The sequence below is a fragment of the Euprymna scolopes genome, chromosome 20, assembly GCF_053919585.1.
Source record: "Euprymna scolopes isolate OS-2025 chromosome 20, ASM5391958v1, whole genome shotgun sequence".
Lineage (NCBI taxonomy): Eukaryota > Metazoa > Mollusca > Cephalopoda > Sepiida > Sepiolidae > Euprymna > Euprymna scolopes.
The window spans coordinates 33,748,436-33,820,524 of record NC_136501.1 but is presented as its reverse complement, the minus strand read 5'-3'; positions in this window follow the sequence as shown (position 1 = coordinate 33,820,524).

Sequence of the window (72,089 nt, the reverse complement as noted above, 5' to 3'; positions counted from 1 at the left end):
CAGAACATACAAGGCGTTACCATACCCAGATCTATGCGTACTAATATAATTGTGGAATGTATGCAACCACATTTAAACCTCCACAACTAGCGGCACATGAATCGCTTATAATAGATGCTACGAGTAACAACTAAAATAAAAGGCTTCGATATGAAATTACGTTTATATCTTATGGAAATATAAGTTAAAACAACCGTGTTTCTAATTTCTCCGCTCACGCTCATTCTCGCCTTCTTTCTCCTTTCCATTATTTCTCTCTTTTTCAGATTTTTTACATGGGTATCACCGCTTCTCAAAGATCGAAGGGGCCGCGATGAAAGGGGTTCATGAGTACAAGGAGGTCGGTGAGACAACACCATAATATTCAGTTGTGGTGGAAATTGAATAGAATTTTATTATATAAGAGAACGGCTCAACAAGAACGTGTTTAAAATGGACTTGGAAACGACCATATTGTAGTCAGATTAAAAACAGCCCCACAGTATAGAGTTCCACGGGCGTCAGTTCTAGGAAAGAAACTTTGTTCATGGAATTTGCGTTCAGTTATAAGCACAGATAGGAACTAAGGAAAATTGTTCACAGTGATTGAAGCTATACGAGTGTTTGTTGTGAATGTTTTTTCGGGATGGACCATAAATTTTAGCTCAGTCGAGCAATTGAGTAAACTCGCAATGTTTCTTCATCGATTATCATCAGGAGAAAAGAATATCACTTACTAGATTTCGAAGCCGGTTTTTTACCCTGCCAAGGTAGGAACGGATGTTGTGAGTATGTCCTGTCAAGATTTTCTTCAATTTGTTTTTCCACCTTTCCTTTGTCTCTATTTCCCTCTATAATTCCTTCTCTATTTCTCTTTATTTCTGGCACTCTCTGTATTCTCATCTGCAGATTGTGTTTGGTCTTTTATTTCTCTGCCCATTTTCTTTTTTCATTATCTCATTTTCTTCCCATGTCACTGGTGCTACCAGATCAGACTGTCTGAAGATATTGGCTTCATGAGACGAAATGCACTTAACATAGACGCTTTTTTTGGTTTTGTACCTCCTTTTGCAAAACTTAATTATGTTTTGCAAAACTAAAAACAAAAACAACAACCCACCTTTTCCCATTTTCTTCCTTCCCATCTCCTCTTTCTCTTTCTATCCCCCCCCCGCACTTTCTGGCTGGTTTCCTAACTCAAAATTTACCCAATATAAATACTGTAACCTTTTTCCTCTCCCATTGCAAAACTCACTCATGTTCTGCGGGACTGGGAACAAATACAATAAAATCCACTATAAAACAACCAAACCAAACACTACAAACTAGCAATTGAATATACAAAGAGTTTGAAGAATAAAAACCTTCTACTAAATAACTGGATGCAACATGAATACTATTTTCAAAATAACTGGATTCGGCATTAAATAACCCAAAAAAGGTTGATATGCCGTAAAACAAAACAACCAAAGAAACCCATCTTTCTATCTCTCTCTCTCTCTCTCTCTCTCTCTCTCTCTCTCTCTATCTATCTATCTATCTCTATCTATCTATCTATCTCCGTTTCTCTCTCGTATTCTCTCTCCGTTTCTCTCTCTTCTCCAACTTAACGTGTTTGTAAATTTTATTAAACTTTTTGCGTTATCTTGTACTGTACAGATCTCTTATTTTGAGCTTTGCAAAGTTTTTGGTTAATTAACCAGTTCCTATCTTACGTTAATAAGCGATATTCAACGACTGCATATACATATATATATATATATATATATATATATATATATATATATATATATATATATATATATACTTATTAATCGAATTCTAATGACTAGAGAATCAACCCATGATCATAATTTTTACTTTTGTATTTTACGTGGGAGGGGGCGTTCCAAAAATGATGCCTCCTATTTTTTTATTCCGCCCGAATGAAAAGCAAGAGAGATTACAAATTGCCCGAATGAAAAGCAAGAGAAATTACAAATTGCCCGAATGAAAAGCAAGAGAGATTACAAATTGCCCGAATGAAAAGCAAGAGAGATTACAAATTGCATTGTTATGGTGACTGAACTGATATATTCCTGACCTAAAAAATTTATCCCTCTGTTGCAGATATTGACGGTCTGATACTCTTAAAAAATCAACCTCTGTCATGGACGTACGTCAGAAGCAGAGGGGCGTCATTCAAATTCTCCCAGCAGATAAAATTGAGCAGATCCACATTTATCGGCGCTTGTCGAAAATTTACGCAACTGATACAATTGATGACATCACAGTGAGGAGATGGGTTCATTGATCTCAGAATGGTGTAACAGATATAAGTGGTAAAGCTCGCTCTGGATGTTTACCACAGGGGCATCAAAAGATGCAGGTAAAAGATCATTGAGAATGTAGAAAAAACATTTTGGAACACAAACGGTCGCTCGTTTTAATCGTACCACTCCTGTCTCCGTAACACTTTAACGTTTTAGTTTTCGAGCTAAAAAGAAGGCGTTATAGTAAAAAAAAGGACTTTAATTTTAGAACGCTTTTTAAATCTTACTCTCGCGACTAAATTAGAATGATTTAATATAGTTAGATAGGGATTTAGTTAATTAATTCGTATTTAAGCCTGTTCAGAATCGAATCGTATTTACTACACCAATTAACGTTATGCTTATAAATCTAAATTCATAATGACATAAAAAAAACATTCCAAAACTCATATTACAACTAATTATAAAATCATTTATCATAAGCCTATCACCAACACAGATAAAATTCAGTTTAAAAAAAACATGGCCATTACACGCATCAAAATACATAGTGATAACAATTACATAACTATACATGCAAATAAATGTCAATAACAGATAAATTACGAGATGCGTTAAATAAGTTTCCAGACATTTTCCGTATATGCACATTTATTGATAGTACACACATGAAACTCTAGTCCTCTTCGAAGTAATCTCCTCCATCTGCAACGCACTTCTTGTACTGTTCCAGCAACTTCTGGGGGGTTCCTTTTGTATGAGCGTGTCAATGACCCTCGTCACAGCCTCTTTCATTTCCTCAACCGTCTCATAACGATAGCCTCTAACGTTTTCTTAGGGCTTAGAAAACAATTAGAAGCCACACGGTGCAAGGTCTTGAATATAGGAAGGGTGAGGAACTGTATTATGCCCATCGTTGTCATGACAACATATTTCTGTCTAATCTTCTATAATACCCTAAGGACAATCTTATCGCACATCTTTCGCATCATAAGTTCCTCGCGAATAACAGTGTGTACAGTGCCCACACTGACATCAAACTGTACACATATTGTCTCTATTGACACACGACTGTCTTTATCCATGACATTCTTTATTTGGCCAATCAACTCTAGTGTTCTAACATTTTTACTCCACCCACATCTCATAATCTCTTACAGACTGCCTGCCTTCTTAAATAGCTTATACTACTCAAAAACTGATGTTCGATGCATGCACCATGGCCCAAAAGCAGTCTGAAGCATTCTATATGTTTCTGAGGCATTTTTTAAAGTTTAAAACAGAATTTATTGCATACCGTTCTTCCAAAGTGTCCTCACGCCCAGACTACAATTTTGAAATTAACCTGCTGTGACAATCAGGCTTTAGTAGGGTGTGATAGTCATCTCATAAGATGTATTGCAACTACATACTGAATATTCAAGAGTCTATGAAAATGTTTAGTTCCTGTATATAAAAAAAAGTGCGGAAACTTATTGAAAGCACGTTGTACATAATAGGACAAAATAGTATTTAGATTTTGACAATTCCGTACGTTACTAGTACTGTATATTTAGTTAACGTTTTTAGAAACAAATATTGGTTTTTGATCTATCTATCTATCTATATATATATATATATATATATATATATATATATATATATATATATTCACTATGATACAAAAGGAACTTTCTCTGTGTATGCGTTTAAGTTTGTTCTCTATGGACTAAATAGGTGGACCGATTTTGTAAAAAAAACTAGCAGTTCAGCCCGGCTTTGTTTCGGCCCTACGTACTGTTCATAACTTTGTGTGCATATGTATATATATATTAACAGTTTTTCCAAGTAACCTCATCTAAAACTTCAAGTGCTTGGACCCAAAATTGGCGGAGCAGCTTGGTAGAGTCTGAAAAGGTCAACTCTTTCAACTTGGACAACTTGGCAGCCAAATTTTCGTCTCAAAACTAATTTAAAAGCTTGTTGCATGTCTGAATACTCTTCATGCAAAATTGCCAATGCGAGAACCTAAAATTGGCTGAATAGTTTGCTAGAGACCGCAAAGGTCAAATCTTTTAAACTTTGACCCCTTGGCAGCAAAATATTCGCCCCCCCCCCCCAAAAAAAATAACGATTAAAAAGCTTGCCCTATGTCTGAATATATGTAATGTAAAACTTCAAATGTCCACACTAAGAAACACCGATTTAAAAGATTTTTCCAAATTTTAATAGAGTTTTTGTCAAATCTCGAGTCTGTAGATGGAAAATTGACAGTGTAGTTTGGTAGAGAAATGTACACACACTGACACATACAAAATTTCACTCATATATATATATATATATGTGTGTGTGTGTATATATATATGTATATATATATGTGTGTATATATATATATATATATATATATAAATATATATATATATATATATATATATATATATATATATATATATATATATATATGAGGTGAAATGAAGAAGAGAAAATGTAAAATATCATCTTACGCTAAAATGTTGCGAGTACTTTATCAGGTGTGATATCATATAGTTCTTAAAGTATTTTATCCAGTTATGAATGCTTTCTTTTAAATGAAAGTTTTGGCATATCTATCTATCTATCTATCTATCTATCTATAAAAGTGAACATGTCTGTCTGTGTGTCTGTCTGTGTACATTTCCCTACACAATAACTCTGTCAATTTTAAATATAAAGACTCGAAATTTGATATAGAGGGTACTGAGATCTGTGAAAATCTGTCTAATGCGTTTTCGGCCAGAAATTTGGCTGTTAAGGGGTTAAATTTTCACGCTTTGACTTTTGAGAACTCTACCAAACTCTGCCAATTTTGGGTATAAATTATTGAAATTTTATATATATAGGTTCCTTGGACATGGATCAAACATAATAATTTGATTCGAGCCCAAAGCAATAAATGTTAAGTGGTCGTAATAGGGGTCAAAGTTTCAAAAATTGACCTCTTCAGTCTCTACCAAATTACTCAGACAATTTCTCGTCTAAATATTTGAAATTTTACATAAAGGGTATTCAGGGATTGGGCAAGTTTTTTAATCGGTTTGGGTCGAAAATTTGAGCTACAAATATATAAATGTATGTATGTATGTTTGCATGTCTGCCTAAAACTTTCGATAGAGGCAACGGATTTTCATGAGATCAGTATCGTTTTGAAGCTCGACCCTTCAGACGACAAATACCGAAAAATTGGCTAAAAACATTAATATCTTCACCCTCAACTGGGCACTTTTCTACAGGGAGTGGTCGCTTTTTTCGCCGATATTTTCGAAAGTTATCCCCTCTTTTCGATTGTGTAGCCTTAATTTAAACCTACGTCACTTCCGGTTTGACGGTGGTCGTAACAGCAAAGACGTCAGGTTTTTCCCCGTTCTTTTCGTTCTTTGTGGTATGGGTTCGAGCCTGCATTGCTACTGCCACTTTTTTTTTTGCTCTATATACACATCCAAACACCCGGGCAACGCCGGGCACCCATGCTAGTATATATAAAAGTGATAATATCTATGTGTGTGTGTGTGTACATTTTTTACCAAATAACTCAATTTTCGGTCTAGAGACTCGAGATTTAACATAAGAGGTATGAAGATTTGGGAAAATCTTTTTAATCGGTTTTCGGACAGAATTTTGGCTCTCAAGGGGTCAAGGTTAAAGATTTTACCTTTGAAAACTCTACCAAACTCGTCCGACAATTTTGAAATTTTAAATGTAGGGTACTTGGACATGGATCTAACTTAATAATTTGATTTGTGCCCCGAAAAATAAATGTTAAGAGGTAAAAATTGGGGTCAAAGTTTAAAAAATTACCTTTACAGTCTCTATCAAATTACTCAGTTATTTTCCGTTCTAAACTTTGAAAATTTTACATAAAGGATACGCACAGATGGAGCAAGCATTTTAACCGGTTTGAGTTGAAAATTTAAGCTGCCAAGAGGTTAAAGTTTAAAAGATTTGACCTTTGTGGTGTTTAGCAAACTACTCAGGCAATTATGGGTCTAAGAATTTGAAATTTATACATAACGGGTATGTAGACATGCGGCAAGCATTTTTATCAGTTTGGGGGGGCGAAGATTTCGCTGCCAAAAGGTCAAAGTTGAAAGACTTGACCTTTGCAGATTCTACCAAATTTCTCCGCCAATCTTCGGTTTAAAGACTTGAAATTTTAGATGTAGGTAACTTGGGTAAAAATTTGTATTTTTATTAGAGACTAAACTAAAAAATGTTAAGGGTGTCAAAATTGGAGTCAAAGTTTTAAAAACGATCTCTGCGGTCTCTACGAAATTACTTAGACAAATTTTGGTCTAAACATTTGAAATCTTATATAAATTGTATTCACACGTAGGACAAGTTATGAACAATAAATAGGGCCCGAGCAAAGCCGGTCTGAATTGCTAGTTTGAACTAAACTTGTAGTAATCTTTTAAGCAGTATTGATTTGGTGGAGCTCGAGTTAAGATCTATGTTGTTTTCCCTAATCTTACCTAGACATGATCTATAAAAATGGCGGCAACTGATGAACTGAAGAATAGATGAAAATGTGTGTGCGTTCTATTGGGAGAGTGGTCATATTGTATGAAAAGAAGTACGAATTAAAACGGGGTCAAGATTTGATTCGATATTTCACTTTAAGTTAGTGCTTAATCAAAAACGACCACGATGATAAAAGAACAGAATTGGTATTTATTTATGCCGTGGTAGAAGTTAAACGTTTAAAATGTACGCTAGCAGGGTAGTCGAGAGTTCTAGGATGGGAAAAGTATGTTGTGTACAGGGGGGCGTTGGATGTATCAATATGCAATTATTAGTTGAAGACTGAAAACTTCTGGGCTCTTCTGCCTCACATCCCGGAACTCTCTTTTGAAAGGAACTTATCTCTTCTATCGCCGGTTTTCTGTTTCGAGCAAAAGCACCCCCCCTTTATCCGTCCGAGTTTGGTCTTTTAACTCTTTGAACTCGGGAATCGCCGCGGTTAGTCTCGCCTTTGTTTCCCAATTAACCCAACCACGCCTACTGCTTCTTTTTTCTCGTTTTCTGACTCTCCCAATATACCGCATATCGACAGCAGACGGAGCAGACCTTCTCTCTTTTTAGAGGTGAGTGCATTAGAAGAATTATAACTACAAAGACCTTTTTTTTAGTTATATGAACATGGAGTTAATAGTAGAGGGTGGGAGTGAAGGAGCATGGTAGAATGGTAGAAGAGAGATACACGGAAGAGAGGTACGTGAATTGCAGCACTAGCAACAGCATCGGCGGCGGCCCTACTTTTTTAACAACGTCGGTGACCACGTCTCTCAAAATTGTAGAGCCATGATAATCTCTGAAAGATAAATAAATATGGTAGTTTTACGTTGGTTTCCGTCTTGATTCATGGGTGCATCTCCCCCAGTGAATTAAACGCGTCCCTAGATACCATGCTAAAAATTCTCGGCGTGGTACATACAGTGCCTTGCATTTCCAAATGGTCGCCCATCTGGTACTAGCTAGGCTCATCGTTGCTTAACTGCGGTGATTTTGCGAGAATTGATGTGTCAGCGTGAGTGTGCCGTAAATAGCAGAGTAGCAGTGAAAATTTGATTACAGAAACGGTTAAAATGATTCTCGATGTTGTTGTGAAGGTAGCGAGCGTGAATAGAAGATGGGCAAAGACGATGCGCATACGTTGAAGATGATGTAAATTAGCTGTAAATTAAAAAAATGTTCCGAAAAGGAAAATTTGACGATCTATGTGCTATGAAATATAGAGACGTTTAAAGTAAAGGTTGGAGAAATTATTATTAGCGAAAGCCTTTTCGAATAGGCTGTATATGATTGCTGCAGATACGTGCACGAAATGAACAGCCATGAATATCACCTCATTAAAACATTGCCAATGGCGCAGAAAATAAATATTATCCTAATATGAATTTGTTTCTTGAATACCCAAAATGAACACAAAAAGAAAAACGACATCGACTTCGTAAGGGTTTTTAATTGTATTTTTACCAACAAAATTATCCACGCAATGCCAGGTCTGTCTGTGTGTCTGTCTGTCAGTATATCTATTAGATGATGAAATAAAGTTCAACATCTGTGTGCCTGTCTGCCTGTCTGCCTCTACATCTATAAGATAAAAGTGAATATAAGACACAAAAATATATAGAAAATTCATATTAGTTTAAAAGAATTTAAAAACTAGTTGTATTGTTATATAAATCAGAGTCTATTTTGAACCCTATTTTTGAACACAGTCAACGACATGTACTTCTGATAGTATATATATATATATATATATATATATATATATATATAATCTACCCACACATTCATATCCTGTATGTATATTTACTGATATTTTACTATATGCATTTACTTACATACTTACTTGCTTTATCCGGAATTTGCAGATACCGGCCATCCTCTCCCTTTATTTTTTTATTTTTGTATTTTATATTATATTTTTATTTATTATGTATTTTTTTATTTATTTTATTTTTTCTATTTAGTGTCTTTTAACAACTCTTGCTGACATTTTCTCAAGTAATAACCTGTACATTTCAGTTGACCTATTCTTTTGCCCTATATTTTTCGCGCCTTTTAACATCATTTTGTCCGTGTCATTTTGATATTTGCTTTCCTATTTCATATTTAATTTTATCACCATTTATTTTTTTCTCTTCTTCGTCACTGATTTTTCTCTTCTTCTTCACTGATCTTTCTTATTTACATTTTGTCTCGGCAGGCGTGTCAAACGCATATCTTATTTTTCTTTTATTAATATTATTGGAATTTTCTCCTTTTTCCTTGTACATATTGGTGAATCATTCCATGGATTTAGGCCTTTTGGATTATTTTGAACCATCTTCCAATTACGTGATTTCCTTGGATTTTACTTGTGCGAATGGAAATTAAATTAACTTCATTGGATTTATATTTTTGGATTTTACCGTCATTGGTTAATTTACCTTTCACCAGACTATCCATTCACGTGTAATCACCTTTTTCTTCACCATATTTCCTCTGCTTCACTTTTTGTTATCAAGTAAGATATTTTACTTACTTGCAGTTTCATCAAATACTTTTGTATGCAAAATCCGATCCCGCATTTTGCTAATTCCTACCCTCTGATGAGAAGGAAAATATTTCTTCGAAACTCTACGGATTAAGGACTATCCACTTATTAAGTGTTTCCTTTTCAGATTAAATATGTTTTTACTCTTTTTCAAAGTGGTTTTAAACATGGTTTATTAACTATTTGCTCATATATATATATATATATATTCTTCATGTGTATCTTGTCGAGATCAGGAATGCTTCTGTCGAACTCGGTAATTTGGACAGAACTTCGAGCGAAACCCTTTATTTACTTCACGGGGTAGCATGCTCTTGTTCCGTCAGTCATGACTGGATAGAGGTCCTAAGTAATTTGCAATTTTATGTTTCCGTCGCCTTTAACCTTTAGGAGAATACCACATTTTACAATTGATTTTTTCAAGTGCTCTAACCACTGCGCCACGGGTCCTTGCAGACAATTGTATTACGAATTTTAGGTGCCTTAAATCTATTTTATTTCTAGTTATAAATATCACTATTTATTACTAATTATTACCATATTATTATGGTTTTTACTTATTACTTGTATACCTTATCTATTGTTTATAACCAATGGTTTCTATACCGTATTAAATTCTTTACTTGGTCTACTTAGTAATTGGTCATTCCCCAGCATATGTGCTGCTTCTTTGAGTAGTCTTACTCTCCACCGTTCTTCTCTGTCTATAATTTTTACTTTGTCCCATAATTGTAGATGGTTTCCCTTTTCCTTCCACATATAGTCAGATATACCTGCACGCACATTCGTGAAACTGTTGAGAAATAGATAAAACTCCGATGACCCCTACGTACCAATTTTTTAATTGTGACCCCTTAGCAGCTTTTGTTCCAGATTGAAACCGATTTTTAAGTTTTCCACATGTCCGAATATCCTATTTATCAAATTTCATGTTTGTAGATCAAAAATTCATTGTGTATAAGTTGAGACATACAGGAATATAGTAAAAAAAAAACTTGATAGAAGGTAGAAAGCGTAGCAACTTTTCTTCTGCAAGAAAGCGGTAGTAGGAAGGCGTAAAGGGAAACGCTGACTAGATTTCGAAGTCGGTTTGGTACTCTGTCAAGGCAAGAAAAGATGCTCTGATCAGCACCTTCCAAGCTGTAACAACGGTATAACACTTTCGAAATCTTATTAATATAGATTAGTCACCAGATTACCACGTTTACTCGACAAGTTTGGCACGAAGGCAAGACCGACATAATTATAACAAGCCGTGTCGTTAAAAGTCACGTAACCTGTCTACAAGTGAAGTATTATGATTACAGACTTACAGTCCTGACTATTACGAAAGATCGTTATTTTCTGTTTTAATTCTCGAAGAAATTGCGCGGGATTCATTAAACTGGTACAAAAGTGACTGTCTGCCGACACTGATGAAAATAAACATCTGCAGTGTAAACTGTTTGATTACTGCACAACAATAGACTTCTTTCACTGTTGTTTCTAGTCACAGGGAAGTAAACACGTTACATTAATTTTTCTCTTCTTCTTCTTCTTCTTCTTCTTCTTCTTCTTCTTCTTCTTCTTCTTCTTCTTCTTGTTTTACAACTGTTTCACATTCTGTATCATTCGCCAAATCAACTGGTTTCTCTAATAATTAGCTTTACGTTGTCCAAACGCAAACATTTAGAAACATAAATAATAATCGTATGAATATTATAGAGAAATCGAACAAGATATCTACGGGGCAAGCGATAATGTCTTTGTTACCATGGCTGGCGAGCAAGATGGAATTTTCGAACACAAAACGAGGTAATCAGCTCCGTATTAAGTAAACAGAGGAATAAAAAACGCTATGCTTAAGAAGTAATCGCATATATATATATATATATATATATATATATATATATATATATATATATATATATATATAGGGGGTGTAGGCATTTTAGCGATCTACTATTAGCAGAGCCACATGTTTGTCTGTTTTTTGTGTTTGTTTGTTTCTGTTATATTTATTTTCCCGCGTTTTTCTCCCGATGGAATCTGTACTAGATTTCTTTGCTAATATAACGTCATTATTTCAATCATCTGCTTGGAGCGAAATGGTAAAATCATAAATTATTCCCTCACCTCTTTACGTTTGTTCTGTTCTCCTCCACCTTCTTCCCACTTTCGGTCCGACTCTTCTCTTTCTCCCTGTCTCTCTCTCTCTCTCGCTCTCTCTCTATCTCTCTCTCTCACACAGTCTTTCTCTCCCTACATATATTACCTCGTTTTTCCTTCTTTCGTTCTCCGATAATCTTTCTTATCCATTACCTTATCATCGTCCGTAATTTACGAGGACAATGAAAGTATCCGTATTAGCATTTAGCATGTTATCCCTGACAATGGAAATAGCAGTCCATTTCCCAGAAATAGTGCGCTGAGCTTATCTCATTTCATAATCCCTATTCATATCCATCGGTTTATTTGTAAAACGGACAAGCAGACACATGTGAAGAAAATATAACACTATTTTCTTTATTTATATATTTTCCTGCACTATTTTCTAACTAGAAGTACTTTTGTTCTAGTGTTACTACATGTGTTACATTGAATTATACGTTACTGTTACATGTGAATAATACGTTATATTTATAATGTGTTATTGTTAAATGTTAATAAGGCGTTATTTTTACATGTGAACAATACGTTACTGTTACATGTAAATAATACATTAATGTGTATAATACGTTACTGTTACATTGCATCATACGTTCTTGTTGAATGTTAATAAGACACTGCATTTACATGTGAATAATACGTTACGGTTACATGTGAATAATCCGATAATGTTAATAATACGTTACTGTTACATGTAAATGATGCATTACTGTTACATGTGAATAATACGTTAATGTTAATAATACATTATTGTCGCATGTAAATAATACGTTTCTGTTACATGTGAATAATACGTTACTGTTACATGTGAATAAAACTTTAATATTCATAATGCGTTATGGTTACATGTGAATAATATACTAATGTTTATAATACGGTACTGCTACATGTGAATAATACGTTAATATGAACAATACGTTGATGTTATATATGAATAATTTGATTACTGTTACATGTGAATAAAACGGTATTGTTACATGTTAATAATATTGTATTGCTAAAGGTAAATAGTCTGCTATTGTTACATGTGAATCATACGTTATTGTTAAATGCTCATAATTTGTTATTGTTACATGTGAATCATATGTTACTGTTACATGTGAATAATACGTTATTGTTAAATGTTATCAATACTTGACTTATATGTAACTAATACATTATTGTTACATATGAATGATACGTTACAGTTACGTGTAAATAATAAATTATTATTAAATTCTAATAATACGTTACTGTTAAATGGTAATGTAATAAAAATACCACGTTTAATTTAGTAGATTGACATAAAGCAGAGACCGACATAACTTTAAAGGACCGTATCATTAAAGTCACGTGATTTGTCAACGTCACAGGTGAAGTCCTACAATTACAGGGCCACTGCACTAACTATTACGAAGGGTCGTTATTTTTTGTTTATCTCAAAGAAATTATTCGGGATTCATAAATCTCATAAACTGGTTCAAATGTGACTGTCTTATATTTTCTGAAAGATGAAAAATTATTTTTAATTTTTACACGTGCAATTAAAAGGGAGTATTTTCTAGGAAACACCATGGATTTTTTAATTTGTAAAGTGTTGCTTGGTTGGTTGTTTTGTTTTACGGCATATCAACCCTTTTCGGGTTATTTAATGCCGAATCCAAAGATTTAAGAAAAAAATTTTAATAGAATATATTTGTTGTTTTCAAATCAGTTTCTATTTAACCCATAGTTGGGACCCTAACAGGTACTACCACTCCGGGTCAGAGTGGACCTGGGAGCAATGGTAATTAAAGGGTGGCTCCACACTCCCCAAAGCCCGCAAGCTGGGGCCTCACAACTGGATATAGTTTAAGGTCATTGTAAAGTGTATTTAGTTATTAATTAACACGAGACTTTAATTTGAAGTTTAAAATGCACTCGTTTTCTAAATGATTTTTAATGAAAGTTATTTTACAATCCATTTTCTTGATAATACAATAATCAATGTTTAATTAGGTATCCTTTGACTGTATATTTTCTGATATGGATCTAAACAAATTGAATTCTTGGTTGCAAATTATATTTTAGTTTATAAAACTGATAAAAACAAATAATATTTATAGATTTTATTAGTCTGTTATCATAATGATGAATAAAACTTGTCACGGTTTATTCATAAGTTTGGTTTTCGATATCAGGACATTATAAGCATAGCAAACCTTTAGTCTCGACCTTAAGTATTTTAACTTGTTTATTTTTTCCTTTAAATTTATTTTATTTCATTAAACATTTAGTATAGAAAGAATGTTTCAACTTTATTATTTCAGTGGGGATTTTTTGTATGGTAATAGCTTTACAAATAATGTTTTCCCTTGTTCAAAAGTCAAACAATCGCATTTATCTTAAAGAAGTTTTGGGGTAAAAATGTATACAGTTTTAGTTTAACTTTAAATATTCATATATTTATACCTAAATAGTTTTTACTTTTTTTCATACATACGTTTTATAACACTTAAAAAATCCAGTTCTTATTTAGAATTGATTTAATAAGAATAACAATAATACAGAAAAATTGTTATAATACATGAATTCGTCACAGGCTAGAGACGCTATATTCAAAAAAAAAAAAAAGAACTTGATCAATTTATGTCATTTATTCGTTCCCTGACGAGTCAATACATTGTAAACAAATTGTCTACGTTTTTGTTTTTCTTGTATCAAGTCATATTCAAAACAGGAACCAAAAATTCATAAATTTATTAGGTTTTTGATATTTATGCAGGATACGGGCCGTACTGAAAAATAACGTTATTATTTAGAAACTAATTTTATATAAAACTAGCATTTAAGCCCGGCGTTGGCCGAGTGGCTGGATGTTTTTTTTTTTTTTTGTTGTTTTTTTTACAAGGTGGTCATCACTTATCAAAGCCACTCAGGTATAAGGGTTATTGCATGTACAGTACGTTAGTGTGGAGATATAATAAAAGTGTCTACTTAAGGGGCGGTTCATCAGGAATTTGTTTACGTTGGACTTGAAGACATCCAGGTTGTAGTCAGGTGGGAAGCAGGCAGACGGAACAGAGTTCCGCAGGCGTGCAGTTCTAAGAAAGAAGCTTTGTTCATGGAACCTACGTTTTGCTTTAGGCACAGATAAAGAGTGGGGAATTTTTTTTATAGTGGTTTCAGCTAGACAGGTGTTTTTCGTAAAAGATTGGCGAGGGGGACCAGAGATTGGAGCTAAGATGAGCACCTGCCATGGAAATAACGATAAAACAAAGATAGGCTCGCAACGTCTTTTCTGTGCGAGAGAGGCTGCAAGGAAGAGAAAATGGCGTCCCCATCTAAGCCACGAAGTCTATTTTAAGTAGTAGTAGGAAGGCAAGGTTAAGAATCAAAGATGAACCCCAGACAAAAGTTGCTAAACCACGTGATTCGGGGCGAATATTTTCTGTTCTCTTAGCAGGTATGTGATTCTTGATAGTTTTCTCGTTGTTGTAATGTTTTCCCGTCACTTGAAACGATTGCATTCGTGTTTAAAGTATAAAATAATTTAAATTCAGTCAGTTCGTTAGCATTTATATATATATATATATATATATATATATATATATATATATATATATATATATATATATATATATATACACTTGTGCCCGATATTATTCATACCCCTCGGATCTTTGAGATTTCTATAAGAATATTGCTCAAACCAGAAGGTAGACAATATTAAAGGGATTTCAGACAATAAATCAAGCATAGGCATTTAATTTAAACTCAACAAATAAATAAATTATGCAAGTTTGAAACATTATACAAAGAAAAACAATAATGGCACTAGTTCAAAATTATTCATACCTCTCTTACTAATAGTCAATAGCATGCCCTTTATTCTTAATAACTGCCTGTAACCGTTTTGGATATTTATCAACAAGGTTTTTACAAGCATCAACACTGATTTTTGACCATTCTTCAATGCAGTAGTTCTCCAAATCCCTCAAATTTCTAGGTTTCCGCTTTTTAACCTCAGTTTTCAATATGTGCCAGAGGTTTTCGATAGGGTTCAGGTCGGGACTCTGGCTAGGCCATTCCAAAACATTAATTTGATTATCCTCAAACCATTTCTTGACTATTTTGGCAGTATGTTTTGGATCATTATCCTGTTGAAGGACCCAGTTTGGTCCTAAATGGAGCTTCTCCGCATCCTGTCTAATGTTTTTCTGGAGTATCTCCAAATATTGCTCCTTCTTCATGGTTCCATCTATCTTGACCAAACTACCTGGACCACTAGCCGAAAAGGAGCCCCAAAACATTAGGCTACCACCACCATGTTTCATCGTGGGTATGGTGTTCTTTGGGTTGTAAGCTTCTCCTTTCTTCCTCCAAACGTAAGAAGCATCCATATGGCCAAACAATTCAATTTTTGTTACGTCAGTCCACAAAATACTTGAGAAAACGGACTCTGGAGAATTCACATGGGTCCTAGCAAACTTTAGACGTGCTGCAAGGTGTTTTCCGGTGTGCAATGGAGTCCTTCTTGGTCTTCTTCCTTTCAGACCATTTTCATGCAGAGTCCTTTGCAATGTTTGCCTTGATATTTTTATGCCAGAAGACTCCAGATTTTCTAAAATGTCCTTAGTAGTGGTGGTTGGATTTGCATTAACACTTCTTACAATATTCCTGGTGGCTCTAGCAGACAGTTTCATTTTCCTTCCTCTACCAATCAAGTTGTTTGTTGTGTGGTGGCTCTGGAATTTTTTGATGATGCTCTGTACTGTTGCTGTAGGGACCTCAAATTTCTTGGAAATTGACTTGTAACCTAAACCATCCTTATGTGAACTCGCAATTTTAGTCCTAAGATCATTACTAAGCTCTTTTTTCTTCCCCATTCTAATAATTTTTATTCTTTTATTGGTTTTCAGTTGATATCATTTTAATTTCTGAAAAATGCAAAAAACGAAATGAAATTAATCAAAGGTTGTATAAAAGCATTCAAAATAAGAATCAAACAGGAAAAAAACAGTCAGAAATTCGATTAATACTGAAAAAATAAGGGGGTATGATTATTTTTGAACATTGCAGATTTTATAAATAGCTGTATATTTCTTTTATTACAAGTATCCCGAGATTTTAAAATGACGAAAATGATCAGAAGAGGTTTATTAAGAATATGTATCAATATGGACGTAAACAATAAATTCTTACAAAGTTACACCTAATAAACTCAATTTTCAAGGTGGGGTATGAATAATATCGGGCACAAGTGTATATATATTAGCAGCAAGTCATTGTTCAAGCACATCTGACTGAACACGACAGAGTTTTTTTTCCGATTTTTCTGGATATCTTTTCGATTCGCCGAGCGGTATTTTTTATTTCAATCGGCATGTGTACAGAATGACACCCAATATATCTATAACATAAAGATGCACGTCTAGTGTGTGTGTCTGGTCATGAATAGGCTCCTATATGGTTGACTATTATAGAAAACTGATCACATATAATGATAGAAGATGTGTCGAGACACAGGCATGGGTAGGTTTGATCTGGCATAATGATGATTCATTAAAATTGCTGTGTCTGCGTACGCTCCTGGTCCACAAAGTATGAAAATAGAAAATTTAAAAAAAAACGTTTACAAGTGTTTTTGATATAGATGTACATAGTAATAATTTGATAAGCATGTTTTAACTTACATAGGGATGGTATAATAAAATTGTGGGGCCTGCGTTCGCGCCTGGCCTCCATAGAATGGAAATAGGCACAAACTTTAATAAAGACTTTTCATATCTATCTGCGTAAGTATACTTTGATAATTATGCTTCAGTTTGAGGAAATATGGTATAATAAAATTATGGGGTGTTCGTTCGCGCCTGACCTCCATAGAATGGAAATATGTCACAAAATTTAACAAGGTCTTTTAATATAGATCCACAGAATATTGTGATAAGTGTTTCAGTGTGAACAGGTATGGTATAATAAATTGTGGGGGTTATCTATTTTATTTTTACTTTCATCATATTTTGCTTTGGTTTTGATACCCCCAAATTCGAAGCTATCTCTTTACAACCCTTCCTTTTCATAACCTATCATACTTTCATAAATCAGTGTCCATTTTCTGTAGGCTGTTTTTGAACCCAGTCAACGACGGGTACTTTTGCTAGTATATATATATATATATATATATATATATATATATATATATATATATATATATATATATATACAGTCATCCATAGACAGACTGTTTGTTGTATCAAAACCCTTCAATCCGGCTAGACTACAACCTAGCTCGTCAGGGAACAAACCTTCACCATCTAGTTAATAGTAGTTTTTTCTCAAAACAACGGAATCTGCGCTCGTAAATCATATCTCCAACGTCTTTAAAAGTGACAGCGTTTATATAAAATACTCGATTTGTTTGCTTATAAGCAAATAACTTTGTATTGCGCTAGTAAGTAGGAGTCGATATGATATAACGAAAACAATTTACACAAGAAGGTGAATGCGCTTATATACTGTTATCCACAGACTGTTTCGCTGTATCACAGCACTTCAATGCGGTCAGACTAGCGCTCACGCAAACCAAAGGTCGAACTTACAACCATCTAGCCGATATTTAGCAGTTCCATCTCCAAACCACGGGATCAGAACTTGTAAATCATATCTATAATGCCTTCAAATAAACATTGACCGCTACTTTAAAGTGCTTCGTTTGTTTGTTTACAAAATAGCGGGCGAAAGAATTTAGGAAAGTGTTCCACACAAGAAGTGGGGGCTTATGAATAGACGTTTACATACAGACTGTTTCGGATATCTACGTGGGATCTCCTGTAAGAACTTAATTCTAGACAGAATCGTCGAAAGTAATGCCATCAATCGGATCATGCTGCTAAAAAAATTGTACCATGTTGAATTATACAAATTACCTTTGTACGAGTAACTATTTTGCTCCAGAAAATAATAAGAATCGATTTAAGTGTATTGCATACAATAACATCATCTAGTGAGAAACACTCGTTTTATTAATATCAATTTAACATATAATGTGAAATGTTTTTAGCATTTTTCTTTTTGCTCAGATATGAACCTACTTATGTGACGTCGGACTACATCGAGCATCAATAAAATATAATTTAAATTTGGAGTAATATTGGCTGAATGAATCGGTCGAATAGAGAATAGGGGAAAATTGTCGTACATCTAAACAATATGATATAAATGCGGGAGTGCCCCAAGGGTCTATCCTTGGACCTCTGTTGTTCCTAATATTCATAAATGACCTCCCCGACAAAATTGCCTCTGAGATGGGTATATATGCTGATGACACCACACTCTATAACAGGCACAACAGGAAAACAAATGAACACATATCTAACGAAATGGCAGAAACACTAGAAGATGACCTCCAATCTGTAGTGAAATGGGGACAAAAATGTATGGTCACATTCAATGCCGCCAAGACTAAACTAGTTTCCTTCAATAATTACAAGAAACCTTCTCTCCCACCAATAGCAATGGCCAACGACACTTTATCTGAGAGTCCATCTTTCAAACTCCTTGGCCTAACGTTCACAGGAAACATGAATTGGAATAATTACATTGAAAGCTTTGCCAGGGCCGCTGCAAAAAAGGTAGGCTCTCTCTACCGTGCTAGAAAATTACTAACACCCGAAAGTATCCTGTACCTCTATAAGGCCACCATTCGCCCATGTATGGAGTATTGCTGTCATATTTGGACTGGTGCATCTGCTACTAGTCTCTCGCTCCTACACAAGGTTCAAAAGAGAGTCGCCAATCTGATAGACACTGAACTGGCATCTAAGCTTCAGCCTCTGTCCCATCGACGAAATGTTGCATCCCACTGCCTGTTCTACAAGTATTTTAATGGAGAATGCTCTGATGAACTGCAATCACTTCTTCCCAACTGTATTGACGTGCAGAAGTTCAAGTGTAACGTGAACAGACATCTTGCTGCCCAAATCCCCACATAGTACGCCAGTATATGTTACCCCTGATAGTAGCCCCCTACACCAAAGTGGCAGTGTGCCTTGTTTGGGGTGAAAATGTAATTAAAACAAAATTAATAAAAAATTAAACCAACATAAGATAACACTACACTTGTAGCGTCGTCGTTAATTTTCTTAAATAGTCTCGTTACATTTTAACACTCGGTCCCACACGTTGTATCTGAGACAGTCGCAAAGTCACAAAAAAAGAAAGAAATCCGACTCAGCCTTTTTAGTTGAAATGAAAGACATTTATTCATGGTACTTCCAAAAATACGCCCGCATCTTGCTTTTTTTTTACACGTTGTTTCGTCTGCCATAATATTAACAAAACTCTGCTGTTTCAATAGATTCTTTCCAGTCCCCCACACTGCTACGAAACCACACGTTCATTTCATGCCAACAGGCGCTTTTTCTGGTCCTCGCACGTGGTACATTTTCTCGTTCTTCTTCCCCCCCCCTTCTCTTTCTTCGCTAAGACGTCACATCGAGCAGATCTGTTATACATTTTCTCACAGGATATATGTAGCTAGTCTTTTGCTACTCAGTTGTTATTTCCACACTAACGTACTGTACTTGCAATATTACTTATCCCTGAGTGGCTTCCGGGCCTTGATAAGTGGTGACCACCATGTAAAAAATAAAAAAGGAAGACTATTGATTCAACTCATTTTAAGACATTCAGAGCAAGAACTCAACTTTCCTACCGCAAAAAAAAGTATTTCTTTCTCCTTTCGTGTGTCTAGTTTCAGGCGGATTTCCATGGAGAAATCTCCTTGTACCTGCTTTCCTTTTCACAACAAACATCAATAATTTCAATACTTTCTGGAAGAACACTAATCAGAGGATGAGTAAAATTGATCCCCTGAACGGAACATTTTTCTGGCACTTGTATATCATTCACCCCCTCCCCCTCCCGCGAGGAGATAAGACACAACGTCAAGTGTTGATTTGATGAAAATGTTTCTATGGAATGATCATGCTTCGAACTTGGAGCGTCCAGATTTTTAGTATTTATCGTTAACCACTAAGACACCGTCAATTTCATTTATGTTTAATAGTGAACATTAAAATCTTACGTCTTGAATTTTTATTTCACTAATTATCACGTGATTTTGATTTCAGAAATAATTGTTAAGTCATAGTTTAAGATTAAGATTAAAGACCTTAAGAAGAAATTGAAATTAAGGGAATCTTACTTGATTGGTCATTAATGACTATATAACAAATTTTATTCAAATCTAAAAATGTTGGAACTTTTAAATTAGGAGTTCTGTCCTTATGCCTTCTAAAAAGAAGATTTACAAATTAGAATATGGAGAACACTTATTTATTGATGCTTAATATTTTTATAATTCCGCAAGAATTAAAAGTATCTGACTTTGATATCTTCACAAGAGGACCGAATGTGATGACTAGGATTATGACAAGAGCATATTCTTTTCATTGTTTTGACTCTCAAGTATAAATTCGACACAGACACAGTTAATCAATCGAGAACCACATCACTCTTTTTAAAAGCATATAAGATATCAACGGATACATGATCACAATAAAAACAATAAAAAGAATATGATGTTGTCCTAGCCCTAGTTATGACAGCACTTGGAGGCTGGTGATAACTTGAAAAACAACTTTTCAAGCCGGTAAATATATAAGTGCTTTCTGAATTTGGTGATAAAATAATATATTACAAAACATTTCCCTTTATCATTTTTATAGTAAAAAATAAAATCAACGGTGTTTTTGCATATATGGATTTTAAATAAAATAATAGCATCTATGTGTTTTTTAATATAAATGGATTTAAATATAGTAATAAAAAATGCGTGTCTTTTCAGTGATTTTCTGACTGTATTTGAAATATACTATAAATTGACAACCGAATATAATACCGAAGAAAATCTTGTGACTTTGAAAATTAGTTTAGTCCGTGCATTTTACTGCACGCAATCAGAAAAAAAAAATTGTTCGAATTAATTAATTTTAAAATTTATTTTTTAAATTGCTTCAGTTTATTTTTGTAAGAAAACAGGAAACAAATTCCTGCTTGCCAGCGGAAGCAAACCAGGGTCAAATTTCTGACGTCACATTCGATCGCCATATGTAAGTACGAAACTACAACATTACTCTGAAGTTTCACGAAGAGCTTCCATCTTTTCTTTGCCACTTGAGATAACGCTAAATGAAACAAAATATAGCTCAAATTTCGTACCCTCATGACTAGTAGTAAAATTCATAATGATCGGTTAATTAGTTTGGGAATGAATTCTGTACGTACAACTATATACCTTCGGTGCTCCCAGATCAGGCTGTTTTGTTGCATAGGTTGGGTCTTTTTAGAGAGAGACGGGGTACATATTGATGGGGGGAAGAAGAGATATTTATACAGTTCTGTAGATTCTTAGAACATATATTTAGAGAGGAGGGTTATCCGTTCTTATGACAAAGGAGGGGCCGGGACAGTCATTACATAAGATGGAGAGGGGGGACACATTTCTTAGATTGAGGAAAGACACATTACCTAAGATGGGGTTTATACAAAAAGTTCATTATAAAGATGTGTGGAACAAGTTCATATAAGATTACACATTACCTTTGTTTGTTGAGAATGACGCAACACGAAGATGCAGTTACAAAATATGATGTGTTCTTTATTGCATTCGACCGCTTGCAGTGATGATTGGTTCCAGGAATTCAAAGATGACTACATGATTAAAACTTTCTAACCCTTCGCTTCCAAAGAGAGACCCTGCTTCTCTGACGATGTCTACTCTATCTCTCGTCTGTCCAACTCTCTCTGACTGTCTAAAATCAGTAAACTATATTAAGAATTCATTTCTCCATGACGTCATACGCATGTCCGAAACCGTGATCGAACTAACGTGAAGAACTCACGTGGTCTGAACATGCGTAATTCTCACATGTCTGCAGACAAGAGTTCTTACTAACCTATTTTTTGACCTAACTTATTTTTCAATATGTTTTTAATTTTCTATTGTTCGCTTTCTATATGACTTTATTTTAATTACGTTTTCATAAAAAGAACTGAATAATTAAATTGCTTCCAAACATCATATTTAAACTATTTTATGTGAAAACTAAACAATGGGTAAATTCCATTTCTGGCCCTATTCCTGAACCTTGCTTACGAGGTTCGAATCTCGTCTATCCTATCTCATTTTTACTTATTTAATGTTTTTTTTTTACTTACAAGAAAAGGGGAACTTTTCTTGTAACAGTTTAAGGATATTGTTTTCCTGGCTTAGACATTAAACATTAAAACATTGACGTTATTGGGTTTTTTTCTTTTTGCAAATCAATCATGTTTTGCAAAGTTAAAAATAAAAACAACAATTTTCCTCTAAACAATAATCAAAACAAACACCATGATTAAAATATTTTGAGATATAAAGAACTTGAGGCATAAAATCTTTCTTTTTTTCTCTCAAAAATTACTGGATTCAACATTAAATAGTCTGAAAATGGTCGATATGCCGTGAAATAAAAAGAACACAACCAAACGAAATAAATATATAAGTATATACACATACTTAACTTTATATATGTTAAAGTGAGATCATGGATTCGCGTATATTTTTTAAAATAATTATTATTTATATAAAATTCATGACAGGAAATAAATTTCTCTCACAGGAAACGTAGTGGTGTTTTTAACAAGCATTCTTAAAAGTTCATTTCAGTTAAACATAAAATGGAATATCTTCGTCGCCTTTGATAGCTCATGTCTGGACATTATTTTGTGACGACTTATTTTAATTGCTGTCTGTACCGCGTGCCAATAAAATGTATTTAAATTGGAATAAGATTGTTGGCTGAATTGATCCGAGTTGGAATAAATGAAGAGTAAAAAAAATTAAATAAAAACAAAAGGAAAAAACGGATAAAAATAAAAGAATTATTGAACATTTAAAATACAAATAAAAAAACGACAGATTACAAGGAAATATTGACGAACTGAAATTATTAACCGACAAAATAACTCTTAGCTTTGATTTTGAGTTGGGTAAAAATGTCTGGATCGATGTTTGCAGAAAATAGATTTTAAACTTTAATAAACATACTGTGCTTTTTTTAGTTCGTTAAAAACGAGCAAAAGTTATTGCCCGTTTACTTTGAATTAGTGCGTTATTATAAATTGATAGTTGGGTATGGTAAAATTTGTGCTCATATTTTTGCATTACATACTAATCTCTATTAAACCCTTACTTGTAGATCGAACCAATACTATAATACTTAGTTCGCTGCACCATTTTATACCAAAGGTCCATGCAAAATACCAGCCAGAACACCCAAGCAGTTTCTGAGAAAGAGTGTAACGAACAGACAAAAGAGTCTAAGAGAAAAGCACGCATGAAACCAAATGTGAAACAAATAGAGAGCGGATATAAAAAGGTGAAAAATTATTCTTTTCCAAACTATTCTTTAAATATTATTTATGAAGAGTGTGTATTAAATGCTATTCTGTAAAGTACGAAACTATCACTAAAAAAGCTGTTTTATTTTAACATTTGGCCACACCAGAAAATAATGTTTTACATGATACGAACATAAGTTCTCTTTGCTTTCGATTAATAAAAGGCTTAACCTATAAAGTCTAATGATATCTATACTTTTTACAAATTGAAAAGACAAAGTTACTTGTTTTATTTAGAAATCAATATAGTATCTCCTATTAATAGAACACTAACCCACAGAAATATATTTACATATCAAAAGACTACACATACAAAATAAAATTTATGCGTTATGGTAAACGTATAAGTAAAAGAGTCATCTGCTCCTGATAACAGGAAGTGCTCGTGGAGTTATCTCTTCTGATAACAAGAAGTAACCTGTGAGTTATTTCCCCTGATTGCTATATATATATATATATATATACATATATATATATATATATATATACATATATATATATATACATATATACATACATATATATATATATACATATACATATATACATATATATATATATATATATATATATATATATATATATATATATATATGAGAAACGAGACAAGGCATTTTCTTTTTGTGCTGCGCCTAGTAACGAGTTTGAAGGACACGAGTTTCCAGTGTGAGGAGCAAAGCAGTTAATTCTGACAAAACATTAACTTGGCACTTCTAGCAATAAATTAGTGGCTTACTATTTTAAGACTCGTTTATATAAGTACATACATCATCCGACAAAATAGAATGTTAGCAAATTTCACAATAAATTTTAAAAGGGTTCTAACAACTGCCAAATAGAAGTTGATGAATATAGATGAAATTCATCAGTGTAATTATATGGTAAGCAGTACTGTTATATACAGTGTGTCCAAAATGTCACTGTAGGTTTTTGAACTTAAATAGATTTTTTTTTTATTTTTGATAAAACTTTCTGTAATTTTAACACAATCTGACTAAGACATTGGGAAATTTAAAAAAAAATGAAAAATTCAAACAATCTTTATTTATGAAAAATAACGTTTTTTTAATGTTTCCCATCTTAAGTTTCGCATGTCTGTGCTTTTTCGAAAACATTATTCATGACAGATTGGAAAATGTCTCGATTGCAATGTAACTCCCTTATTTTGTTCTACGACCTGGCAGACCTCGAAATGTCAAATCCCAAACCCTGCAAGAATTGAAGGAAAACATCAGGAACGAAATAAGGGAGTTGAATCGCAACCCAGAGATTCTGCAATCTGTCGTGAATAATGTTTTGGAAGGAGCACAAATATGTGCAGCTAGAAATTGTCAACATTTAAAAGACATTATTTTTCATGAATAAAGATTGTTTGAATTTTGCATTTTTTTTAAAATTTCTAATATCTTAGTCAGATTGTGTTAAAATTACAGAAAGATATCATCGAAAATAACAAATCTATTAAAGCTCAAACCACTTCAGTGATTTTTAGAACACCCTGTATTAACTTATAAATTAAAAATCACTTAGTGTCCAATTTATAAGATAGTGGAACTAATGGGTTAATATACCCGTCATTTTATTATTTTATATGTTAATGTAAACAAATTGGATATAATATTCGAACTCTTCATTTATAAACTGTGTACTAATCCTTTACTTGCTTATTCATTTTGTAACCAAAAAACGTTTTGTCAGGATTTTTTGCATTAACTATTGAATAAAGTTAAATATATGTGGAATGTGTGTAGCAATTGTTTTCGAATTCGGACAGCTGGAAGTAGGAACGCTATGCATTTCAAAAAACAAAATGCGAATCGAGCCCGGCCATAAGTAATAAGCTAGATAGCTGTGAGAAGGCTTAAAATATCATATCTCGTTCTGGGGCTATTTACTTTGCGATTACAAAGTAGGCATATCAGCAGCTTCATCAAGTCGCTGAATATGTCACACATTAGCGGAGAGTGTTGTGGGTTAACATACTGCAAAGTGTTGGTTTCAAAGATTCAAGTCGGGAAATTTGCCAGTCCGTAAGAAGCGTTACAGTGGATGGCCATAGGTCTTGAATGACGGATTCATAAAGACGCTCATGAAAGAGGACAGTAGTCTAGCGTGCGTTGAACTTGCAAGCAAATTCAACGTTTCCAATAAAACAGTAAGACTTGACTTGCACCGCCTATGTAAGACATACAAATTGAGCAAATGGGTAAGGCAAACGCTGTTGGAGGGCCACAAGGAACAAGGATGGCAGCCAGTGTATCGCTGTTTCTCGTTGCTGCACTACAAGCTTATTCAATAAAATGCTTATCCGTCCGTGATAAAATGTGTAAGCATTCCAGACATCCGTTGTTTCCTCAGATCCCGTTCCTCACATCGCAAGAACACTTATATACCCACGCAAAATCATGCTTTGTGTCCGATGAACAGGTCGTCAAGTGGTTCATCACGAACTAACAGGACAAACAGGAACTGGATCTTATACTTACAATAATTAAAACTTGTGAAACACGCATTGCGTCCGAAGGAAACAGCACTGGTAAATTACAAAGGTGTGTATTTCCTACATGACAATGCCAGTCCGCATGTTGCATGAGTGGTCAGGGATACTATACTGCAACTTGGATGGGAGACTTTATCTTATCCGCCTTATTTACTTTGCCTTGCTCCATCTGATTACCACCTCTTCCACTCCCTGCATAATCATTTTTATGGAAAATTCTTCACCGATGAAACAAGCTTGCGCTAAGCCCATAGAAACTTCTTTGCATCTAAACCCCAGAGTTCTATCGCAAGAGGATTTAACAGCTGGAAACACGTTGCCAGAAAGTGTTGGGCGCCAGTGACGATTATTCGAAAACTAAATATAAGTTGGACATTCTGTCAAGTGTTTTCTTTATTTTCTTTAAAAAACGAACATAATATTTTGGTTACTTTGTATTTCTGATGTAACGGACACATTTTAAAAACTAATGTTACATACAGAGCAACAGTAAATAATAATATCAATAATAAAAAGAATGTATGCATATAGGCATCGGAAAAAAATTACCAGAATTAGTATAATCATGCACATATGAGATAAACCTTTACATAAACGAAAAAGTCGCACGGAAGGAAATACAAAATGTCTTTTAAAATAATGATTTATTTAACAGGAAAGAAAATTGGACGCTGTTTTAATGAAGAAAGGGAATTACTTTAGACGGACACAGGTCGATTAGTGGTCTTAATGCGCAAACTGCCAATGCTGGAGCGGGGTGAATAGGGACGAAAGAGAGAGGAGGTATATTTCCTTGTTGCTCCCAGGGTTTTCTTCACACCGATCGTTATTTCCAAAGCGGCTCAAATTCTTCGTGTAACATTGCACACATTTTGCACACGTTTTAGCGAGTAGACATCGTCGCAAGGAAACCAAGACAAGGAATAACTCGAATCTTCTTTTTTCCTTAGTGAAACAATCGATATTTATTGACAGCTATTTATTTGCATATCTTTTTTTGTTGCCCTTGCCACCTTGTGTAATACGTCTATCTCTGTCCTTCTCTGACGTCCTTCCCGGTCTGCGCACATGTCCTTTTTATATTTTTTCCTTCCTTCTTACCGTGACTTCATCTCGCACCCGGCTTAGTCACTTGCATATAGCTGCCATACGCACGTCCGCGCTCCGCTACATTCAGAGGTGTGGTGCTGATGAAATTCTTCGCTGCTACATAATAATAATAATGAAAAGAGAAACGGATAAAGCAAAAAACATATTTTGTTTGCTATGACAGTTTCTTGGATTTAATCTCACTATGTGTCGAACTTGTGCCGCAATTTCTTATTTATTGTTGCTTATATATTGGTATACGATAAAATCCTTATAAACTTTTTGGAACGTGATATGGACAAATTTAATCCGGAAGCTCTTGTTTGAATGTTCAAGTTGCATCTTAATATAGGAAACACCTGTTCATTTTTTGAGAAAGTCATTCTTTATGGCGATAGAGAAGAAAACAAAAGTAGCAGCGTTATAACGCATTAGATGTTTGGCGAAAAGAAACCCTGTTCATAATAGCATATTTTTATACTTAAAAATAATTATCATTCTCGAAGACTTATATTGCATGTGTAGTCAACAACGGACTTTTAAAAAAGCGAGAAGTTAGGTTTTAAGAGTCAAGAGAAATCGTTGGTTTTTGGAAATATTGACAATGTTAGCAATGTTGTTATGTTGTTTTTCATTCTATCTTTTCCACTCTATTTAAGGTATATTGTCACTTGGACGTATGGACCTACTATTTGGGATCATGTCTGCAGGAAGGTATGTAAAAAGTTGAACAGCGAGATGTCTGTTCACATTACATTTCCACCAGGAAAGTAGGACACAGGAAGAGAATTCCAGAGTCTAGCCGAAGAAATAAACTATTAGCGTAGAAGGCTTTTCAGCGTGCTGCGGACCTACACAGATGGGATCTTATTGCTTGACGGGTTAGTTCTGGGTATATATTCTGATGGTGCACAAGTGCAAGGAGACTATCAGAGCACATTCCATTAAAGTATTAGTAAACATTGCGCCGATGGAACATGAGTTAAAGCTTGATTATTAATACGGAACATATTAGTTTAGAAAATCATTTTCAACCCGCGTTTGGGAGGGAGAGACTAGTGAATTATGTACCAGCCAGATGTGGCAACAATCCTTCAAGTGTGAGTATTTTTTTAGCATGGTAGAGTAAACTAAACTTTTTGCAGCAGCCTTGGCAATGTCCAGGCAAGCGGAAAAGAGTTCCACAGGGATGCAGTTCTAAGAAAGAAGCTTTATTCATAGAATATACGCCTTGATTTAGGCACAGATAAAGAGTGGGGAAAATTATTGACAATGGTTTTAGCTAGACGGGTGTTTATCGTGTGATCGTTAAGTCGCAGAGTTCGAACGATAAGCTCTCATGTAAAGTGTTTGATGGACAGGAGTTTCTTCTGACGTCAGGACCGTCATCATGGAATTATTACGACTGTAAGAGATATCAGTTTGATTCTTGCATTATTTAATCTGAGATAAAAGAAATCATTAAACATGCTTAGTTTTATACACTTTGAAAAACATCTGAGGTAAAGTTGGCACGAATTTGTCTATGTTATTCATCTACGATATGTCAATTTTTGCAGACGCCGTGTATAAAAAAAGTTGATACGCCGTAAAATGAACAAACTAATCCAATCTTGTAATGAATAAACATTAACAGAAGCCGTATTGTATGTCCGCATCTAACAACGTCGTCACGTTCACGTTGAAGCGCATGCGTAAACGTTCATGGCTTTAGAAGCCGCGCATTTCGAGAGTATTCTAACATCGATCCAAAGGTTTCGTTCGTTTTAGACCAATTTAAGTAAATGATGTGAATATCAAACGATAAACAGGGTTACTTAAGAGCATTCTTTTCTTCCCTCCTTATGCAGACGTTTTGTAACAGTGCGAATCTAAAGGCATAGTCCGCTTTCAATTGTGAATCATCCATACGAGTATACTTGTGTGAAACATTCGTTTATGCCGATACAGGAATAAAATCAGCTCAATAATAAATAAGTATAATGCAAAGCTATATTATCTACATCTTGACTAGAAAGTAATATCTTAACATGTGTAATCGCTTTTAATTTATTACTCAAATATAATTTTTCAATAAATAAATATAAAAAGAAAGTGCACAGGATAATGTTTTGTACCAAATTTAATATGAGTGCCAGTCTTCGACACTAGCTTTTCAATATGCTTGGGAATCACATTAGTTGATTTCACAATTAACTTCTTTTCACTACTGAGTCAACACTTATCGAGGCTAAAAGCCAGTTGAAGATTAAAGTAACAAGATGAGTACATTGAAAGATAGATGTGATGAATACAATTGTTTCGTTGTTGAATATGTATCTAATTTTCTAGCTTGCACTTTTCAAATTATAACTGACATAATATATACACCTGACAATTCTTTTGGCGTTATTCACAAAATCAACACAGAGGCGAATTGATAAACATAAGTTTCATTTACAATTAAGTTGTTTGCCCATTGACAAATATAGAGGCGTAAGTTGCATGGGTTAGTTGGTGTGCGGCACCACAGCTGAGAAAATGTGAATCAGCCTCGGCGCTTGTCAATCGTCTTCTTCTTCTTCTTCTTCTTCTTCTTCAGTTGTTTATGTTCGGTCTTAAATAAATATCAACCAACATTCCTGGGAATGTTAATATTAAAATATTACATTCTTCTTTTTTTTAATTATCCTTTCGCAATTCATAACCTCTCGATCTGGAATGGAATTTCCTTGTTTTCGCAATAATTACAATTCCGGTCATTGTTATAGTACACAAGAATTGAATTTGAGAACTAAAGGAAAATATCGAAGCACATCATCACAAATGTCGGTCTATATGCATATTCAATGTTGCAAGAATTGTATTTTAGTAAAAAATTTCAAGTATACGGAGTTACTTTCCAATCAGTAGATATTAAAAGATATCAAGTCTTGAGGTTTGCATGTTTTTACACAAATAAACACGTGTGATTGGTTGATAAAAATGAATCGATATAATATACGAAGAAAGTACCAAAAAGTAATGCCTCTTACTTTTTATTCCGCCCGAATGGATCAGAGGTGATTTCAAAATTGCATTGTTATGATGACTGAAGTTATGAATTCATCACTTGAATGTTGCATCTCTCTGTTGCAGATATTGACGGCGTGAAACTATAGAAGTAACCAATTTCATGGACGTGCGTCAGAAACAGAGATGCGTCATTGAATTTCTGGCAAAAAGTCACATTGCGAATGATTGTGACTATGTAAAAAAAAAAATACGCTCTGGACCATAAAAGATATCAAGTCTTGAGGTTTGCTTGTTTAAATTTAACCGTTATAAACCAATTAATTTTGAATCGATAATGCGAAAAAAAAAATTTCCGAATATCTAACCCGCAAATAATTCACGCATTTAACTCCGTGTGCAAACCTGCCGCTGAAGTCCGCTTGCAAATTAGAATTTCCACGTAACGCCTCTTATAAATACATAATTTCTCCTTTTACATAACATTACCTATATATAAAAAGTAGCGTTCGTGTGTGTGCTTGTCTGCGTGTATCAACTCTCTACAGCCCACACCACTGGACCGATCATGAGTAAACCTGACATGATGATGGTGCCCCACATAGAAATGGTTGGACAGCATTTTTTTTAAGTTTAAGGTCAAAGTCCAAGGTCATAGCCTATGTATATATACTCTCCTACAAGCCACACCACTGGACCGATCATGACCGATCATGAGATGACAACGGTCTCCGACCTAGGGATAATGCACACAATTTTTCAAGGTTAAGGGCGGAACTTTCGGGTACCCGAGCCTACAGCAAAGTCCCGCGCGAAGCGCAAGTCTCTTCATACTAGTTACTTACTTTCGTGCAATTACAAAATAAGGTATTTTATATAAAATGTTAGAAATACTTTCCTTCATGCTGTCTATAAAGCATCGGAATCTATGTAAAGATGTAAATTGATAAAGTCAGGTACTATACCAACAATGAATGCGAATAATGGGACCATTTTGTTATTTTCTCAAGTCATCGCTTATGACATCTAAAAATGCGACATAATCGAACAAAAGTTGGCACAAAAATCTTTGAGATGTCGAATGTGCTATGAGTTGTTACAAATATGATGCTTAGTACTACTATTCATACAACTATTATTACTGCTACTACTATCGATAATAATCCTACTAATGGTAGAAGCTGAGAGACTCTGGAAATATTGCTCAAAATTCACTAAATTTTGTATGGAAACTATCGGGACAATTTGTACTAAGTTTATAATGGGGAACCAGTGGTATGCTGAAATATGTCAGACAATCAAATGATAATGATGCTGCTACTACGACTGCTACTACTACCCCAAATGAAAACTCAGGAATTATTTCATATATTCTATATCAATAAAACAGTAGTAAATAAAACAGAGTTATGTGTGTGCGAATATATTTAATCGATAAACTCTTAAACTATATAACACTATAATATACAAGAAATAGTAACCATACACCAATAATGATTAATAGTGAATAAAATCTTTGTTTGGATGGATGAATAACGCGTACAGAAATATGTCGGCAAGTTGAAATGCAAAATGTTCATTTCAACTTGCCGACATATTTCATTTACTTTTGCGTATTCATAGTTGACGTGGTTTAATTTTGAATCTTTCTTATTTATTTGTTGATAGCTCAAAGAGTTGGGAAGGCTGCTAAAGCGCTAAATATTTCGGTTTCGATTTTAGCTGATAGCAAACAAATCAGCGTTTTCTTTTTCTTTGTGGGTTAGTACTATATATTAGGTACAATATAATATTGAGTGGAAAAATAACTCTGTAATAATAAATACGAAATCTGCAAGAATTAAAATTTATTTAGATGTATTTTACAACTGGAAAATGCCTGGTGCCACACTGCTAGTAATCAATATAATTGGGTCCACTTCTAAAGTTTTAATAGATCAATCGCCAGCATACTGGATGCCAATGACCGTTTCTTTGCTTTTTTTTCAAGAATTCATAGGGGATTTTTTTCATAAAGAGTTCAATAACCATATAACTGTTGAATCATCATCTAAATTATTTGGTTAAGTATATCTAGCTTTGATCAGTTGGGAATACATAATTACAATGGAGTCACTGCTTGCATGTGGGAACCATAAAAAAGACATATCTTCTTTATTTTACTTGTGTACTAGCGGGGGTGCCCGGCATTGCCCGTGTGTTTAGAGGTGTGTGTTTAGCAAAAAGAAAGTGGTAGTAGGCAGACAGGCTTGAAACCGTGCTGCAAAGTAGGAAAGAACGTGACGTTTTTGGCCTTGCGTCCGTCGCCGAACCGGAAGTGGCGAATGTTTAAATTAAGGCTAGTCAATCGAAAAGAGGGGATGACTCTGAAAAAATATCGGCAAAAAAGCGACTCCTTTTTGTAGAAAAGTGCCCAGTTGAGGGTCAAAGAATTAATGTTTTTAACCAATTTTTCAATATTTATCGTCCGAAGGGTTGAGCTTCAATACGATACCGATCTCCTGAAAATCCTTCGCCTCTATCGAAAGTTTTAGGCATACAGACTTACATTCATAAATACATACATTCATACATATATACATACATTTAAACAGACAGGTAAGATTTATAATATAGAATAGGATGGGTGGCGGGCTTTGCACGTGTGTTTAGAGGTGTGTGCTGAGCACAAAAATAAGTTGTAGTAGACAGGCAGCTCGAGCCCAGTAACGCTAAGGCGGCAAAGAGAGTGGAGGTGTGTAAGGGTGTTGGTTAAGCAACAAAAAAAAGGACAATTGCGAGCGCAAAAAAAAATTACATATATATATATATATATATATATATATATATATATATATATATATATATATACTAGCAAAAGTACCTGTCGTTGACTGGGTTCAAAAACAGCCTACAGAAAATAGACTCTCATTTATGAAAGCATAATAGTTATGAAAAGGAAGAGTTGTAAAGAGAGAGCTTCGAATTTGAGGGTATCAAAACCAAAGCAAAATATGATGAAAATAAAATAGATAAAACCCATAATTTATTATACCATACCTTTTCACACAAACACTTATCACAATATTCTGTGGATCTATATTCAAAAACCTTGTTAAACTTTGTGACATATTTCCATTCTATGGGGGTCAGGCATGAACGAACACCCCATAATTTTATTATACCATATTTCTTCAAACTGAAACATAATTACCAAACTATACTTACGCAGATAGATATGAATATTTATTAAAGTTTGTACCTATTTCCATTGGAGGCCAGGCGCGAACGCAGACCCCACAATTTTATTAGGTCATCCCTATTTAAGTTAAAACATACTTATCAAAGTATTCTTATGTAGATCTATATCAAAAACACTTGTAAAGTTTTTTTTTATTTTTTATTTCCATACTTTGTGGACCAGGCGCAAACGCAGACCCCACAATTTTAATGAACCACCGTTCTGCCAGATCAAACCTACACATGCCTGTGTCTCGATACATCTTCTATCATTATATGTAATCAGTTTTTTTTTAAATAGTCAACCAAATAGGAGCCTATTCGTGACCAGACACATACAGCCATTCAGTTTTATATTATATATATATATATATATATATGTCATCGACATACAGTCCTGTTTCGTTGTATCACAACTCATCAGTGTCGCGAGACTACCATCTCCCCCAAGCCAAGGATTGAACCTAGAACCGCCGTGGTGACAGTCGGCAGTTCTCCCACTCGACCACAGAAGCGACGCCCGTAAAAAAACTCGTCGGAATGTTTATAGACATCCGCCACCACTTTTACAGTGCTCAAACCGCCTGTTTGTAAACAACCAAACAAACAACGAGCTTAGCATTTTCCAGCCAATTAAGTAGCGGGTGAGATTATTTAAAACAGTGCTCTACCGAAAGAGGGGGGCTTAAAATATATTTGTAGTCATCGATATACAGTCCTGTTTCGTTGTATCACAACTCATCAGTGCCGTTAGACTAGCATCTTTCCCAAACCAAGGATTAAACATAGAACCGCTGTGCTGACAGTCGGCAGTTCTCCCACTCGACCACAGAAGCGACGCTCGTAAAAAAACTCGTCGGAATGTCTATATAAATAGACATGCGCCACCACTTTTACAGTGCTCAAATGCCTGTAGCGGGTGAGATTATTTACGATAGTGCTATATATATATATATATATATATATATATATATATATATATATATATATATATATATATATATATATAGTAATTTATAAAATATATATGGCGACTAAGCATATATATATATATATATATATATATATATATATATATATATATGTATGAGTATCTTGTGTAGGAGACGGGGAGTCTCGTCGTGGGCGACGAAGCGTTTCACTGAAGAACCACGGCAACACACAGCGAACCAACAAACAATGACAGCCACGGCGCGAAGGTAACTAACAAAGCTCAGCTGACTGCACGAATAGAAACGGAACTCAACGGTCACTGTACTGATCGCCACGAACGTCAGAACCCGACTGCCTCGCACCTCCAATGGACCGATTTTTATTCCTCAAGATGGCCTAGCTAATTTGCATCCCCGCGAGATCTCGCGCGATCCTGCGAGATTCCGTCTCTAATAAAAGCAGGCAGGCGCCATCTTGAAACTCTTTCGTCCGCTGCCCCGACCACAGGATCAGCCACCACCCCACACACCAGGCACACACGGACCCTCTTGCGCCGAGGGCTACGGTTAGTCTCACACTCCCCCCTGGTCTCCAGATCACATACGTGACACGGCGGACGTGGCCGTTTGATTCGAGCACTCCTGCGGAGGGGTATTGCCGGGACTTCCTCATCGGAGCTCTCAGAAGTGTCATCGGAAGCATCAGCATCAGCATTAGAGCTCGCAGTTGAGTCATAAGGTTCGTGGGGCACAGGTTGGATCCATCGCTCATCGTCGGATGACTCGCTCCTTCCACTGCTCGCAGTTGAGTCACCAGGTTCGTGGGGCACGGGTTGGATCCATCGCTCATCGTCGGATGACTCGCTACTTCCACTGCTCGCCGATTGGTCAGCGCTTAGAGCGGGCCGGACATCCCTTACGTGGCGCGGAGTATCATTGACTAGTATGGTCTGTTCACTGATGACGCCGGTGACCCGCCCCCTCCAAAAGCTACTGGTGCACCAGCCGCCGGGTGGCTTCACCCAGACGGTGTCTCCCACTTGGTACGTCCCCTGGGGTTCTCGTTGGTCGGGTAGACACACTTCAACGTCCTTGACGCGCACGTGGTAGTGATGAATCGCATCAGCGGGCGCACTGCCGCCAGTCACGGCGTCCTTAGGCGTTGTGTTGTATCTGTAAACCGCCTCCGCGATCGTACACTTCTTCCTGGCCGCGATCCTCTTCACGGTTCGGTGGCACCGCTCCGCTATGCCGTTGCCGCTCGGCACATACGCGCATCGGTGTCGAAGGCGGATCCCCCAGTTGTCCATTAAATGCCTAAATTCCCTGCTGCAGAACGCCGTGTCGTTATCCGTGAGGATCTCCTCAGGCGGCCCCCTTTCGTAGAATATGGATTCCAATTCGTGGATGACACTGGTGGAATCCTGCCTCGCTAATTGGCGCCAAATCGCGAACCTCGTTGGCCCGCAGTCTATCAGCGTGAGGAAGTGTTGGCTGCCGTAGTGGGTTATATCCATACCCAACCGACTCCAAGTCGCGTCCACTCCCAGCTGTCCTTTCCGCCATCTGGCTGGGGCGGGGTCGATGGACTGGCACGTTTGGCACTCCCTGACCACTGCTCTTACTGCGCTTTTTGGTATTGATGGTCTAGCCAACTTCACAAAGTAGTAGGTCCGTTGTACTCCGGGGTGCCCACTGTCGTGATGTATCTTCCTGATTTCGTCCTCCTCGACGGAGGCAGCACACAGAGGCAATGGCTTAGCTTCTTTCTTCATAGCCTCATACCATCTCCGTGGTACCCGAGTGAGCTTGTCGGCGAGGTTGTAGTCCGAGGTGACGAGCACTACGTCTACGGACAGGTTGTACTCCGTCACCAGTTTTTTCACAGTCTCCAGCCTCCGTCTTATCAGCATTTCGCTGGCTGCCTTGGTGCGTGCCCTGGCCTTGCTCGTGAGTGTGTCCGACACCCAGTGGTGCACGCAAAGTGAGTCAGTGTGCACACGCAGTTTCTTCACTTCCCATTGAAGTGCCAGGTTAATGCCCTTTATTACAGCGTCGAGTTCTGCCAGGTTGATATGGGCAGCATCATTCGCCGGTCGTAACCAGCAGGCATCCTCAACTACGGCCCCATCTTTCTCCAAAACTACACCGATCGCTAGAGAACTTGCGTCCACCCACACGCTCAGTTCGTCTCCCTGCACGCACCAGTACCCTGTGGCGGGGTCATTCTTTTTCACACTAGCGACGGTCTCCTTTAACATTCGAACCAATAGTTCGTCGGTTATCTCATCGTCCCAGCCTTTGGTGACCGCATTTGCCCTCCTTTTTATGACGCCTGTCGCCGCACGAACCCATCCGCATTGAAGAAAAGAAAACCAAGTTCGCAGTGGGGGGGGCCGAAATAGCTTGTATGAGTATCTTGTGTAGGAGACGGGGAGTCTCGTCGTGGGCGACGAAGCGTTTCACTGAAGAACCACGGCAACACACAGCGAACCAACAAACAATGACAGCCACGGCGCGAAGCTAACTAACAAAGCTCAGCTGACTGCACGAATAGAAACGGAACCCAACGGTCACTGTACTGATCGCCACGAACGTCAGAACCCGACTGCCTCGCACCTCCAATGGACCGATTTTTATTCCTCAAGATGGCCTAGCTAATTTGCATCCCCGCGAGATCTCGCGCGATCCTGCGAGATTCCGTCTCTAATAAAAGCAGGCAGGCGCCATCTTGAAACTCTTTCGTCCGCTGCCCCGACCACAGGATCAGCCACCACCCCACACGCCAGGCACACACGGACCCTCTTGCGCCGAGGGCTACGGTTAGTCTACAATATATATATATATATATATATATATATATATATATATATATATATATATATATATATATATATATACATATATATATATATATATATATATATATATATATATATATATATATATAGTAGTAAGCAGGCTCTAACCCATAACGCGCCATAGAAAAAGAGGTTAAATAAAGAATAAACTGTCTTATCGATATGCTTACCGTGGTTGTGACGTCACATGCGGTCGAAATAACGCCTTTTAACCGACGTTGTTGATCGAATTGCAAAAAAACGACTGCGAAAAAAAACGACCCTCCCTGTAGAAAAGTGCCCAGTTGAGGGTGAAGGAATTAATGTTTTTGGTCAATTTTTCGATATTTCGTAAAAATCTCTTACCTTTGTTGAAAGTTTTAGGCAGACATAATACATACATACATACATACATACATACATCTAAACAGACAGATAACCTTTATATTATAGATAACTTGGAAGTTATTGAAATAAACGAATAAGATTAGAAATATTGATCAGGGTTTCAAGATAATATAGATACCATCGTTAATTCACATGAAACGACGAGTACGCCTCCAATAGATTACCAACTATAAATTCAACGAATTTTCTTCAATTAAAACCATTTATGGGTATACATATCAATTAGTGAATATTATAAGACGTAAACATAAAAATATAGGTGCGTGCAAAATGAATGCCGATGCTCAAAATGTTTAAACATTTTGACTCTTCCCTTTACATAAGAAAAATACCAAAAGTCAGAAAATTAATCAATTTTAATGAAATATGCAGTATTTATCAATTAATAATCACAGAATATAATGAACTCATTATTTTTATTTAAATCTTAATGGAAATGTATAATTTTGTTTTAAAAAATACCTCAACTAAACTTATGGTTTCCAGTAGTAAAAATTTCATGAATTTATTTTTTGCTTTTTTATGAAAATAAAGCATCGTAAATTGTAACAATTTTTAAAAATTATTTAATTTTTACAAGAACATTACGAAAAAAATCCCATAAGATCCGTACTTATGAATTCGATATAACTCGAAGAAAAACGAATTTCTTGAACTTCCGATATTATCATTGAATTAAGTATTATTTATTCGATATTTTCACACAAAAAAAATATAATTGCAAAAAATATTTCTACTTTTCTTTAGATTACATGGTTTGCATAATTTTTATATGTAAGGTTCTATTATTTTCCTTGCTTGCATGAATATGAAACTTTCAGCGGAACATAATTGTTATAAAATCTTGAAAAAAAAATTTTTATTTAAACGCAGAAACATGTAAAATTATTAAATTAAAAAACCAATGGAAAAATTTGTACAAATGTTCATGATAGGAATGTACAGATGCACGACTGGCAGAAAAAACACTTCCTTCCTCCCTTTATCTACCTCACATCATTTTCAGACAGCCTTTTGATTCCTATTTTTGGGCTTCCATATAATGGATGGGATGAGGACTTTATTTTACTTTAGTTGGACAAAGCGAGAATCTCTCGTTCTTAGGGACTAATTAATTTTTGTACAAACAAGGTGTTTTTCTTTTAATTTAATTCAATATTATTATTTTAATTTACTTCAGTATCTTAAGACTCTAAAATAGACACCGAAAACTAGTATTTATTTTTCAAAGGATTTTTACAATGAATTTGTTTAATTTCAAAATTTAGCTGATTTTGTTAGCTCGCCGAGAAAACATTTTTCATAACTTTTTGTTGTGTATACAAATATTTTTTTCCTTTTGGAAATTAATTTAGTCTTTAATCTTTCCAATAAAATCAAAAGGTAGTCAGAAACCTACAAAAATTTATGATAAATCGGCTTTCAAAACTAGGTCCTCTTTATCTTTATTCTAGCATTTTTGTTCGTACCTATAAAAATATTTTTTAAATAGTTTCATAGGACGGGGGCGCAAAACAACATACTGCTCATTAATTCTCAATCAGCACGGAGTCTTTTTACCAATCTATTATATAAATAGTACACACCTATATCTGTATTCCTCACAAAAAGTAGAAAGTTACAGAATTAACTCCCACAAAGTTGGGGTCACGATATGACCTTAAACTATATCCGATGGTGAGGCCCCAGCTTGTAGGCCTGAGGGAGTGTGGAGCCACTCTTTAATTGCCATTGCTCCCAGGTACACTCTGACCCGGAGTAGTAGTACCTGTTAGGGTCCCAACTATGGGTTAAATAGAATAAGACTTAAAAAAAAAAACAAATATACTATATTAAAAAATCGTTCTTCAAAATCACCAGATTCGGCATTAAATAACCTGAAAAGGGTTGATATACCGTAAAATAAAACAGTCAACCAACCAACCACAAAGTTGGTATTGCTTTGATCGGCGTTGCCCGGAGGTCTAATATCTAAACAGTAGAAATATATTTATTCGTTGCTTTCACATAAACATTTTTAATATATTTATGTAGCAATGTTCAAAGATAATAATGTGACTGTGTAACAAATCAGCAAAAGTAGTTACGGCATTTTACTCTCTTTCGATTATTGTCATTATCAACAGAATATCTACTTATATTAATGTGAAAACATGTGGGGAACAGAATTATTCGAAATCAATAATATTTTGTTTCACACGGCGTAGTCCAAAAGCAATAATTATAAGACTTCAGTATCACGTTTAAAATGGATAGCGCCTGTGAATAATAGTTTTATTATTTTAGAATATTGAAACAAAAGAAAACAGTGTATTTGGTGAAGCAGAAAGAAAGGGTTAAGGAAGCTGAAGCAGTGAAAATCTGAGGAAGATAAAGGGGCAGCTGGAGAGAGAGAGAGAGAGGAGTTTTAATATAAATATTACACACACTATTAAATTTCTATTTAGTTTTATATGGCCCCGGGAAATGCTGAGTAACCCTGTCTAGTCTATTATAAAAAGGGTAAGTGTCTGTGTGTATTTGTGTTTGTATGTCCAGCTACAAGTAAAAAAATTAAATTAAAGACCAAAGTTCATATATTCTTGATGTTTATTGTTTCGTTTGTAATAATATCAAAAATTTAGAAATAACATAGTTATTATCTGAGGAGGACAACTGAACCAGGTCTCATCCAAGGGAAATAGTTATTCAGTGCTATTAGGTGCTTGTTAAGAAAGCAGATATCGGCTCATTACTCGAGAAATAAATATAGAGATGAGTTGTCCATCTTTGTATGACGAGCGAGAGTGTAATGGGCTGGGTGAAGGAGAACAAGGGGTGGGGGGTGAGTAAAGATAGAAAAATGGAGATAGATGGAAATAGGTTACTTTTGCCCCGACCAGCACTAAGTAGCCCAAGTAGTATGAGATGTACGGTTACACATCACATAAAAGAAAATAGGCCAAAAGTTATTTATATTCTGCTTATAGAAAACTAGTTTAGAATATATTCTTAGACGAATCTTCACGCAACCATGAAACACCGTATGTGGTAAAGAATCAGAACCTCAATGTGCAAAGTTCAACAGAAAGGAAAGCGCCCAGGGCATGGAACACGCTACCGAAATCAAAAGAAGGCAGGGTGAACGGTCAGGTACGTATGGAAATAGAAGTTATAGGGTTTGAGGCCGTCTCGGAAGATAAGGGCGAGTCTTTGACACCAAACTTTGGAATGTCTATCGATCTTCGAGAACACTTACTTAGAAATGAGCGTCAGGAAAATAAGATGGTAAACTTTATCATGCAAGGATAAGTGAGTTGCCCTACTAAACGCTCACTATTATCAATTCTTAATATTTTCCAGAACACATTTGATTCCACCGTATTTTTCTTTGGCGATCTTTTAATCGTCTAGAGGAACTGATCTATATATGTTGTCAATGTGAAGAAGTACACATTTAAAACTTCTTTTAGAACTATCTATAAAAGGGCGACAATCTTGAGAAGAATAGTGTTCGACATCAAGCTTACGCAGCAAGACGACGACGTCGTTTTCCTACGTAGAATATGGCAAGAATTCAATATAGCGTTTTCTATAGAAGACTATGAGAGTTCCAGGCTGGAGTAGATGTGTTCTTGGAGTCGTGAAGCTAAAAGGTCAGAAAATTCTTCTGAAAAGTTTGGATCTCTAGTCATATCATTTAGTTCTCATTGAAAAAAACTGTAGTAGTAAAGAAGGAGAAATACTGACATTAGAAATAGGAGTTTCACTCCACTCAGTGGACGAAACAATGGCTTTTTTTTGCAAGACCAGGCAATTCCAATTCGGGCAAACACCGGAACAGGAATCTCATTGCAGTGTGGAATTGGCCTAATTGCACATTTGAGGTTTGGATAAACGAACGAAATCCAGTTCTTCCTGTTGGTTCACTTCGTTTTTACTGCACAGAAATAGCAGTCATCGAAATGGTTTTTCGGTTCGCGTCAGACCATTGGAATAACAAAGCAGGGTGACTTTCTATCCTTTTTGTCCACCGTTGAAGATGCTCAATATATTGCTTGCCTAGAATATGGCGTGTCAATGTCTTATCTGAATCACTCAGTATTACTTTGAAGTAAGCAGAATAAACACACTTAACAAATTCACTGATCTCTTTCCTGTTGAATTGCAACGTATATTCCGCACAAATATAGCAAAATACATTTGGATTCTTTAAACAACGCCGGTTAGGAGATGATTGAGCTATGCTGAATTTTTGCTCCAAAAATCAGCAACGAATATAAAATAATGCAGCTTAATTATTTCCTGTCTGACTCATAAATGAATTCCTAACATGAAGAGAATAAATCTTACTTTGATCCACAATCAATAAAAACGTGCCACAATCTGTAGGCTAATTTACTACTTAGTGTCCACTTCTTACCAACTACATACGTCATTGTATAGCGAATTTGAACTTTACTTTAATGCTTGTGATGTCATAATCAATTAACATGCATCACAATAACAAGCTAAAATGGTAATTATGAAGCTTTATGAAGCTAGAATGTATATAGAAACATGTGTAATGTACTGACTTCATATGCACCTACGTTTCACAGTCTATTCTTAAAAGTAACGACTGTTAATAGGTTGGTGCAAAAATAGTGTCGTTTTTTTACGTTCAAAGATGGCGTTAATTTTGCACCGCCCTAATAATAATCTAAAGAGAAAAAATAAAAATTGAAACAGAAAAAACGATAACAAAAAACGAGGGTAGGAACATTAAGGATTTAAAGAAATCAAAAGACTTTATAAGTTCGTAAAGAAATGGTACAGAAAATGTTACATTTCAAGACAAAGAAAACCAACAAATTGTCCAGAAGTAGTAGCCGGGGATGGGAGCGGATAATCATAAGAGATGCGTGTTGTGTCGCCAGTGGTTGAAAAAATGAAAGGAAATAATAACCGGAAGAGAAAATTAAGTACAATAGAAACTTTTTAGTTAAGAATGACCTAAAGGGAGACAGTAGGTACAAAACAGAAAGGCAGAGCACCTGATTTTAATGTAAAAAAAAGTGATTTAAAAAAATATCTTAACAACTTGATCCGATGAGAAAAATTAATATTATTTTCGGAATCAGCATCCTCAAATTAGTCTGAATAAGCTTTAAAATCTTGGACATCCAAAATGTGTTGGTCAGTTAATCGAGCATTCAACTGGGGTATTTTTCCTCTAATTTAACTAACACGCACACGCTCACACAAGCACACACACATGCATATATATATATATATATATATATATATATATATATATATATATATGCATTATATGTACCTAACTTTATATAGAGAGAAAAAGATATTTAGACTATTTTTTCATATGAAATTGACTTTATTTCATTAATACAAATTGTTAATTCGGAGATAATTTACAAATGACTGAGGTACACATAAAACAATAGAAAAAAAACATGAGGGTCACTTTTAGTGTATGTCAAATAAACTCGTTGCAAACAGAATTGTACTTTAAAACGGGTGATGGGAAGAAACAGGATGGGGCAGCAAGTCAAACTCTACAAACAAAAAAATCATCAAACAATATGAGGATATGACGACGCCACGTTTTCAAACGAGAGAAAAAATAAAGTTTTCATTAAGTTCAATCTCTTTGATGAAAGCATTGCGAGTTGGGCGCGTCCAAATGATGTAGAAATAATATAATTTGAATGTTATCTCGAGCTCTGTCCGTCTGCGTCTCTAATTTCTTAAGAGTAAGTTAGGAAATTAATGAATAATTTTCTATATTATTCTATGAGGCTTCATAATTTGATTCGTTGTTTTTTTTTTTTTGCGAACTGTTATGCTCATCTTCATAGTTGACGCCTTTATCCACTGTGTCACGGGTCCATTTGGGGCCCGTGGCGCAGTGGATAAACTATGATTCCAGGTGACCATTGTCTGAAGTTAGCGGTTTCAATCCAACCCAAAACAGGCCAGAGGATTAGTTGGCCAAAACGCGGTGAGACAACAACTATGGAAGGCAGTAATTACTTGGGATGCAATTACAAGACTCAGCATTCCTATCTGCGTCGCAGTTAATTATCTGAAGAAGGCCAGAGGATAAGTTGGCTGAGACGTGGTAAAATAACAACAACTATAAAGATGAGGATAACAGCAAACGCAAAAAATAAATACTTAAACAATTTTAGTTACGTAGTCTCTCCCTCTCTTAAGTTTATTTCTCAAATAAAACATTGAAAAAAAAACACATTAAAAAATTCCTTGTGTAATTCATGCATGAGAAGTTTACTCGTGTTAGTTTTACAGAGAAGACATTCGAAAACCACTAGACGTAGTGGCTTCTCATGTAGTTCCGAAGTGATACATCGACGATGCAATGGAATAAAAAGACCAGTACAAAATCACGTGCATGTATGCATAAAAAGACAACCGTAATATTATGTCACAAACCTTGCATCTTTGTTACATTTTTTTACATGGGGGTCACAACTTATCAAGGCCCGGAGGCCACTCAGGGATAAGGGTTATTGCGTGTACAGTAATCAATGAGATAGTATTGTAGTAATCATTAGTATTGGAGATTTGATAGTGTCTTACTTAAGGGGGCGGTTTGTCAGGAATTTGTTTATGTTGGATTTGAAGACATCCAAGTTGTAGTCAGGTGGGAAACAGGCGAACGGAAGAGAGTTCTACAGGCGTACACTTCTGAGAAAGAAGCCTTGCTCATGGAATCTACGTTTGGATTTAGGCACAGATAAAGAGTGGGGAAAATTATTGACAGTAGTTTCAGCCAGACGGGTGTTTCTCGTGAAAGATTGGCGAGGGGAGGGCGAGAGATTGGAGCTCAGACGAGAATTTGCTATGGAAATAACGATAAAACAACTTTTGTGTTATATGTTGGTTGAGTTTAGGCGATCGTAAAATGTATTAGATGCTTTTTTTATCATCATATGTTGGCCATGAAAGGGAGAGAGAGAATAGAAGACAGAGTCAAATGAATAAATCTATTTTTCCCTGTCCAAGTCATGTACTCATAAATATAGTCAAAAAGGAAGAGACATAGCACAAGAGAAAGTTGTTTCTACTTAGCCACACACCAAAGAATCGATAGTTTTATACAGACTGGCCCAAACAAATTCACTGATCTCTTTCCTTCATTATTTATAATGATATGAAGCAAATAAAAAATGGAATATTAAGACACGCTTGTGGTTTTAAACTAGTTGGTCAAGGTTCAAAAGTTGCACAGTGATAGGTTAATGAGAGTAAGGTGGTCAATAAGACAACTTTATAATAATCGCTAATAATGAAACCTGCGCAGCGTTTGATTATTAAAAGAACGGCCAAAAAGAGCTTGTTTACATTAAGCTTTACATATTCACATTGTATCCGAAAGCTTTACATATTCACATTGTATCCCAAAATACAAGTCGATTGGAAATATGTTAGAATAGGTCACTAGCTCTTTTATTGCATACTTATGTCGATTCGTTTATTATACCCCGGACGAAAGAAACAATAATGTAAAAAGACTACAAATAAACATTCCATATATGACACAAAAATATTGTTAGTTAGTTACCAGCATGCCTTTATGTGGGCCATCCTTGAACAGCGTCAAGAGCAAATAAAATTTGACGGAACGAAGAAAAGGTAAAATAGAAAAGACCAATTATCAAATTATGTATTAATAAATTCTATCTTATTACGGAATCATGTGCCAATTACACGGTGTTATTGGCTCATTTCAATGAAGACTAATATTTTGATATGTCGCCATTTTGTCTGTCGTTGGCTTCTATTAAATTCTGTTTAATTTGTAATTTAAATAATTTAAATTTCTTTCTCGTGAAGAACATTACAATAGCCGTTATTATTAATCTACACGAAACGATGAGGAATTCGGATTATTATGCGTCAATATTTCAAAAAATTTCATCCAGTTTTTTTATTCTTTACGTCTTATTTTGAATCTTTCGTGTTAACCTCATTTTTTCCAATTGGCTTGTGGCCTTATTTAATATTCGATTTGATTTAGTTATTTTTTAATGTATTTCATCTCCGATCAATTTATTCAGCCAACAAAATTATTATAAATTAAATGCATTTTATTGGTGCTCGATGTGGGCAGCAATGGAAATTAGATGCCACAAATCATTTCATGTCTAAAACGCAAAATGGCAAAGAATACATCACCCTCTAAATATTTATAATGATATGAAGCAAATAAAAAATGGAATATTAAGACACGCTTGTGGTTTTAAACTAGTTGGTCAAGGTTCAAAAGTTGCACAGTGATAGGTTAATGAGAGTAAGGTGGTCGATAAGACAACTTTATAATGATCGCTAATAATGAAACCTGCGCAGCGTTTGATTATTAAAAGAACGGCCAAAAAGAGCTTGTTTACATTAAGCTTGTAAACAGTCATGTATTAGTCAGCGGGGAAGCAGCCAGAAATATTGTGTTCCAAGGAGGATTCTGTTCTAGGAAAGAGACTTTACTCATGGAATTTTCGTCTAGTTTTTAACGCATGTAGAATAAATGAAATTGTTGTATTTGTTGTATCTAGATGAGTGTTTGTTGCGAATGTTTTACAGGTGGAATAACATGATAGAAACTCGATCGAGCACCTACTATGAAAAAAGAATAGAATAGAGAAAGACTAGTAATATTTTTTTATGAGAAAAGGGAATTGTAGATGGGAAAATATATTGTGCCAAATGTGGTGAGACAACCTATTCGCTGGCCTACATCCGAATATTTATAAAACGCTGTGCACCACCCGAACTTGCTTGCTTGAATCTCGTATCATGATTAGGCCTATGACTACAAGGGTATTCCTTTCAGTGTTTTGACTCTCGAGTATATATCCGACACAGTTAAACACAGTAAATCGACCGAGAACCACATCACTCTATATAAAAGCATATAAGATATCAATGGATACACACTCGAGAGTTAAAACAATAAAAAGAATATGTTGTTGTCCTATCTCTAATTATGGCATTGGCGTATTCATGTCAGTTTGTTTGTTTGTCCACAATTTGATAAATATTTACGAAAGGTACGCTGTTTTATAAATAAATTTGCATACTAAAAGCGAACTTATATACATATTTATTCCAGCATGATTTCTATATATATATTATTTATTCAAAAGAAATAGACATTCAATGAGTAACCTCAGTTGCATATAACATTTAAAAAAAACTTTTTGGATTATTGTCTCTGTTATTAATTATCTGCTGCAATAAAATCATTTTAATTCTATGCAGAAATATCGTTAATTTAATTTGTATTTAATTTTATTTTCTGTATTAGTAGTTCACAATTGGTACGTTTAAAACCGGAAGTAAGCTTATTCATTTAAGCTATGAGAGTTATTTCCCCTTTAAGCTATGAAACTTACTTCTTGTTTGATTTCCACAGACCAAGATGGATGTGTTTTATGCTTCCCTTAATTTAACGTATGGTCACTTTTCGTAACAAGTTAGGGTATTCAATATATCTGAAATAGTACGTGACTAATGCCTCCACGCAGGAATATGTTTCGAGCGGAAACGCCCGGTGTATACAGCTAGTTATATATAAATGTAATAAAAATATTACTTATAAAAATGAATTTCATTAAACGAACTGTCACTATTTTTTCTAATAGCAGTAGAGATTGTGGTGACCATTCTATACTCCAACTTTTAGTGTATACTAGATGTCTCTACGTATAAATTATATATCCATACTTTTATTAACTTTTTCATATATGCCGAATTCAATCTAAATTCAGTTTCTACGCTTCGTGTTTTTTTAATTATTGTAGATTATCTCCTTTGTCTTTTAAATGACGTCATTTAATTGACTACTACACGCTCTTCATATTGACAAATCAAAGAAACAGAATTTGACGAGGGAATTCAAAATCCTTATACCGTTTTCTTTCTAAGATAACAACTAATTAGTAAACATTTTCAGTTGTAAATTGAAAGATTTTATGGCACAGCAGGTACACTAGTACATATTACAAACAGGCTTGACCAGATTTAAATGAAGGATAACGTTATATGCAACAATATAGTACAGAGTGATTATTTTAATAGCCATCGGAGTGTTGTCAACCTGATACCTTAACTACTGAGATTAACACTCTTAAACGAACGCGTATGAATAGATGCATTTCAATGTGTAACATTACATCTAGTCTTTTCAAAGAGCATTAGAGGCGCGGAATTACTTCTCTACTATTCCTAGTAAAATTTTACATATAAATATTTTATTTATACTCTAGTTTCTCTTTATATTACGGGATAAATAAATTTCACTTTGTCTCTCTCTCTCACTCACTCTCTCTCTCTCTCTCTCTCTCTCTCTCTCTCTCTCTCTCTCTCTCTCTGTCCTTGTCTATGTCCTTGTCTATGTCTCTGTGTGTCTCTGTCTCTCTTTCTCTCTCTCTCTATTTCTCTGTCTCTGTCTCTGTCTCTCTCTCTCTCTCTCTCTCTCTCTATATATATATATATATATATATATATATATATATATATATATATATATATATATATATATATATTAGTATGGAAACGTATAATCGGAATTGAAACCGGGAATCGAAAAAACAGAACATTTGGTGGTATCCATATTGGTATCGGAATCGGAAAAAATATGTACCAAATTTCAAATACTAAAAGGATTCTCTTTATTGTCTTTATTATTTGATTTTGTTTAAAATAAAATATATCTTCCGATTATAGTAATAATGATAAAATAATAAATCTATCTATCCTCCTATAAATTCGTTTTTCTTTTGTGTGTATTGATATTAATATTAAAGACCCTCGTTTCTATTTATTTTCAAAGAAAATACAATGTCCTTATATGGGTTGTGGAATTGCATTCACTAGCAAAGGATCTAGCTAATTTGCATATTCTTTTAAACATTCATTTTAATTAATTCCCTATTAGTTGCTTCGGTTTTCTAATGGGATAATAATCTTTAGTTAATTATTACGTGTAATTATATTCATGCAGATATTCTACATGATTTATGTTTGGATAATATTTGCGTAAAAGTTTATATTAAACACAAAATTGTTTCCATATATATTTATGTATGCGTATATATTTTTAACAAATTTTGTCTACCTAAATCCTCCTAGAGTTTTTGGTCTACAGATATGAAACTGCATATATAAGGTATTTGAATATATGCAAAACTTTATATTTGGGTTTTAGCCCAGAAACATCGGTTTAAAAGTGTGAAAATTAAACAAAATGAAATCTGCCAGGTGAAGGTCGAACGCCGGCATTACGAATGCATAACGTAGTAGCTATTGGTTCATGGTTTAATTTTTAGCCTTGCAGTAAACATGTTTTCCAACACCAATCATTGATGACAGAGGCAAAATAAATCGTGAGCTGAACATTTTGGTTTCGATTCTCGGTGGTGGCGCATGAGTCTTTTTTAAATACTTTTTAAATCATTACTATATATTGCATCCAATCTGTCTATCTATCTATCTATCTATAAAAGTGAAAATGTTTGTCTGTCTTTTCTCTATGGTAGTTAAGGAAGACTATTATACAGAAAGGCATTACTTTACATATTCACATTTTTTAATATAAACATATGCACATAATCTTATGAAGAGTACATACGGCTCGAGCAAAGCCGGGCGAAACTGCTTCTATATCTATAAAAGTGAACGTGTCTGTGTGTGTGTCTATGTATCTGTGTCTGTGTACATTTCCCTACGCAATAACTCTGTCAATTTTTAGTCTACATACTCGAAATTTGATATACAGGGTACTGAGATTTGGGAAAATCTTTGTGATCGATTTTTTGCCAGAAATTTGTCAGTGAAGGGTCAAAGTCGGTTTGACCTTTGAGAACTCTACCTAACTCCTCCGCCAATTTTGGGTCTAAACACGTGAAAATTTAGATATAGGTTTCTTGGACATGGGTCTAACTTATTAACTTGATTTGAGCCCCAAACTATAAATGTTAAGGGGTCAAAATAAGGGTCAAAGTTTAAAAAAATTGACCGCTTTTTTTTTTTTTTGCTCAACATACACCTCCAAAAAGCCGAGCAACGCCGGGAAGAAATACTAGTATATCTATAAAAGTGAAATTGTCTGGTTGTGTACATTTTCCTACCAAAATCTTTTGTCGATTTCAATCTACAGACTTGAGATTTGACATAAGAGGAATTGAGATTTGGGAAAATCTTTTTAGTCGGTTTTCGACCAGAAATTTGTTTGTCAAAGGTCAAATTTCAGCGATTTGATGTTTTAAAACTGTACCAACTACTCCGCCAATTGTGGATGTAAACACTTGAATTTTTAGATGCATGTTTCCTGGACATGATTCAAACTTTTTAATATAATATATGCATATACAGATAAGGTTATGAACAGTATATAGGGCCCGACTAAAGCCGGGCTGATCTGCTAGTATTTAGATAAAAGCAATATATTCTTCGATTTTCTAAGTAACCGCAAGGAAGAATTGAAACTGTACACTCAACATCGTCAGGATGATTTGTTTCCTAGCAATAAGTACACTGGTTAAATCGTGTTTAAGAAACTAATATATAAAAGGCTATGTGTCTGCCTGTCTCTCTACTTTCAAACTCTATCTCCTCTGAAACTAGAAGTCGTAGAGCGGCAATAGGAGCCTCAAATAATTGTATATTTGGTGGATCGTTCTTTTATCGGTTTTTAGCCGGTTAAAATAGTTTTAAGGGGTTAAAAATGGGTTAAAATTGTAAAAATTGTTATACATTTTGTACATTGATGATCGGTTTATATGAGTGTAACGTTGGTACCGTGGAAACGTCACCAGCTCGGAATGTTACAGTTTTGCTTTCGGTTTCGATTCTAGCTGATGGCACCCAATTATTTTTATTCTTTACTTCTGAAATCACGACTCTATAATAATATATACAGAATCTGGACAAATTAAAATATCATATTTAAGCCTATTTTACGACCGGGAAAAACCGTGCGCCCTCCACGCTAGTCTAATATATAAGGTTATATGTCTGTCTCTCTTTCTGTCTATCTGTTTCCATATTTACAAACGTTATCTCCTCCGAAAATAAAAGTCATAGAACGGCGCTAGGGGACTCAAATAATTGGATTTTTTATGGACCGTTCCTTTGTAAGTTTTTAGCCAGTTAAAATAATTTTTTAAGGAGGAAAAATTGAAAAAAAATCGTTATACATCTTGTACATTTGTCTTCGCTTATTTTTAATTTTTAATCAGTTCATATGCGTGTCATACTTGTATAGTGGTAACGTTATCAACATTTGATTGCCTCGGTTTCGATTCTATCTGATGGCAATTAAGTACATTTTTTTTTTTTTACTTTTGACATCACAACTCTATAATAATATGCACGAAATCTGGACAAATTACATATCAAATTTAAGCGTATTTTATGCCCCCTTCCCAGCTAGTACCACTTATAATTACATTTCTACTTCCTATGTCAAATAATTAAGAATGTGGAAACATTGTTCTATAAAATAAGCGAAATCTTATCACAAACTCGTTTAATTTTATTCACAATATTCCACTGATGCGTTAAAATTTAAAATGCTCATGTTCAGATGTCTGAGAGAGAGAGAGAGAGAGAGAGAAAGAAAGAGAGAGAGAAGCAGACAGACGTGTCGTCCCGTATATTATTTTTAATTTAATTTTTTTTTAAATCGGGAGGAAGAAATCGAAACCGCAGAGTCGATGTTGTCAGCTTAATCTATTTCCAACTATCTTAGTAGGGTACTTAATGAGCCAGGACCACTTCGATCATGTTCGTATGAAAATTATAAACGTGTAAACAATTTTATATTTTAGGTTCGCTTTCTAAACTATAATTCTATAAAAGGACAGAGATCCTCCTTTATAGATAGGTGATAGATGAAGCATAGATACTGTTTCATCATCACAATATTTACAGAAAACGTCCATTGTTTATTTAATCAATTCCGAGATAAATGACAGTAAGACTCGAATACATAGTTCCCCGTCTTTTTGTTAAATAAGATAATGTAATTTCTTGCACAATTACGGTTTCAGCGCGTATGCGGTTTAACAATAAGTAAATAATTTATATTAAATAAATACTGCATTTAGTTAATATTCAGCCGATTACATACGCTCCGAACCGATCTTGTTATTATCGTGTGTGGGAAATGTATGCGCTTATTGCATTAATGAAATCATTAACTCGTTCAATCTCATTAGCAAATATAATGCCTGACCAATTTACAGCATTAAGCGTATATAAGTTCTACGGAAGTTTTATTATTGGTTTTCTCTATCGATGAGAATGAATTATTGCACGGGTAGACGCACTACAGGCGTAACAATATGCACATACATGGAGTATTGTTGCCACATCTCGGCTGGTACATGCACCACTAGTCTCTCGCTCTTAACTAAGTTCAAAAAGAAGTTTATAACACAGTATATCCCGCACTGTCAACTAAACTCCAATCTCCGTCCCATCGCCGAAATGTTTCACCCCCGGGTCTGTTTTAAACAGTATTTTGATTGAATGTTTACCTAAAAACTCGTAGTACATCGAAAACCTGACAAGCAACCAAATCCTACCCTTAATCGTCAAACTAAAATCGGTAGATCATCGCCCACGAATTCGAAGCATTTGTATCCTTTTAACGTAAATACCTTTGACTAATTTTAGATGCCGGAAATCTTTCTACTTTACTAGCTTCTTTTCTCAGAACTTCTAGACATTGGAATTCCATCCTGGGTTCCTGTTTTCTTGACTCTAATGAGATGCATACGTTCAAGTTTATTATGATCAAACTTATCGCTCCTCAACTCCCTACATAGCAGCCTCTTAAGTCTAAGAATCGGATAAGAATTCCGTACGTTTTTAAGATGCGAGATTTTCGAAATGCGCGTGGATTTTCGGACGTTTCAACATCATTAAATCTCTCCTAGTAACTCGGCATTGATTTAATTAAATTAAAAAAAAGCCCACCACGAAAACGACATGCTACGTAATTAAATGGCAGGTTGCTAAGTAACACTTTTGAGTTGTGTCTAATTGTATAACTATCTAACAGCTTCTCGGTGAACCGGTTTTCGCCAAACGTATGAGATACGGTTCTTTTTCGTTTTTGCTTTCATCTTCTAATTGGCCGTGTTAGAGTTCCAGCGTTAGCGGTGGCGTAGCGCGCAAATCAATGGTCCGCTATTTACATGCATCATAAATATATATAGGTATAGAACTTTTCTACAAGTTACAGTTGGGCGCAAATGTGTGTGGGCATGACTCGTTATGGCCTCGTTGCTAGCATCTACAGCTAAGTGTCACACTTTATCTCAAGAACTTAGCTAAGACTAACTTGTCGAAAGATCTTTCTCCTCAAGTATGACACTATCGTTTGCCGAGGAGTGTTACTTGGTTGAGAAAACCAACTTCACGATCTTAAATACGATATCAAACGATTGGCACATGGAAACATTAACGGGGAGGGATATGTCGTCGGCTATTGTAACCCATCCTTCGCAGGTCATGAAGGTGTCTTATCGTGGCAGGGCTCTTCAATCGATTTGGTTGGTCTTCATTTTGCAATCGGGTTGATATATCGCCACTTCGTCGATCTGTCGCGCTAGAAAAAAAACAATTTCATGCACACAAAAGAAAAACAATTCGGCGCTCTATTCTACTGATTAAATTCAAGATCAGATACAGTTATATACAATTGTCCATAGTTCAATGTTTATTTTGACAGACTCCGCTTAGTGAATAGGTTGATTTCTCTTGGTATTGCGGTGGGGGTGATGTGGGAGGAGAGAGGTGTGGCGACTCTTTACAAGTTGAGATACAATCTCAAACTCTCAACAACTCGGACTCCAATTTCAGCTTCAACTTCAACTGCGGGTTCAACTCTGCGCCCCGTTCATATACTCAGGGGAGAAGTGAGACCGGGGTTATTCCCTGGACCAATCGTATCCAGTTACGTCACCCCAGTGGAGGTTAGCCCTCTCTCAAGTGCACCTGTAGATTTGCTGATACGTTATCACGACCGTGGGGTAAAGCCCATAACTTCGGTCGGGGCAATCGTACTCAAAGGCTAAACATCTCTGCTTTAACCTTGAGTCATCATTCCTTTGCATTGAGTTGTCGCTTTTCATAAAACAATAAAATTTCCAAATCCAATCTTTCTCTCAACATGTTTTTTTTGCCGTCACCCGGGCAAACCAATAATAATTAAAGAGTAAAAAATCATATCTGCCCGGCACGTTCTCGTGCTTCGGGAGTCTCAGTCTCACTCCCCCCCCCATGGGGAGCCCAATCGCCCCCATGACAGCCACGTCACACTATAACCGGCTGGCATTTCTCGCCTTCCCACGAATACAGTCAGTAACAAGTTAGGCATAAGGTTTATTAATGTAGACGCCCCAGCTCCCCCAAAAGGGGCGCTCTTCATTGTGCCACACAGGGGCCTGTCAACGATTTGCTCATCAAGGTAATCATTCCATCGCCGATTATTTTCACCATTTAGTATGTCGCAAATATATCGACACTTTATGGGAAATTCAATAGACCTTGTCCTCCTTCAGCCTATCACTAGAACTGGTCGCATCCATATTTTGCTAAAATTACTATCGCCAGCAACCGAATGCTTCTTGACATCTTACTCTAGTAAACTGCTAATAGCGTCACTTCGTCTATGCAATGCACTATATTGTCGTTTCATATTGGTTTTTTTAGATAGGGGCTTAGGTAATATCCGTGGAACTTGATGTGATTGTTTACTGTAGAAGTATATGAAAGTATGTTGGCTTTGATCAAGTATTATTATTCATTGGTGCTTTAAAAACTTCATCAGGAACTTGTTCTTTAATTTTATTCACAAAATATTCCATTGACATGTTCAAAATATAAACGTTTATGTATATTTCTCAATTGTATAGATCCAAATTCAGATTTAATCTCAGCACAATATTATTTTCATCATTATTATTATTTTATTTTTTTATTTATTTATTTTTATTTTATTTATTTATTTATTCTTATTTTTTTTTTTTTTTTTGCATTTACTCACCCCTGGCATGGCATACTGTCACTGAGCTACTGTAGTAGTGGCCAGATTTATAGAGATTAATCTCGGTGGGAAGCTGATCAGAAAGATTATAGTTCACATTACATATTGAAATTTGCATGTTGTTGTTGTCAGGGAGACAGGAAAAGTGGATGGAATTCTAAAGACAAGCGATCCTAGGAAGATTCTATCAGATTAGAAAATCTATCGGCATTCTGTGACCTCTACAATGAAGGGGTAGAAATCTGGTGCTAGACGCGGTGTTGCAGAGTATTTTCGTTCAGCGAGTAAAAAAGCACACAGGCTTCTAAAACAACACATGGATGCGACACTACGGCGATCTGACAGAGGCTGCTGCCGATCTTGTTGTTAAGGAAGAGGAAGAGGAGGTGGGGGAGGATGAGGAGAAGGGGGCGGAGAAGTATCATTCATCTATTCCTTCATTGCTTATAAATCAAATGATTATTGTTGGCATTCGTTTTCTCGATATCCTTGCTGTAAGACATTAGGTATTTACAGAAAGAACCACGTGACGATTGCCAACAACGTTAGTGAAAATCTTTCTGTGGGACGAACGGCAATCGAACTTGACACACCCAGGTTTTTAGTCTGCGTCGTTGATCATTCAACGACCGTCATCTCGCAGTGGTTGGAGTTTAATAAACAGTGTTCAACCAGTTATTTCATGTTTTTATGCTCCAGGTGTCTAGATCTGGTATTTACTCTCTAAACAGAGGAACTTTTCTCATTAGTAATTCTAATAGGACTAAACGAAAATCTTTGTCTAGAAATTTTATGGTCAATTTATGTAATTTAGTATAAAACGGGTCATGAGAGATAAGTCAACAATAAATAACAACGCAGTTCTTAAGAATCAGCTAGGAAGGGTGTCAGTCGCTGGATTGAACTTATTTACCCCCTGTTATTTGCATATATTTATGTAGGGAAAATTGTTTGAATAAAATTAATTCATTAGTTAGTTGGTAGATGGAATTTATAATTTTATAATTTACATAAAAAATAATAATTTTATTATATCATAATTAGGATCATTTAATTCTTTCTAACTCAACAATAAACAATAACATATGGAAATAATAAATAAAATATTTATCAATATTCAAATTTTATTTTTAGCTGCAATATTTTAAGTCTAAAAAATTCTTATTTTTTACTTTACTAGAATATCTTGTTCTTTACTTTTCCAGGTTGAATTTCTTGTCCTTTACTTTTCCAGGTTTAATAAAATCTTAATAATATTACTTTTCATGCGCGCATTTTTCCATATAAGTAACAAAATATTAGCATACTGGTGGAAATTGATTTCTCAGATTATTTCACCCCGTTCTTAGCTATTTGAACATCACGGGGCGCAGCAGCAACTACCATCTCGCAAGAGCTGTGCCACTGACACAAGCCTCAGACCAACAACACCAGTGCCCTTCCGCCTGCGTTGATGGAATGAATCAGTATAAGACAACAACAACGAGGCCCTTCCGGTACCAAAAGAAGACCTCCCAGCAGACTGAACTCCCTTGGAACGTATGGGTGACACTCACCCGGGACCGAGCGAGGTTGCCAATACACGAAACAACCTACACAAGTAGGGCTATGTACAGTACGCTCGGCGTCCCTGCAGCGCCGACGGGTATACTATCACACACATCCACACATACTGTACCCTTAGTGAAGGATGCTTCGATGTGGATCTGAGGGATGCTTCGGATACTGCCGACAATGGATCTCCAGATCGAGTAATGCGTTATAGTTATGATGACCCAGTACTTACAGAAGAATGACTTCTTTGGTAAAATTGTTTCTGAGATGCTGACGACACCACGTTCTATAACAATCATGAGGGGAAAACGAATGAACACATATCAATAGCAATGGCGGAAATTCTAGAGGAAGACCTGTCATGGATGGAGATAAAATGAATGGTCATATTCAATGCTGCCAAAACTAAGCTTGTTTCCTTCAATAATTACAATAAACTTTATCAACCACCAATAGCGACGCCTTAAGATAAATTACCTGAAAGTACTTCTTTCAAACTCCTCGACTTAACGTTTACAGGGAACATAAATTGGAACTGTTCCATATATTGATATATATTGAATGCTCTGCCAAGGCTGCTGCAAAAAAGGTGGGCTCTCTCTACGGTGCGAGAAAGTTACTTACACCTAAGATTATCCTGTCCCTTTATAAGGAAACCATTCGCCCATGTATGGGGTATTGTTGTCACATTTGGGATGGTGCATCTGCTACTAGTCTCCCCTTCTTAGGCAGGGTTCAAAAGAGTTGCCAACATAATAGGTCCCGCACTATCAACTAGGCTTCAACCGCTGTCCCATCGACGAAATGTTGCATTCTTCTGCCTGTTTTACAAGTATTTTAATGGTAAGTGCGATGTTGAACTATAAATCCTTGTACTCACTCAAAGTAAATACCCCGACAAATCCGTCAAGCAGCAAATGATACTCCTACCCAATAGAAATCCCGAGATGTAAGAAAGCCTTCTGTAACAGTTTCTTCTGTAGAACTGTTAAACTTCCGGGTTCCTGTTATGCCAACTGTACTGTAGAAGGTTAAGTGTAATGTAAGCAGAGATCTGCTCAGCTCTCTACCCCTACAAATTATGTCCCATGTAGTAGCCCCTCTACATCAATGTTTCACTGTACCTTTTGGGGGAGGTGAAAATGAATAAAACAATAAATTATTTATTTTTAAAATATATAAGATAATATATAATAGTACTGTTTACTGCATAATTACTCTAAGGAAATAGCAAACTTTATCCATATTAATTAACTTCTCCCTGAGAATTTTTTGGAACCCTTCTTAAAAATTCTTGTGACATTTGCTAAACTTCTAAATTAATCGATCATGCTAGACTTGTGTAAAAGAGTCTTTGCTCCTTGCCATAATGTGTAAATTTTGTCTTGAATTTTGCCGCTAGATTTCGCTAGATTTCCGCTAGATTTCCGCTAGATTTCCAAAATATGTCACATGTACTAATTTATAGGAGATGAAAAAAATGAAATAAATAGGGGATTTCCTTTCAATCTGTACATTCTAATCGATTTTTAGTCATTACTAGGACTAGGACAACAGCATATTCTTTTTATTTCTTTGACTCCCGACTGTGTAGCCGTTGATATCTTATATGCTTTTATAGAGAGTGGTGTGGTTACTTGGTTGATTAACTGTGTCTCACTGTGTCTGATATATACACGAGAGTCATAATAATGATAAGAATATTCTGTTGTCATAGCCCTAGTCATTACACAGCTTCAAATCAATAGTAAATAATTTAGAGACGTTTATATTGGTTTATATGGTACGCCGAACCCCTAATAACTTGTCTCCCCACGAGGGTAAAATAAGGCACAAGATCAAGATTTAATTTAAGGAAAATCCAGCTACCCCCCTCCCCCCAAAAAAATGAGGGACAGTGTGGATTGGGAAAACAGATAAAAGTCAGTCTAGAAGGAGTTCTGCTCTATTTACCAAAGGCAGAAAAGGTGAAGTGTAGTAACAGAACTGATGCTTTATTTTGCTTCCGTTTCTTTACATGGGAGTCACCACACATCAAGGCCAGAAATCCACTCGAGGATAAGTGTTAATGAGTGTACAGTACTAGCTACAATGTAACTGTCCGAGCAGATATCAACTACATCACTGCCAACCCTATTGGCAAAGAGAAAATTTTCCAATCTTATGGCAGTCTTTCTCAATTCGTCAGTACTTTGGGCTGATACAAAATATATCGATTTCGATAACAAGAAAGCAGCTAAGTCAAAAGTAAGCTTCGATTATTTTACGTTGTGAAGATTCATATACGAAACTTCTTTGGTCATCTAAAGTATCGCCGATAAAACATACCATCGGCCATAAACAAAAATAACCAAACATTACAGATTAAATATTTTCTAATCTGAGCTTACGTGTTTTTCGTTCGTCTCTTCCTTTATCTAACACAACCTATTCCTTATGAATATCGATCCCCATATCGAAGATCAGCCTGAACAAAAAGAATGATTTTATTATCTCAAGTCAACTTGCCCTAAGGGAGGGAAAATCATTCCCTTTTGTGTGTGTGTGTGTGTGTGTGTGTGTGTGTGTGTGTGTGTGTGTGTGTGTGTGTGTGTGTGTGTGTGTGTGTGTGTGTGTATTGACGCGCATGGCCCACGTTAAAAAATAAAGGAAAGCTATAGAGATAACAATAAAAAAAGCAGAATAAATTGATTGAATAAATCTCTCTCTCTCTCTCTCTCTCTCTCTCTCTCTCTCTCTCTCTCTCTTCCTTTATTATTCTTATCTTCGGCTTTCTGTCAACACCTGATCGATTCAACATGATGTAGCTTGTTTATTCAAGTTTGATTTTCTTGCTTCTGTAGATAAAGAACCACAACCAAAGGTGCCTATCGTGGACTCTATTCCTAATAATATGAAGGTAACATTTGAGAGCAAGGTGCATGCGATTCATCCGAAAAGGAGACTGAAGGGTCGTAAATATTTAATGCATAAATCACGCAAGCTTAATAGTTATTCTACCAATCGCGTCATGTTAATTCTGCTGTCAAAAAACCGTGCAAATAGTTTCGGTTAAGTTGTATTTAGTGGAATGCTTTCAATTAATTTTATGCAGTGCATAACCAGGGTAAAACACCGTCACTTGGTAGATTTCTGATATTAACCGACGTTATATATATATATATATATATATATATATATATATATATATATAATTGTATATATATACTTCAGAATGCAGTTATCCCACGATTCCCTTAATCTATGAAATTTAAATGCTTAAAAAACTTTTAATTGTGATTTTCCATGTCGTACTTATAATACGGTGTAAGCCATTATATTTATTTACTAATATTTTCTCCTCTGAAGAGATGGTAGAAATCGAAATCCTATAGGATAAGGGGATATAATATTTCAAATGTCTTATAATAATAATAAAAAATTTGAAATTTAACCATTTCACGTCATAAATTTTAAATTTATTGAATTAAAAAAATGTGATATATATATGTATATTAGTAGATAATATGTATATTAGTAGATAATATATATATTAGTAGATAATATATATATATATATTAGTAGACACGTAACAAATAATAATACACTATAAATATTAGAATTAATTATTGAAACTGAAAAACAAGTATTAATAAAATCAATTTTAATAATATCTATGACATTCCAAAATGATTTTAAAGTAGCAAAAATATCAGCGTATTTTATTAACCAATAAATTAGTAACAAACCACATCCACACCCACACCCACACACACCCACACACACACACACATATATATATATATATATATACAATATATATACAATATATATATACAATATATATATATATATATTTAAATAAGGGAGTAGTCACCAACAATGTGTATTTTTTAACATTATTTTATTATTCCGTGTCTTGGGTTTTCATTGAGAATTATGTTTGGATCATTGTAATAATGTTTTTAAGTCATTGAAATCGTTTTTACACGCGTTTCAGACGGTCTGTGAAGCGTCCTCGTCAGAAATTATTTTCAAATGTGTTGGAGATGTAAAAATGGCGATTTTCGTAGTTAATTTGAAGTTTTTCCAAGGGGTGGAGACTTGTAAGTGTTTATTATTCATTGGTATGCTGAATTTTTATTGCTCTTTTATTGGGCTTGTCCAGGGAGACGTTGACCTGGCTGTAGTCGCTATCTCTTTCTGCTAATGTTTTTTCTTTTCCTTTAGAGTGGGGTAGGGTGTATGTGTGTGTTTATGTATATATATATATATATATATATATATATATATATATATATATATATATATATATATATATTAAAAAGAAAATTATCCTCAACCCCACGCACAATAATTTGGATTCCGCAATTGGTAATCATCTATTGGGTAACCTAAAACGTTGGCAGGTTTATAAGGACGACTTTTTTTCAATCTTATTTCGAGGCTGATTGAGTAGTCATTTAAAAACTCTCGAAACGGTCTCTATTGCACGCGTTGAACACTCTCTCTATAGGCAGAAACGGTTTGTGAACACCATGGACCTTTTTGGCGAACTGTAGAGAGATATTTTAGATGTTTCTCCACCCACTTTTTCCTCTTTTTTTCCACTCCCCGTATATTTATATGCGGATTATCATTTCCCATTCGTGACAGCTTTTTTTTATACTCATATCTATCTATCTATCTATCTATATATATATATATATATATATATATATATATATATATATATATATATATATACAGACACACCCGTTAATTCATTTTTTTTTATCTTTTCCCCCACCGTTTTCCTGTACATATATTTTATTATAATTGTAAATTAATCCTTCCCATGTTCATTATTAATTTTAATTTCAACCCCATATTTTCTTTTTTTAAAAATGTTCGAAAATGCCATCGTTTGCCCCTGATGAGGATTGCAAAAGACGTCTAGGGTCTAAAAGAATTCTTTTCTCTGTTTTTTGTAAATTCTGTACCACAAATAAACATATATATATATATATATATATATATATATATATATATATATATATATATATATATATATATATGCATATATAAAAGTAAAATTGTCTACCTCTGTGTCTGTGTGTACATTTCCCTACCAAACTACTCTGTCAATTTTCAGTCTACAGACTCAAGATTTTACATAAGGGGTATTGAGATAATGGAAAATCTTTTTAATCAGTTTTCGTCCCAGAAATTTAGCCAAATTGTCAAAGGGGTCAGAGTTCAACGATTTTACTTTTGAAAACGACCAAACCACTCCGCCAATTTGAACACTTGGAATTTTAGATGTAGGTTACTTGGGCAAACTTTTAATTTTATTTGAGCTCAAAACAATAAATTTTAAGCGCTCAAAATTGGAGTCAAATTTTAAACAAAATTTTACCTTTGCAGTCTCTACCAAATTGCTCAAACAATTTTTGATCTAAACATTTAAAATTTTACATAAGGTGTATTTTTATAGAGAGCAAGCTTTTTAATTGGTTTTTGACCGAAACTTAGGCTGCCAAGATTTGACCTTTGCTGTGTCTAGACAACTATTTAGTCAATTTTAGGTCTAAAACTTAAACGATACGTGTAATGAGCGACGGATTTGTATGTACTATGACTTACAGTAAACGTAGACAAAAGCAAGAAACGTAATTAGAAAGAGGGAAAGGGTGCGAACCAAAATTTTATTTAACGAAATATGCCAAAAAGTAAGAATGCTGCCTATATATATATATATATATATATATATATATATATATATATATATATATATATATATATATATATATATATATATATATTGTTTTTTTTTGTTTTTGTTTTTTTACCCCGAACAAGGCGCATTGCCAATTTGGTGTAGGGGCACTATGTTGGGATTTGGGCAGCAAGTTGTCGGTTCACGTTGCACTTGAACTTCTGCATGTCAGTACAGTTAGGGAAGCAGGAACCTGGAATGGAATTACAAAGTCTAGCGGTTCTAGGGAAGAAACTACTGGAGTAGAAAGATCTTTTACATCTAGGGATCTCTACTGTGTGGGGTGGGAGTTAGCTGCCTGTCGGGTTTGTCGAGTGTGTTTATGTCGTGGGGGCACAAGTGTCTACAGTTCGTCAGAGCATTCACCATTAAAATACTTGTAGAACAGACAGAGGGATGCAACGTTTCGTCGATGGGACAGAGGCTGAAGCTTAGATGCCAGTTCAGGGCCTATCAGATTGGCGACTCTTTTTTTAACCTTGTCTAGGAGCGAGAGACTAGTAGCAGATGCACCAGCCCAGCGGCCCTGGCAATGTTTTCAATATAATTGTTCCAACTCGTGTTTCCTGTGAAGGTTAGGCCAAGCAGTTTGAAAGATGTACTCTCACACAGGCAGTCACTGGCCATTGCTATTGGTGGCAGAGAAGGTTTCTTGTAATTATTGAAGGAAACCAGTTTAGTCTTGGCAGCATTGAATGTGACCATCCATTTATGTCCCCATTCCACTACAGATTGGAGCTCATCCTCTAGTGTTTTGGCCATTTCTTTAGTTATGTGTTCATTTGCTTTCCTGTCATTCCTGTTATAGAGTGTAGTGTCATCAGCATATATAACCATCTCAGGGGTAGTTTTGTCGGGGAGGTCATTAATAAATATTAAGCACAATAGAGGTCCAAGGATAGACCCCTGAGGCACTCCCGCATTTATATCACACTGTTTAGATGTACGACCGTCGAGGACAACCTGAGTTTTTCTCTTATCTAAGAAGGATTTAATTATGTTAAGTATTCTACCAGTGATACCGTATGATTTAATTTTCCTGAGGAGACCCTTATGCCATACCCTATCAAAATTTGATGAAAATTGGTTTTCCCTTTTGTACATGTTATCCTATTCCTAAACTAATACATGAACAATATTTTAACCAAATATTAACTCCTTCATCTCAAACCAACCAGTTACAAATTTAGTTGCTTCCACCACATGAATTTTTACTTATCCATTCTTCCAGTAACAATGAAATGGAAAGCATAGTAATGTACTTTTTAATTATTTTAAGGAGTGAATTTTTCCATATATATATATATATATATATATATATATATAAGTTTAATAACTACTCCATTCACATTAACTACCAATGAGGGGTCGCAGAAATACGTGGCTTTCGACCCAGGGGCGGAGCTAACTCTCTCGATGCTGATGGACCTGTAGGTCTTCTCAGGTCATCCGTCTTGGAGAAGAAGACGCTAAAACTAAACCAGTGTTACTGACCTCATGTCACTAAGCAAAGGGGAGGAAGGCCTATTCAGCCCTGGACGACAACCTGGTGACGACCAAATTACCGTTTTGAAACTTGAACTGCTTAAGGAGTAGATAGGCTCTGTCTATTGTCCGGCTTTCATGCTCCTTCTTTGCCTATTAGCCAGGCGCAGAGGTGCGATCATAGAGACTCGAGAGAAACACCCAGTGGTCGACGTCCTTTCATGACTAGAGCAATGAACGCCGTCCCCCCTCCCATCACATCCCATTCACTAAAACTGGACACTTTGAGGGGTGCTTAAGTGCCATATATGACAACGCAATTGGATTGGGTTGATTTTCGTCTGATGGGTAGGGTACCGGATTGATAATTTTTGGCTGCTATTTTCGACTGAGAGTATAGGCGCCCTAACTCTTTGGTAGCGCTTAGAGCGGTTGCCCCATCATCAATTGTATAATATCAGGATGGTTGTACTGTCATGTCGCATATGGATAGAGACCTTGCACCCATCTCCGATGGGTTTTCACGAGGCCACAATCCTGTAGATGAGGAGTCGGCTAATGGTCTACTTGTGTTGCATGTTTGCTATTCTGCACAACCACTTTGTCCAGCACCTCTTACCCTAAAACTGAAACTTTAAAATAAAATGACAGTCCAATAGAAAATTACGATTAAACCCAGGCTTAAACTCAAACAAAACCAATTTGTCTCCTTCTTTGAGGCTTACATTCACGAATATCCGCTGGCTTAGAACTAATTTAGATGAGGTTGAATCATTTATCCTAGCAAACACACCTAATATCTTGGCTTAAAGTGAAACTAACCTACACTGTTCCATCCCCTCTAACCACTTTAACATGCCTGTTATCTTCCACTTTGCCGTAAGGACTCAGGTAGACATATGCAAAGATTATGAATCTATATTCGAAACACCCTTTGACTAGAGAAACAAAACTAGAATCAGACGACCAGGCCTTTATGTGCTTTAGACTTAACATGCAACATAACATAAGCTACTTATATTTTATCTACCGCTCTTCCTTTTAAAACAGTAATCTCCGTACATGCATCTTTCAAGGTAACTATATCTCATCAGCGTAGCTTGACTGTTTCTTGGAATCGAACTCCGTTTACTGCTTTAAATATAATAAATAAAAATATTATATACATCCAAATAAATTATGGGCGACTTTCTAAATAAATAAAAATGAGCTTCGAAGCGAAGCGGCTACTTAACCGTATTTAATATTAAAAAAAAATTCCGCAAGAAATCTAAATTTATAAACGATAAAAAATTTGATACACATGGTCCGGAGTTCGATTCCTAGAAACAGTCAAGCTACGCTGAGGCGAGGGGTAGTTTCCTGAAACTGTTTTAAAAATAATAGATAAAAAAAAAATAAATAAATACATAAAATATTATATACGTCCAAATAAATTATGGGTGACTTTCTAAGTAAATAAAAATGAGCTTTGAACCGAAGCCACTCTTTAACCATATTTATCGTTAAAAAAATTCAACAAGAAATCTAAATTTATGAACGATAAAAATAAACAGTAAAATCATCTAAGAGTTCATAACACTGGCAAGAAACTTCGTTTTTACAACCTTGGGAAAGTCCTTGTTATTCCTTTCAATCCAGCGATACATGTTGAGGGTGCTGGCAATGATGCTGTTTTCAAAACTTAGATCGGTAGAGAGCATGAGTTGTACAGCGGCGTATCTCCGATCTCGCTCGTTTAATATTGTGTCACTTTCAGACATGATAGAAGGCCACTATCGCTTTTGGAATTGGTACACAACTGGCCAACTAGGAGTGGATCGTCTACAAAAAAAAGGGTTTTCATCAAACGGAAATGGAATTATGTCGTATTTTCTATAGCGACAATTTTATCATTCCACTCTGTATGCATGTATGTATGTATGTATATGTCAGGTCATGTCATATGCTACTGATACCATGTAACCCAGTACTACCTGCCTCATGGTCGGGTCACCGGCGACTAAACTGGTTCCCCCACCAGACTTGTTTGGTGAGGAGGGTGGCTAGTCTCTCTGAAGGATTAAAAACAAAACCTTCCAAAGGGCGAATGAACTCTTTTTCGGGGTCAACGGCTAACTAGTACCCTGTGTGTTTGTGTGTATGTATGTGTGTGTTGGGGTGGAGAGGACTCCCGTGAGTCGAGGTGAAGGCAATCTTTCTAGGAGAAGCAAATCTCTGATTTAAAAAAAAAAACATAAAGCGGAAGACCAATACCCGCATTAAGCTGGTCTGCAGTGTAACTTGTTGCTGGCTATCTTGCTCTTGCTTGTTGCTGGATCTCAGCATTTTGAACCGAGAGAGAGAAACTTAGCTGTCGTACAAAGCTAAGACTCTGTAACATAATCTGTGTATAGATACCCCCTCAGGCATTTGTCTATTAAAATGGTTCTGTGGCGATGAAAGTCATTTATGAGGTCATGGACTTTAAGTGTCTGAGGGAGTGGCACTCGTCTGACAAGACGTTGCAATCATATATATATATATATATATATATATATATATATATATATATATATATATAGAGAGAGAGAGAGAGAGAGAGAGATACGGGGAGAAAGGTATATATATATATATATATATATATATATATATATATATATATATATATATATATATATATATATGTGTGTGTGTGTGTGTGTGTGTGTGTGTGTTGTAATTTTCCTGATATAAGCGTTGTTTAAATGTTTAAATGAAATACTGTTATACTTTTAAAACTCAAATTACATCGCAAAGGTTTTAGAAAGAGAGAGAGAGAGAGAGAGAGAGAGAGAGAAAGAAAGAGTTATAATTTCGAAATCCCAGGCGCTTTATGTAAGAGGACGGCAAGATTTTCCTGCAGAAGATTGTCACAAAATAACGTCGTTAAAATCATCTCGCCTAATTAGGATTAGCATGCCGCTAGGTGTTTATTATTAATCCCTATTACTCTAGATTTATCATTTTATGTTAATTAATGCTATGCATAATTACTTTGTTTAAATTATTTATTCAATTTATAATATTGGGGGAATATAACAGCACCAGAACAAACATGTAATATTCGTTCTGTATAACATGGTTGGGTGTATATAATCTGTACGTGTGTCTATACCCGTGCATCGTCTAGTGGTACAAAACTTACGACAGCAGATACATTTTATCAACGGACATGTAACGAAAGGGACAAATAACAATTCTCTGGGATTGTAACATCGGGCCAATCGAAGAAATATACCTGGTCCATTATTGATATTGTTTGACGGATCTTTGGGAAAAGCTGTAAAGAGGATTCATCATAATGAATCAACAAATCTCTGATTGTTTTTTCAGTTAATTTTATTATCGATGTTTCCCCTATTGGAAAAGTTCTGCTGGTCCTAGACTAAATCATTCTAATCCTCTCTACTGGAAGCCATCACCGTCCTACCGGATCCGTTTTCTTTCACTCCTTATTCTTGACTGATTAAAACGGATGTGCCTTTCCAAACCTCGAACTTAATTCATGTCACTTTAAAATTACCTGTACCTGTAGACTGTAGAGATCTACTTATTTTGAAATATAATTTTCTCTGTATTTTGCTATGATAACATTCTATTTTTACAAATATTACGATGTTCATAACAATCGTCGACTAGAAATCCCTTCGGCGTCAATCTGCCTTTATAAGAACGGTAATAGAAAACGAATGCGATGAGGAAAAAGAGCAGATAACTCTGTTTTATAATATTCTTTGCTAACAATGGTAGTTGTGAACGTGTTTTCTTTAAAACTGTCTTCTTTAGCATGAAACTGCTCACTTCAGCTATGAGCTTTTTTTTAGATTCATTTATATAAGATGTTATTTCTTTATTTTTTATTTTATTACTTAAAAAAACAATCAACTAGAAGTCTACGTCAACACATGTTGTGTTATATTTTTGTGATATATCTGTATTATTCCTCGCTTTTTTTCATTATACAAAATCATTAAAGTATTATTAATCTCTATTAGTATAAAAAATAAGACAAAATTAAATCGATTTTTATCCTAGTTTATAAGCTGCTAATTTGTAAAATTTTATGTTATTTTTCTCTTGGCGTCTATCCGAGCAATCAATTTGAATGAAAACATTAATTGTTAATAATATATCCTTTCCACAAATGCAGATATTCTCTTTTAAGGTAATAAGTGAACGGACACCAAGGCGGGCACAAGGACAATATTTGAATTGCAATTAATATGAACTATACATAATATAAAGTAAATAATAGCATGAATAAAGTTTGTTTCTTTAAATATTTAATCTACCATATCGTCGACTTCAAGTCTAATACAAACAAATACTTACTGAGCCGTCGTTTTGAATAATCAAGTCCTTCTAAATAATCTTACGTCCTCTCCAACTAGTGTGTTTAATGCTCTTGTAGTAATAATCATCGTTCAATTGACAATCTATTTATCTTCGGGTCAACCCTGACTTTGATCAGCGGTGACCAATAATTTTTAAAAATATAAATAAAAAGTTGCCATCTGACCAATAACACTACATTTAAACTATTATGCGTAATCAACGCTGTTATTGATCCGTGATATGAACGTGATATGAACGTCGTGTTAAGTTTCAGATTCAGAAAAGATATTTATAAAATGATGTTACTGTTTTAATTTCCAAATATATTTTGACAGTCCATCCATCCATAGCCTTTGAGCCTCTAGAGGGGCATAGGCCATCTACAACTTTTTGCAGATACTTTTATAGCGAGGAGTTCTTTTTACAAGGTGAAGGTGCTGGCTCTGCGTCCAACCTTCCAAGAAGGTATATACAGCGCCTAGCTTTCTCAAATAGTCACCTATCTTGTACTGGCCAGGCCCAACGTTGCTTAACTTCTGTGATCTGGCGAGAACCGGTGTGTCAACGTGATTGTGCCGTATATTTTGACAGTGTTGTTGAATTATGTTTGGTGTTAAAGTAATTTTCGGTAAATATTATAAAAATCGCATATTTGATATTTTTAAAGCAAGGAACACCCATACTACACTCAGAAAAATAGCAAATTGCATTGAAATGTTTTTAACGCATGCGGAACAAATCACATTCTCCTGAACGAACATGCAAATATTTTTTCTTTAAATAGAACCTGTCTAAAAATGTTTAGCTATTTTGGCAGTAAGATTGCAAAGCACGATTGCACAGAAAGTGAACTAAATGGGTCGATCAGCAAAGCCTACATTAGACTAGACAAGATCAGAACAATTAGGAAGTCAATTCTACAACCAAAATATAAAGCCATTGAAAACCATTGTTAAATCAGCTTATATATATGTATATATATATATGCTAATTTGCATACGTGCTTTAACGGCTGTTATTGCTAATATTTTCACTAGCCAGTTATCCTTCCGCTGCTGCTGATATTTTCACACGCGCTCATATGTGCTTTGTTACAGAGAGACAACGCAGGATTCATATGAAGCAACTAACAGAATGCTGACAATGCATCTAGGAAACCTACTTGGTGTGATGAAAGATAAAATGAGATGGCGTGAGAGTCAAGAGGGTCTGTAGGACTACTACGACTAGATGATGATGATGATGATGATGATGATGATGATGATGATGATGATGATGATGATGATGATGATGCTTTTATTATCGTTTTATTTTGAAACAAAAGGCTTATTTCTAATCTGTATCTCTTTCTTATTTATATAAGTATTCATCATCATCAGAACGGGCTCCTTGCCCGGGCCAATGTGACTCTTCCTCTCCAGAGTTTCCTGTCTTCCAGCAGCATCCTCAGATCTTCAGATTCACTGTTGGCGTCGTGTACTATTTGTTGGATTACGCGGATCTAGGTCGTCCTTTGCTTGCGCGTCCGTGTCGTGGAGCTCATAGTAATACATCACTCACCAATCCATGCTTGCTCTTTAGACAGTGACCGGCAAATCGCAGGCGTCTCTCTCTGATGGTATTAAATATGACAGGTATGTTACCACAAAGTTGCTGCTTTGTGGAAAGTATTTTTCTAAGATATATTCAATACTGTTCGTAGAATACGGGTGTATGTGCTGTCTAGTTTTCTTTCCAATGCACGAACAGTATTAAATATATCTTGGCAAAACTAGATCTTAATAGTAAAACATTTTAAGTACTAAAATGTCATAAAGATTTTTTTTTATTAAAAAATGTAATTGTTTATGGCAACTTGGTTCTAAATTTATTACTGTTTTGTTCATTACTCGTTTATCACTGTTAATATGACGGGTTGAACGGGCTTCTTCCGAAGGAGGAATTTTCAACTCCAAAACTGGTCTCTAATCACTTGTATATTCACATAAGCGTAGATGACAACGTTAGACTTTCGGAGTTGATGCAGAGAGGTGTCGGCGCCCTCTTACTTACAGCGACTGGTATTCTCAAAGGTTACCCATCTAGTACTGACCAGGGTCAATGTTGCTTAACTTTGATAACCGAACGAGAACCGATGTGTAAACATAATTATGTCGTACATGTACATAACGCCTACTTCCATGTTAAAAAACATGACGTCATTATGCTTAAACTAGTTAAGAATTGTAGGCTTCATTGCACATTCTCGGTTTATTTGAACTCTCTAAAATGTCATTCTCCATATTTTTCCATCCTTTAAAAGAACTTCCTTCGGGGCAAATAATAACTTTTTTAATTATGTTCAAATTAAATTCATGTTCTATGGATGCAATAGAGTATTTTTCTTCTATAACAGCGAAGCGACGAGTGATCGCAAAAGAGAAATAAACGTGCAAATTATTTGTACAATATACATGAAATTCGTAATATTTGGATTATTTGGACTGCTATTTTTATCTTGGGTGTCATTTTTACTGCGTTTCGGTCGATATAACCTCCTACCTTCTTCGGGTGTATATTGTCAAACACGGTAATGTTTCTGTTGAACTCGATTCGAGGTGAAATTTCGAACGGAACCCTAAAGTTATCAAGGGTAGCATGCTCTTGTTCTGTCAGCTATGTTAGTTATGTCCTAGGTAATTCGCAATTGTATTTTTCGGTCGCCCACACTGAGGATTGAACCTTCAATTTTCAGGAGAATATCATTTTACAAATTTTCAGATACTCGAACCCGTGGCGAAGTATTTAGATTACTTCAAAAAATCAATTGTAAAAGTGATATTCTCCTAAAGATTGAAGGTTCAATCCGCAGTGTGGGTGACTAGAAAAATACTATTGCATATTACTTAGGACCTCTATCCAGTCATCGTTGACAGAACGAGAGCATGTTACCCCCGTGAAGTAAATAAAAGGTTCCGTTCGAAATTTCTTCTAGATTATCGAATTCGACAGAAACATCCCCGCGTTTGACAAGATACACCTGATTGGAGGTTACATCGACCGAAACGTTGTGACAAAAACACTCAAAATGAGAAGAGTAGTCCAAAGAATCCAAATAATATGGATTAACGAATTTTATAATAATGCTGTATAGCTAAACAAAATTTGTTCCTTAATTTTTGATGTGATGATTTACATCTCATAAAAAATAGTAGCCAAATAATATTGTTTGTGTATCAAATCTTTTTACATTAGGATTATTAATGGGTTTATTTGAATTATACTCTCATCTGAAAGTCTGTTCTCAGCATGTTTCCGCCGCTGTGACATTCGGCTTTCACCAGGCGCATCTTGTCGAATTCTGGAATTTTATATCAAACTCCAGTATGCATACTGAATATTTAACAAAGCCCTTTTATTTAATACACCTATCCTCAACCCATGACCAGTTTGTACATGTCTTAAGTAAACTGCCATTTTATTTCTAGTATCTTTCGTACTGTAGATTAAATTTAAACTCGCATTAAAAACTGACTTGAATTTAAACCCGCATTAAAAACTGACTTAAAACCGAACTTGCGTCCGTTTCGTCACGACTCCCTTGCAGAAAATTATAATACAAATTTTAAAAGCCTTCAAACTATTCTTGTTTTTATTATAATTATTTCAATTCAATTCTATTTATTCCGAATAGCTTAAAACATTACATGTTTCGTCGCCCTTACGAAAAGGAGACAGAAAAAAGCGAACAAAGGGAGAGGAAAAGGCGCTGCGAATTTAGACGGTCGGAAATACAGTTGACCAGCACCTGTCCAACTTCGTCTTGATCTGATCCGTTGTTGGTGCAGTGACAACCGCAAGCGGCAGTCTTTCCAATGACATGCTGATGGAAAATGCGGATTTTCGTCGGTTCAGCCGAAATCTCCGATGAAACACCTTCGACTCGTGTCCTCTCAGTCCACGTTCGGTTTCCAGGATAACGAGAAGATCGCGAGGGAGGTCATTAATGGCAATGAAAGATGTTATAGGCCAAAATTAGATTACCTCTCAGTGTTCGCCGCTCCAGCGAAAAAGGGTTCAATCATCACAGAATTATTTC